Raw genomic sequence first — 52,665 nt, 5'->3', positions numbered from 1 at the left:
AGCACTATTAAGCTATGTGGCTAATGCAACTGTAGGACCAGATTCCTATTTTTATTTAAATGTAAAAAATGGAAACCCAATTATTAGAAAACATTTGAGGTGTTTCAAACAACTTGAATATATTTTTCCACAGTAAGTTTCCTGAAATCTAAATCTAAACAAGCATGTTGATGAAAATCTACTGTCCGAATTGAAATGTTTTTTTTTTTTAAGATTTTATCTACTTGACAGATTTTGTGCACACACCAGCAGGGGGAGAAGTAGAGGGAGGGGTAGAAGCAGGCTCTCTGCTGAGCGGGGAGCCCCCTGCAGTACTCTCTCCGGGACCCAGGATCAGAACCTGAGCCAAGGCAGACTCAACTGAGTGAGCCACCCAGGTGCCCCGAATTGAAATGTTTAAGTGTAAAATACCAGATTTTGGAGATTTGTATGAAAAAAAAAAAGAATATAAAGTATCTCATTAATTGTTTTCATGTTGATTACCAATTGAAACAATGTTCTTGAACTTACTGTGTTAAATTATTGAAGTTAATTTTTACCAGGTTTTTATTTTTATTTTTATTTTTTTTTTACTTTTTTTTATTTTATTTTTTACCAGGTTTTTAAAGAGCTATTAGGAATCTTAAAATTGTGTATATGGCTCATATAATATTTCTGTCAGTGCTGCTCTAGATCAACGTAGCTACATTTTTCTGGGGGAGAAGATCCACAGCATTCCCAAGAGCCTGAAGTCCCAAAGGAGGTAAGAATCACAGTACCTGACACAATTATAAGGTAACCCCTCTGGCTCCTTCATAAAGGCTTCGCTCATAAAACCTTTTCAGAGAAGTAACTCACTTTAAAATAAGGCATTTTTACCAAGTCACTGTACTCTCCCACGAAGGGGAGGTTTTCAGCAGCCGTCTCCTCCGACATCCATCTACTAGCTGGCCAGCTTGGAGCAAGGCCTAGATGTGGCGGTACTGAGAATCTTAGTTCCTAGCAAGGGTTAGCTTCCTAGAGAAAATTTACAGTTTGGGAACTGTAGCAGTGGGATTTACCTCGCCACCTTCTGCCTCCCTCCCCACACCCGTGTCCTCTGCCAAAAAAAAGCAGGAGGAGGGGGTCTTTATTTGAACAAAAATCTTGAAAGGCTGTGAAACTATTGCATGGCTAATTAAAAACTGAAAGTAAAAAAAAAAACCAAAAAACTAAAAGTTTTAGTAGTTAAACTTAACTAAAAATAATAGTTATACTATTAAGACTGTTGACTTGAGAAGTTCATGGGGATAGCACAAAAATCAGGTTAGAAGTGAGGAAATTAAAAGCATTCTTTACTTTCAAATAATGAAGTACTTTGTGTTATTCATTTTATAGGTCAGTTAACTGACAACATCGAAAGTGGTATATCCTTAATAAAGCAGTAGCAGAGCAGTTTATTGTCTCATGATGTATCATTGGTGTTTCTTTCAGTGGCACATCATTACACTTTTTTTTTTTTAACATTTTTATTTATTTGCTCATGAGAGACAGAGAGAGAGAGAGGCAGAGACATAGGCAGAGGGAGAAGCAGGCTTCCTGCAGGAAGCCTGATGTGGGACTCAATCCTAGGACCCTGGGATCACGATCTGAGCTAACGGCAGACACTCAACCACTGAGCCACCCAGGCATCCCACATCATTACACTCTTAACTCTCTTTTCCATATTGCATATCAGTTCCAAACTTACTAGACCATAAGTTCATAACCAGAGAAGGGAGGTCAGGACCAAGACTACCAATGGCAGCACAGGGCCGATGAGGAGAAGGTGGATGTGTGTATAGATTTTAAAAGCACATTCAAAATGATCATTGTTCTGATTTAGCCATGAGAAGTGGTATATTTTGAAGTTTCAAAGAATATTAAAGGATGCACGACTTCATTCTCAAAAGGAAGCACAAGTTAAAACAAGTTTAGGGATCATTGCCCTAAATCCACATTGCTTTCCACAAGCGCAGGGTAGTACAATAAGATGTCAACTCACACTTGAGCAAATCCAAGTTCTAAGAATTCTTTGTGCTGGAGGGAATAACACTGAATGTCCCTGTGTAATAGTCTACTGAGTTCTTCAATCAGAATAAGTCTAGACTTTAAATTGGGCATATATGAAATAGAAGCTTTCCTACCTACCTAAAGCATGCCTATGCTTATCACCCAAAGCAGGTATACTTGAAAAGTAAACACCGCATTTAACTTAGTATGATCTCAGAAGGCAGAAAAATTTTGTAGGTCACTTTCCTTACAGCCACTTTTCATCCACTAGGAAGGCAACAGCCATAACCTTCCTTTACAAATAAGTGGAATCAATATTAGTACAAGACCGGATTATCAAAAATCTTGAGTCATCACTTCACCACCAGTCTCAATAACTTCTGGACCCACGGGAGCAGCAGAGTTGAGAATTAGGGACAAGTTGGAAATTTCCTTAGCCTGTTCGCAGCAGTCACCACGTAGAAATGTTTCTTGTTAAGGAGAGAAAAAAAGAAGAAAAAAGTATGCTTTTAGACCAATTGCTTTAAGAAGAAACAATAAAAGGACTTAAGCAAGTTTAGCCACTTGGGGCATCCTGGAGTGAGTATGAAGTGAGAGAATATGGTATCCTGTCCTTTTCACGTGAAAAATGGAGCCCACTGGAACACTGGTTTTCAAACTGTGGCTCACAGTCTACCAGTGGGTCATGAAGTCAAATTGGTGGGTCATGACCAGCACTTTTTTGAATGAAAACAAATATCAATAGAATAGAAAATACCCGAGTGCATTGCACTCCATTTAGCAAAAGTTAGGGTATTTTTATTTCGTATGGATGTGTATGTATACTGGATCTCTCTAGGTCAGGGCTTTTGTTTCTGTTTTTGTTTGTTTCTGTTTTTTAGTGAGGATCCGAGTTGATATCAAAATGTTGGAAAGCCACTTTCCTGGAGGACAGATGTTTCTGAGACAGATTTTATGTCCATGGTATCAAAGAGTTCTGTTTGTAAACAAAATTACAAAGCTTTAGAAACTTAGTATGGTTTTCCCAGCTCCTGTTTCTGAAACATGAAGGAATCAGACCTCAGGCTGCAGGCAGGAAGTTCCAAGCACTCCACTACTATTGCCGTTGAGAACATATGCTCAGACTTGAGTCTGTCATTACAAGTGTCCACCCAAGTATGAACTTTTATGCCAGTTGGTTTTGGTCAATGGCATTTCTAATCAAGAAAACAGGTTTTGACATAAGACATTTTTTTTCCTCTAAATAATTTTTCTATTTAGAATGAAAATGTAAGTAAAAGCTACATTTCTTTCAAAGGACACATTAAAAAGACAAATGCTACATTTCCTAGGAAAAAAGATACCTTCCATTTCCTCTGAGCCATGTATTTCTGCAGTAGTAATTGGGATTTGAGACGAACTTTGGATTTTGAAGCTTTGGCAGGCAAATTATTCAACCACTCATGTTTCAGGCACTGTGTGGCACTCATCCTGCAGCTGTGAAATCAAACAGAAGTTGGAACTTTTAGTTAGGGTTGCCTTTTCAGGTTGTCCAGAAGTTGGTTCAGCCGGGTAGGAAGCCTGAGTCAGTGGAACGGATTAATCATTCGGGCAGATCCATGCCACATACTGAAAAGGAACTCTTCGTATCTAAAATTCTCCTCCTTAGAAGTACAAGAACGAGATCAGCAAAATGCTCCCTGCCCTCTATAGAGGGAATGTATCTCGGTGATTAATCACCTTCCCGGAGAGAGCTGGGGAATCAGGACAGGGAGTAGGAAGGCCAGCCGAGCCTGGAAATGCTCTTAAGAAAAGAACAAAACCTTGAAAGAACATGAACCTTGAAAGAAGCTTGTCTCTCGTTCCAGAGAAAAATGTCAGTTTCGTTCATCTAAATTCAAAATACGTTTCCTCCCATGACTTTTCACAATCAGAAAGAATGAAATAGTAAAGGCCAGGGAACTATAGGCTGTCTCAGAGCCCAGGCTCTTGGGCCTCACCCTGGGCCATTTGCAAGTATTTATGTCTGATGAGTACCAGAAAACTCCATGGTTCCACCCATGGCTTTGATACAGCTGCTGAAAACTAAGTAGGCCTTCATTATCAACAAATGAGGTTTTCTGGCCTTTATTCTGGGGAATAATATCTGCATATCTCGGCTTTTATTCAACATTAACCTATTAAAAGTGATAACTTGGTAATAGTACTAATTTATATACGTGGTCCTTTCTAAAACTCTATCAAGAGTTTATGCTCCTAAATTGTTTATTTTACAGTTGATTTCTTTCATCTCTCTTCCTGCTAATTTTTTTGCTCCAAAGAGGTGGCAGACTACGAAATCTTGGACACAACTGGTCCAGAGGAAGCCCAGCACCAGCCCGCTCTTGACAGCACCCAGATGGGCGGTTACCATCAAAATGGTTTGCGCCTGATGAGCAACGAAGGGTACCTCTTCTCTTTGACAAGCAGGCGGGAAACAAAGTCCTTGGCCTCCTCCGACAGCCCTTCAAAGGTGTCAGCATCAAAATCCCAGCTACAGTTCACAATGAAATTCATGGTCTCTGCATCTGTTTCCCCTAGAAACGGGGACAAACCGCTGAGTCTACAGAAGAGGGAGAGGACCGTCAATGCGCAGAGCTGCATCTGCCGACATGCAGCAAAGGGAGAGAGGTCTTCCCAAGGTCAAGCAGCGTTAACCAGAACCAAGAGGGTTCAAAAGAAAAGCACCCCCCGGAGATAGTCCAGAGGATTCTACTAGGGGAGGAGGTGGCAGGACTGAAAATTTGGAGGCATGAGAGTGTCTGGATAAACCCCCAGTTGTGCTCACCTACTTGGCTTTTAGCCTGAAGTGGAGGATAAATTGAGACCCAGTCCAGACTGTCCATTTATCAGGTACATCCTGACTTACACATACCCTACAAGTCTCTGAGACAGCCTGGCTAGCTTCACCCCCAGCCCAGGCCACGGGACCAAAGGAAAACTGGTGCATTAGCCTGTCTGGAGTGAGCGCAGAGAGACAGGACTCTACCTGCTGCCTTGGGCCTCAAACTTCCCCCTCCCGAGGCAGCACACACATATGGGGGTGTGGCCCGGGAGCAAAGTACATGCCTTGATGGGGCCTCTGAGGCAAAGCCAAGGGAGGCCACACATCTCCCTTCAGGGCACCCCAACTCTGCTTCCTCGGTCCAGAGAAAGCAGGGGCACGGGGCAGGGAGGACAGCTTAGTAGAAGACGCCCCAGCCGGCGTCCTGCCCGGCCCACCCTCCCCGTACTGCTCTGGTGAACTCCAACCCCACCTGTGCCGCAGCACCTGCAGGCCCACCCAGAAGTTTCGGGGAACCAGTGCCCCCCCGAATCAGCTCAGTGACCACTTAGAGTTGGTGTGTAAATGCCCTAAGTCCCGCCCCTGCTCAGATAGAATGATGGAGGGGCTGCTCCTCAGTGGGTCCCAGACGTCCCTGGCAGGATGAACTCCAGGTGCCCACAGGGTGACTCAGCAGCCTTGCTTTACTAGAGTCTTCCTCCGTCTCGTGTCCCTAATCCTCTGCCGGTGTTTCCTGGGAACATCTCTCAAATAAGACTTGCACTCAAACCTTTGCTGCTCCTAAGGAGACCCAAGCCAAGACCGCCGGCCCCGGACCCCCTGGGAGCCAGGCTCCTAGGTACTCACAGCATGTAGGTAATGACCCCCAAGCTCCACATGTCGGTCGGGAAGGACACAAATTCATAGTTGACAACCTCCGGGGCCAGGAACTCTGGAGTGCCGAAGTTCACCTTCAGCTTTTCCCGAGGCTTGTACCTGGGGAAGAAAGGGTCCAGAGGACCGTGGGCCGAGCCCCTAGAGACGGTGTTGAGGCTGGGACGACTTCAGGCAGGAGCCCGACGTTCCCAGACTCCCGTCTGCCGTGTTGGCTGGACCTCACCTCCCACCACACCACCCAGTGCTTTCCTGGGTCATCATACCCCCCGGCCCCAACTCTAGACGTTCCTGAGTCCCTGGGGAGAATCAGAAAAGCACGGTGCTCTTCCTCCAAGCAATTACAGTGTGAAAAGGAGAGACGATCAGTATGTCTCCTTGAGCTTGCCGCCGTGTGAACAAGCGCAGACACAGACAGCAGCTGTCCGTGGAGGGCTGCCCTCGTGGCACGAGTGTTTGGTGAGTACTAGAAAAAGTAACCATGCAACTATGATGACCGCTCCTCATCAGGAAAGCACAGATGAAAACCACAAAGACACACTGCACATCGTGACTGCTATAAAACAACCAACCAAACAAAAGAACAGAAAGTAGCAAGAGTCGGCTAGGATGTGGAGAATTGGAACCCTGGCCAGTGGGAATGTAACGTGGTGCCATCACTATGGAGAACAGTGTGGCAGGGCCTCAAAAAAATTAAAAATAGGACTACGACGTGATCCAGCAATCCCACTTCTGGTGTATATCCAAAAGAATTGAGAGCAGAATCTTGAAGAGATATTTATACACCCACGTTCACGGCACTATTCACAGTAGCCAGATGGAGGAAGTAACTCAAGGAAGAGTCTATCGATGGATGATCGCACAAGTAAAACGTGGTAGATACATCCCATGGACTATCGCGCAGCCCTACACGGGGCAGTTCTGGCACACGCCGTCATTCGGGTGAGCCCCCGGGACCTTATGCTGAGCAAAAGAAGTCAGCGGCAAAGAGACAAATACTGTATGGTTCCACTTTGATAAGGTACAAAGACAGAGACAGAGGGTAGAAGGGTGATTTCCAGGGGCTGGAGGCAGGAGGAAACTGAGCGGTTACTGTTTAACAGGTACAGAATTTCAGTTTTGCAAGATGAAAAGAGTTCTGGAGATTGGTTGCACAACAATGAATTCATTTAAAAATGGTCGAGATGGTAAGTTTTATGTGTATTTTACACAATTACAAAAAGAAAGAGAATTAGAAAAAAAGTTCTAGACAGGACGATTAATAAAGGCTAGAAAGAGAACTGATGGCTGAGTGAGAAAGGGGGCGGTCAAAGGTGGTTTTTAGAACTTCTAGACTTTTAGAAAGCCTTTAGCTAAAATTTAATGGGCAATGACCAAGATGTCCTTTGGCAGGTGAGTGGATAAATAAGCCGTGGTATATCCAGACAATGGAATAATATTTAATGCTAAAAAGAAATGAATTGGGGATCCCTAGGTTGCTCAGCGGTTTAGTGCCTGCCTTTGGCCCAGGGCGCAATCCTGGAGTCCCAGGATCGAGTCCCGCATCGGGCTCCCAGCATGGAGCCTGCTTCTCCCTCTGCCTGTGTCTCTGCCTCTCTCTGTCTCTCATGAATAAATAAATAAAATCTTAAAAAATAAAATAAAATAAAAAGAAATGAATTATCAAGCTATGAAAAGACATAGAGGAAACAAGTCCACAGTACTAAGTGAAAGAAGCCAGCCTGGGTGGGCAGCAAACCATACTGTAATGGTTCCAACTACATGTTGTTCCAGAAAAGGCAAAGCCATGGAGACCTAAAAAGATCAGCAGTTGCCAGGGGTTGGAGTGGGAAGAGAAAAGGAGAGATACACGGGGCGAAAAGAGGATTTGTAAGACTTAAAAATACTCTGTATGGCACCATCGATGAACACCCGTCATGATACTTTTGTCCAAACCCTTAGAGTGTCCAACATCAAGAGTGAACGGTAAAGTATGGACTTTCGAGTGATAGTGTCAGCATAGGTTCATCAATGGTGACAAATATAACCCTGGTCAGGGAGGCATGATGGGGGGCAAGGGGCACATGGAAAATCTCTGTACCTTCCCCTCAATTTCACTGTGAACCTAAGATGGCTCTAAAAAAAAAATAGTAAAGTATTAATTTATAAAATGTGATGGGCACTTCTGATTGGCCAGGCTAAAAGTTTTACATATATAATCTCTTCTCGTTCTCACAACAGCCCCGTGAAGTCTGTAAGATTACTGTCCCCATCTTGCAGATATGGCAATTGAAAATAAAATGAATATTTTGCCAATGTGCCCTGCTTCCCTTAAACCAAGGAGGTGACTGGTCAAAGAGTTTTATCTTCGAAATTTGCCGAGAGCCAGGTCAATGCAGCCCTCGGGCAACACGGCCCATATTCTCCCAGTGCAAGAGCTGCAAGAGTCGTCTTGGTGGCCTTACATGGGGAGCAGGGGGCGGGAGGAGAGCGGGAACCCTCTGGCAACACGCCGCTGCCCTCTGACCACTGACCCAGGGCCAAGGAGCAGAGCTGAGAGGGACAGCTCGCCCCAGAGCATGCAGCCTGCGAGGCCCTGATGAGTCCCAGGGAAGCCGCAACGTCCTCCAGCACCTCAGGGCCAAGAATAAGAAGAGGGCGAAACGGTATTTGATTCATCATGTGGGGAAAAACCTTTGTTAAATAAATGGATGCAGAGGCTTTGATGAAGATCTTCATTTGGGTTTTGTTGTAAAATAGTGTGTTGTTTTCTTTTGAAAAGGTGCAAAATATCTATCACTACTGACAGGATGTTAATGTTTGGGAAGAAATGAAAACTGGTTTGTTTCGAATACGAGCGCGGATACGCACATTCCAGCAAATGTGTCTACAGCTGTGAGGTGGGCAGGGCTTTGTGACATAAATGTACGTTTTCAGGGTATACTCTCACTTCTAAAATGCATGTTTTGTTTCACAACTAAAGATCTGAAACTTCTCCATCCCCTGTAAATGAAGAAAAAAGAGAAGACCCAGGCTCTCAGGCCCTGGAAGGCACATTCGCGGCCCTGGGCGGTGTTTCCCTGCTTCGTCCTGCCCCACAGGCGCATCCTGATCCGGGACTGCAGCTCACTGCTCCTGCGGCAGCATATGTTGCCCTCCCGTGGATGCTGGGCTTGGCCGCCAGGGCTGTGTGGGGAGCGACAGTGGGCCCAGCCTAGCCTGCGCTGTCGCTCCCCTGCCATCACCATGAGGAGAGGACGCGCGGAGCAGACCTGTCCTCACTGACCCGCATCTTGGATCCAAGCCCACATCAGCTCAGTGAATGGGAACCAGTGATTCCCAACCAGTGGCACTTGGGTAAATATGGAACAACCAGCTGTCTGATTAGAGCCTGACTGGCAGCAGGGGCCACTTTCAGTGGTGTAAATACTGATTTCACCACGGCTCATTTCAAACCCCCATCATGACGCCACTGAACGCGGAGTCGGGAAGAGATGTGCCCACAGGCACGCTGTTCCACGGCCTTCCGCTGTACGGGTACGACAGGCGCAGGTAACTTCAGGAGCAAAAGTAGCAGCAAGGATTTTAACATTTGAAAATGTGATCTTTGTTTTTATTTTATTTTTTAAAAGATTTTATTTATTCCTGACAGACACAGAGAGGCAGAGACACAGGCAGAGGGAGAAGCAGGCTACCCATGGGAGCCCAATGTGGGAACCAATCCGGGGTCCCCAGGATCACGCCCTGAGCCGAAGGCAGGTGCTCAACCGCTGAGCCACCGGGCTGCCTCTGATCTTTGTTTTTAATATAATTTCTTTAATTGTAAGTTTATACAATTTTAATTTTTAATCAGTGGTGTGTTTTAACAACTGTTTACAAGGCTGCCTATCATGAGCGGCTATGAGGTGGGTCCAGCATACCAGTCCCCCAGCTGGGTCGCAGAAGTGGAGATGAGAATAGATGACTGTCTTGAGCCTCTGCCATCTGGGGTGGTTCGTTACACAGCAGTACTGTGGCAGGACCCAACCCCACAGCTCTGCCAAAATAGCCACCGAGACCCCGACTCCAAATTCCTAGCATAAGGCCCTCTGTGATCATAGGGTCACATACGGGGTTGCAGCCCCACAGCAACCGGCGTGGGCACCTCCTCGCCCTGCCAAAGGATCTGATGAAATGGGGCTTGGATTCCAATCTGAGCACCCGACTGGCAGTCAGGAAGCACAACCCTGCACCCCAAATTCTGGAGACCAATCTCAAAGAAGATCCTTCCCATTCCAGCCCCATCCTTGACCCTTGACATGTCCCTATTTATTTTTTATTTTTTTATTTTTTGACATGTCCCTATTTAGACCCACGATGGCTCTCACTGCCCCACCCAGTGTGGTGCTGGTCCTTCTTGCTGGAGGTCAGGGCCCCTGAAGACCTGCAGGTCTCCCGTGTGACCGGATGCCCTACACCCACTGCAAGTCTCCGCTGCTCCTAATGGCTGCACCCAGAAATATGCCTTCGCTTTCTACAGTGTGTATTATAGGGCGCAGCTGGCTTTTCCTCCCTCTTTACATTTAATTCTTTGGGGTATAAAACAGGCTCTTCCCCCCCCCCCCACACACATTCCCCCAAGAGTCTTCCTCTCTGATTGTCTCATGCTCCCCAGGGAGCGGACCCATGTGGCAAATCCCACTTTGCCAAATGATCCTTCTGCCGAGGCCAGTCTGCCAGGCTGCTGCGGATGTTTCTGATGTTTTCCTTTTACCTCCCGGCTGTAGCCCGAGCAGGCAGCCCACCCGCAGGATGGGCTCCTGAGCGACCCGAGCGTCACCTGCACCTGCACCTGCACCTGCCCGGCCACGGACCGTGGGCGGCCTTCCCACCGCGGTTCCCGCACTTGTTTTCTGCCCCGGGCCCATCGGCAAAATCACCGCCACTAACGCCTGTGACCAGGTGAGCAAATTCAGGAGAGTCGGGGGTGGACCTTGACAGCGCCGCCCCTCTCACGCCCCAGGTCACACTGCGCGGCCTGGCCTGTTAGCCCTGTTAGCCCCTCCTCCCCGCGCCCTCTTCCCTCAATCCCCCCCAGAGCCTGCATCCCCTAGGACACTCCCTCCCTGCTCCTGTCCTGCCCCCCAGTCTGCCCCCCCAGGCTGCTGGGCCCTCCTTCCCAGACTCCGAGCCCCCGCTGCTAACTCTGCCTGAATCTGGTTTGTCACTGTACATGCTCCTATGGCGATCGGACATCTGGGGTGGGGGCGCTCCACACGCCCTGGGGAGGCTGCGCATTCGGGGGGGAACAGAATTGCCTGCTGCCTGAACGTTGTCCCCTGGAAGGGCGGAGAAGTCTGGGCTGGGGCCCAGTGGCTCAGCAGGGGAGCATCTGCCTTGGGCTCAGGGTGTGACCCCGGGTCCCCGCGGGGAGCCTGCTTCTCCCTCTGCCTCTGCCTCTCTCTCTGTCTCACAAATAAGTAAATAAAAACTTTAAAAAAATAGTCTTAGCCGTTATAGGGCTTTGTGGCCCTCCAGAGGTGCAGGCACATAGGACTTCAGCTGCATGTAGGACACAGGACAGACACAAAGGACCTCTGCGGCACTAAGCTTCACGGGGAGGGGCCCGCGGTGAGGGGAGAAATGTCCACAAAGGCTCTTTGGAAAGTGATAACAGAGACCTCGTTCTAGCATATAGGACATGCAAGTGTAGAGGATGTGGCCAAACCTTATAAGACATTATTTAGGAAAACATTAAGCAATTTTTTACATTATGGATTGAATGTGATTTTGAAGCATTTGGGTTGGGGGGTTTGGTATCGTTCCTGAAAAACCAGCCACTGGGTGATGGGGACCCCGAAGGTCGGGAGGGTTATATACACTTCCCTCTGCCGTTACTCTCATGACCTCACCTTTGGCCTCCCATCCTTAATGTGGACATTGGAAATGCGTCTTTTACCCCTACAAAGAGGTAAGTACATTTACCACTTCATCCCTTGGGAGAGGGACCCAGGAAGACGCTGTGTGGTTTTGATTACTGTTTCTGGGAGGCAGGTCTGGACACCAGAGGCTGAGTGGCTCTGTCTCCCTGGGACAAGGCTTTGCTTTCTTCCCCTTGTGGATGGAGTGGAGGACACCGTTAGTCTTATAAGGCGACAAAGACAACTTCTTTGGGGAAAATGACCACCAGGGTGACAGAAAATTTGAAGAGCTGAAAATTCAGCTGTAGTGTAGGAGACCCACCTAGAAAATATGTGATTCTCAGAGAAATGTCATTCTCGGTGGAAACAGAATTCTGGAGAAAGCCTGGAGGATGGACATACAACTACCCCTGTTTGTAGACTGTGGCTATAAGGCAGAAGTCCTTGCTTCTCCTTGACAGGCTGTGGGATTAATTGTATTTCAAACCTCCTCTGAGCAGGGAGGATGTGATAGTTCAAAGAGCACCCCTGCGTGGGTGTCCTCAGACCCAGTCTGTCCCCACCCCAGCCCTGGAGCCAGGGTGTGCCGAGCTATGTGACATCTAGCACCGTCCCTGCCCCTGGAAGCCTGCAGAGTCTGCAGCGTGAAGTTACCCCAGTCCCCAGGGTCCTCTGAGGCCTGTCTGCATACGCAAAGGCTACCAGCCGCTCCGTGACAGAGCGTCCTGTGTCAGTCCCAAACCCAAGGATTGGCACATCCAAGACAGTCACAAGGGGTCCCCGAGGAGTTTTGTCAAAGTGCCAGATACAATCCTCTTACCTTCTGGCCAGCCCGAAGTCAATGATCTTAATTTGATGTCCTGTCTGATTGACACACAGTATGTTCTCCGGCTGGGAAAGAGAGAGACATGTGCTTAGCTCAACCGGCAGCCAAGGTGTGCACCTGCCACACTTCTGTCCATAGGCCGCAGTTTCCCAGCCTCCAGGAGAGCCAAGGGGACAGGACAGTCCTACAGGGATACGTAGATTGTAAACGGGAGGAAGGGGGGCCTGAGACAACAGGGAGTATCATGGCTTGTAGAGAACGGGGGCACTTCTGGCCTGTGTAAAGCAGCTCCGGCCAGTGGTCACCACATGGAATGCAGGCCCGGTTGTTCGAGAGAAGCCAGACTACAGATTTTTATGTAAAATTCCATGCTTTTAAATATTGACAACCAAATGTAAACATATGTCCCATGTGCAGGAGTCAAACAGAACATCCCTGTGATGTAGACTTGGCCCACAAGCTGCTTTTTGGAGACTGTCGGCTTGGGGTCATGGTTCCGAACGTCAGCTGTGCATTAGAATGATCAGGGGAGCTCTAAGGTCCCGATGTCCAGGCCCTAACCCTGACCCATGACAGCAGAATCTTGTCGGTGGGAACCAAAGCTTCAGGAGTCTGGTCAGGAGATCAGAGCTCTCAATGTCAATTCCCCCATTTTGTGATGACAGCGGTGACCCAAGAGATGGAGGTGGTGGTCCTAAGACGCTTCTCCTCTAAGTTCTTCAGATTAGCTCAGACGCCTGGGGGGAGCCTGGCACGATGCTTGCTTCTCGAGCCAAACAAATTTGGATGGGGTTGGGGTGGATGCACATGGAGGGTTTATGGTAGAAAAGCCTTGGAGACCGAGGCCTAGCGCCTGAGGTCTAGGGGTCTATTATCTGCATCCGTGGCCCTGGGCCAGTCCCTTCTCTTTCCTCAGTGTCTCCTCCTGTGCAGTGGGAGTAATAACGACTTCCTGCCTTCCTCCTGGGAGGGTATAAGGATCAAGTCACACATATGCTGCTAAATACTGTACAGCTTTCAAAGCAAATGTCGGTACTATTCTCCCAACAGGAGGCTTTATTGTTATTTATGTTATAATGGAGTCATCCAGCTCCTCAGGTAAGAGCAGGAGAATGGAGATTCGCAGTCTCCATATCTTCTCTATAAGGTCTAGAGCAACACTATCCCATGGAAATATAATGTGAACTACATCTATAATTAAAAATTTTCTAGCAGCTACAGTAAAACAGTAAAAAGAAATAAATGAAAAAAAAGAAATAAATGAACTTAATTTTTATAATAGCATTATTGAAAATAAATAATAATATAAAATTCATTTTAAAGTATATAATTCTGTGGATTTTATTTATTTTTTAATTTTGTGGATTTTAATATATTCACAGTTATTTAATGATCATCACTATCTAATTTTAGAACATTTTTCAGTCACTGTCCATCCTTTCCCTAAATCTTGTAACCAATAATGTATTTTCTGTCTCTTTCAATTTACCTGTTCTGGTCATTTCATATAAATGAATCCTACAAAGCCGGCCTTTTGCATCTGCCTTCTTTCATTTAGCATAATATCCTTAGGGTTAATCTATATTGTACTATGTATCAGTACCTCCCTCATTCCTTTTCACAGCTGAAAATTATTCCATTGTATGGATATACCATCTTTGTGCACCTATTCATCTGTTAGTGAATATTCAGGTTGTTTTCACTTTGGAGCTATTATGCACAATGCTGCTAAGAACACTTACGTACAAATTTTAGTGTTGACTTATGTTTTCAATTCTCTTGAGTACATACTTAGAGGTAAAATCACTGGGTCATGTGGTAAGTCTGCATTTAACATTTTAGGATCTGGGGATCCCTGGGTGGCTCAGCGGTTAAGCGCCTCTCTTTGGCCTGGGGGGCCATCCTGGAGTCCCGGGATTGAATCCTCCCTGCATGGAGCCTGCTTCTCCCTCTGCCTGTGTCTCTGCCTCTCTATCTCTGTCTATAATGAATAAATAAATAATCTTAAAAAAAAAATCTTAGGATCTGCCAAACTGTTTTCTAAAGTGGCTGCTCGGGCAGCCCAGGTGGCTCAGCAGTTTAGCGCCACCTTCAGCCCAGGGTGTGATCCTGGCGACCCGGGATCCAGTCCCACGTCAGGCTCCCTGCATGGAGCCTGTTTCTCCCTCTGCCTGTGTCTCTGCCCCTCTCTGTGTCTCTCATGAATAAATAAATAAAAATCTTTAAAAAAAAGGTTAAAAAAATAAAGTGGGTGCTCAATTTTACAATCCCATCAGCAATGTATGAGTTCCAGTTTTATTTTTTGAAGATTTTATTTATTCATGAGAGACACAGAGAGAGAGGCAGAGACACAGGCAGAGGAAGAAGCAGGCTCCCTCCGGGGAGCCCAATGCTGGACTCAATCCTAGGACCCTGGGGTCACACCCTGAGCCAAAGGCAGATGCTCAACTGCTGAGCCCCTCGGGTGTCCGTCATTTTTATTTATTTTAACTTTGTCTAATGTGTGTGAAATAGTATCTCACTGCAGTTTTTATTTGCATTTCTCCAATGACTAATGATGTTGCTAATCTTTTCATATGCTTATTGTCCATTTGTATATGGATATGTATATGGATATGTATATGGATTTATTGGATAAATGTCTTTTCAAATCCTTCACCTATTCAAAAATTTGTCTTTCAATTTTTGAGTTGTAAGATTTCTTTACATATTATAGATATAAGTCCCTTATCAGATATATTGTTTGGAAATATTTCTCCCATCCTATGGGCTATCATTTCATTTTCACAATGATATCCTTTGAAGCCTAAAGGTTTTTAATTTTGATAAAGTCTAATTTATCTATTTTTCTTTTCTAGCTTTTGCTTTGAGTCATGCCCAAGAAATCATTGCCTAGTAATCCAAGGTCACAAAGATTTACTCCTATGTTTTCTTCTAAGAATTTTATAATTTTAGATCTTACATTTAAGTCTACACTCCATTTCGAGTTAATTTTTGGTTATAGTATGAGTATATGCTTTTGCATGTGGGTATCAAGCTTGGTGTCCATTGAAAAGATTATTCTCTCTTCATTGAATTGTTGTGGCACAGTTATCAAAAAATCAACATCCTACAAATATAAGGGTTTGGTTTTGGACTTTCAACTGTATGCCATCGAGCTATCTATTCATCCTCATACACATAACTCATTGTTTTGATTTCTGTAGCTTAGTTGTAAATTTTGAAATTGGGAAATGTGTGTCCTTCAGCTTTGCTCTTCTTTTTCTTTCTTTCTTTTTTTAAAATTTATTTATTCATGAGAGACACAGAGAGAAAGAGAGAAGCAGGGAGAGAAGCAGGCTTCATGCGGGAAGTCCAACATGGGACTCGATTCCAGGCCTCCAGGATCACGCCCTGGGCTGAAGGTGACGCTAAACCACTAAGCCACTACGGCTGCCCTGCTCTTCTTTTTCAAGATCGTTTTTGCTATTCTGCATCCCCTAAATTTCCATCTGGATTTTAGGATCAATGCATTAATTTCTGTAAAGAAACTAGCTGCAATATTGATGGAGATTGTGTTCAATCTGTAGATCGATTATTGCCATCTTAACAAAATTAAGTCTTCCAATCCCTGACCATGGGCTATGCTTCCATTTATAGGTCTTCTTTAGATTCTTTTAATAATGTTCTGTGGCTTTAAGAACATAAGTCTTGCACTTCATCTGTTAAATTTATTCCTGCATATTTTATTCTTTTTGATATTTCAGTAGCACCCCCCTATTCATGGGAGATACATTCCAAGACCCCTAGTAGATGCCTGAAACCACAGATAGTACCAAACCTTATATATGCTATGTTTCTTCCTATATATACATTCCTATGATTAACTTATAAATAACTTATAAATTAGGCACAGTAAGAGATTAACAACTAATAACAAAACAATTATAAAATATATATACAGCAATGTCCACAATAGCCAAACTGTGGAAGGAGCCTCAGTGTCCATTGAAAGATGATGGATAAAGAAGATGTGGTTTTTGTATACAATGGAATATTCCTCAGCCATTAGAAATGACGAATACCCACCATTTGCTTCAACGTGGATGGAACTGGAGGGTATTATGCTGAGTGAAGTAAGTCAATCGGAGGACAAACATTATATGGTCTCATTCATTTGGGGAATATAAAAAAATAGTGAAAGGGAATAAAGGGGAAAGGAGGAAAAATGAGTGGGAAATATCAGAAAGGGAGACAGAACATGAGAGACTCCTAACTCTGGGAAACGAACTGGGGGTGGGTGGGTGGAAGGGGAGGTGGGCAGGGGGTGGAGGTGACTGGGTGATGGGCACTGAGGGGGGCACTTGATGGGATGAGCACTGGGTGTTATTCTATATGTTGGCAATATATGTTCAAATTGAACACCAATAAAAAATAAATTTATATAAAAAATAAAATATACTATAATAAAAATTATGGGAATGTGGCCTCTCTCTGAAAATATTTTATTCTACTATGTTTAGGCTTCTACTTGGGATGACAGGATATGACAAAATGCCCAGTGATGCGGAGTGAGGTGAATAATGTAGGAATTGTGCTTTAGTGTTAGGCTACTACTGACCTTCTAACCGTACATCAGAAGGCAGATCATCTGTTTCTGAACTGTGGCCAACCACAAGTTACTGAAACCATGGAAAAGGAAACCAAGAGGGAGGACTCTTCTATTGTAAATGGACTCTTCTTAATTTTATTTACAGATTATTAATTACTAGGTATAGAACTACAAGTGATACACATTTGTCTTATATCCTTTAACCTTGCTGAACTCACTTATTTGTTCTAATAATTTTCCCTCCAACTCCTCAACATTTTCTACATGCAAGATCATGTCATCTGAGAATGGAGTTTTACTTCTGCCTTTCCAATCTGTATGCCTTTTACTTCTTTTCTTGCCTAACTGTCCTGATTAGAACATCAAGTACAGTGTTTAATAGCAGCGGCAAGAGCAGGCATCCTTGTTTTGTCCCTGATCTTAAGGAGAGAGGACTCAACTTTTTGCCATTATGTATAATGTTAGCTGTGGGTTTTCCATACATGGCCTTTATCAAGTTGAAGAAGTTTCTTTTGCACTTACTTTGTTTACTGTTTTCATCATGAAAAGTTGTCTGACATCGTCAAGTCTTTTTTCTGCATCTATTGAAATGATCATGTGATTTTGTTCTATATTCTATTGATATGGCATATTACATTGATTGATTTTCATATGTTAAGCCAACCTTGCATTCTTAGGATAAATCCTACTTTGTTATATGTATAATCCTTTTTACATGTTGTTGTATTCAGTTTGCTCATATCTTATTGAGAATAATCACAAAGATTATTGATCTTTCCAACCAATCAAGTTTTGGTTTCACTGATTTTCTCTATTGTTTATTCTCTGTTTCATTTATTTTTGCTCTACTCTTTATTATTTCCTTTCTTCTGCTGCTTTGAGTTTAACTTGCTCTTCTTTGTGGGATCTTAGATTACTGATTCGAGATATTTCTTCTTAATACTGGGGTTTGCAACAAATTTCCTCCTGGGTTAAATGCATCCCATAAGTTCTAGTATATTGTGTTCTCATTTTCATTCATCTTAAAGTATTTTCTAAAACTTAACTCCATAATATATTTCATGTAACCCAATATGCCCAATATTTTATCATTTCAATAGGTTATCAATATGAAAAACATTGAGATATTTTCCATTCTTTTTTATATTAAGACTTAGAAATCTAGCATGTATTTTATATTTACAACACATCTCAACTCAGATACTAAATTTTCATCAGAAATATTTTAGATGTATTTAGATTTCATGAAATTTATAGTTGAAAAGTAAATTCACATATTGAAGTCATTCCAAATATACTTAAAAGTATGCTAATAGCCAGAGTGTCAGTTTTTAAATTTAAATAAATTAAAATTAATAAGATTTAAAATTCAGTTCCTCAGTCACACTAGCCACATTGCAGGTGTTTAATAGCCACATGTGGGCTTGTGGTTATTGTATTAAACAGTAGCTCTGGGGCTCTTTCTCCATGTTTAAATCATATAACACCTCTAAGAGGTAGTTGCTGATTCCCCATTTTGCAATTGATGAGCTTATGCAAGATCAATCAGTAAGATCAAGGAATTTACCCAAGATCTCATGGCCAGAAAAGGACTAAACCACCACATGCCCTGTTCCTGGCTGGGAAATGGGCCTTAGTAATTAATGATTATCTCCTGCTCCAGAGACACAAGGATTGCCCCAAAGGCTGGTCTTTGACCCAGGACCACAGAGCAGAAGCCTGAGTTTTCCCTAACAGCCAAGCTCACAGAGCAGCTTGTCCAGAAGCTCTGGAATCAGTTCTAGTGATCTAGGAAGCCTGAGGCCAATTCCCTACCATCTCCATCATTTTTCCCAGTACTCCAACCTTACAGTCTGAAGTCAATCAGAAAAGATGCTCAGAAGAAGTGATGGACACCCACACAGGTCTGTCCAACCTACTGCACACCTCCTGTGGGAAGCCACTGAAATTCCTGGAAGGTGTTATAGAGAAACACCTTCCTGTTGGCCCAGCAGAGTGGGAAACCACAAAAACAGGCACCATGTACCAAGTCCTGACTACCAGCCAGGCACTGCACCCAGCACATGGCACTCCTAAGACCATCCTGGTAGACAAAAGAGAGTGTAATGCATTCATTCAGTGCAATATCACATGGCCCTTAAAGAGAATGAGAAAAGATGTCCACGATGTACTGTTAACTAAAAAAAGGTAAGTTTAAAAACAAGATGTGTAGCATGAGCACCTGTGTGTGTATCATGCCAAACTGCTAATAGAGAAGACCTCTTAGCATGGAGACTGGATGGGAAGAACTTTCACTCTGTACTTTATATATTTATATTTGTCTATGTCTATATTTGTTATGTTTCTATTTTAATTTTTTAAATGAATCTTAAAATTTTTTATTTAAATTCTAGCTAGCTAACATACAGTGTAATATTAGTTTCAAGTATACGATTTAGTGATTCAGCACTTACATACAATACCCAGCGCTCATACAAGTGCCCTCCTTAATTCCTATCATCTATTTACCTCACCGCACCCCCCCCCACCTCCCCTCCCCTCTGGTAACCATCAGTTCATTCTCCATAATTAAAGCATCTGTTTCTTGGTTTCTCTCTCTCGCTCAAGATATTTTTAAAGAAAAGAAGGCCATTGTATCATTTAATCTTCAAATAACACTGAAAGAGGTACAATTATCCACATTTTACAGATGAGAGAACTGAGGCTCAGAGAGCCAGCATGACTCATTTACTCCGGAACTAGGAGATGGCAGAGAGCCAGGAATGGAAGCCAAGATCGTCTGTTGATAGAGCTCTTAAGGTAAGAGAGTAGCAGACTCTCAGGAGCCCTGGGGGCCAACCCACCGCGTGCCCAGGTGGAGCCTGACCTTGAGGTCCAGGTGCAGGATGTAGTGTTGATGGAGGTAATGCACACCCTCACAGATCTGCTTGGTGAACAAGATCACATCCAGTTCGGTCAGCTGGTATTTCTCCTCTGTGATCCGGTCAAAGAGTTCACCCCCGTCCACGCTGCCAGGGCAAAGAGAGGCAGGCACTGACCTAAATGAGGCTCTCGGAGGACTTGTCCACTCTTATCACCAAGAGTCTAGGGAGGCCAACCCAGGAAACCTGAGGGTGCCACTGCCCTCCAGGTCTTATGGCGATCTTTGTTCTGGTCTGTTCTCAGCTCAGCTCAGAGTGCAGGTGGTAAAAAGGAATCGATGGGCCAAAGGGACGACTGGGGATTGTTTTCAGTGTTGATAATCCAGGCTCACTCTGGATACTCTGGGCCAAGATTATAAACTCATTTGCCTACAGGGGCCAATTAGCACCTACATGGCAAGAATTCAAAATGGGGAAATAAGACCAGATGTGAGACAAACGTTTTTGTGAAATACAGCCCTTCATCTATCTCTTGTTTTTCCAGTCTTGGTTGCGACACGACAGGACAAATCTTACCAGAAGGAAAATAGCAACACAAGCACAAAAATAAATAAATAAATAAATAAATAAATAAATAAATAAATAGCCTCTGGGCCCCCGACCTCAGCTTCGGGGTAGTTGGGAATGGTGGGGACTGTGGCAAATGGGAGACTGGTTGCCTGGTCTACAAATTCAGCCAGTAGGAGCTCCAGCACCATTTCCAGCTGGAAATGCAGCTCCAGCATTACTAGATCTTTCACATTTTTTTTTAAAGTAAGATATCTGGGTTTCAGTGTGGAAATCTCCCAATTTCCAATTCTTAACACCTAAACCAAAATCATTAGAAATTGTGTAGGCCAAACTGACACACATGTATAGGTCAGTCAGGTCCACTGCTGGTTTATGACAAATGGCTTTGTCCTCCATGCTCCATACTGGAGGTGATGACATTTCCTAGATGTCACAGAGAGGGGAAGGGAAAGGGAGAGTGTTGCCTAGAACCACAGGCCCAGGCCCCGGCCCTAAGTCCTGGCCCGCAGACAAGTCACCGCTCCACCTCCCAAGACACTCACTACTCCATGACGAGGGTAAAGCTGTTCTTGCTCTCAAAGGCATCATAGAGCTGGATCAGGTTCACATGGCTGAGCTGGTTCATGATGTTGACCTCATTCTTCACGTCCTCCTTGCGGAGTCAGACAGGAGAGGAGTTTCCAAGAAATGGGTCAGGAAGATGAGCCAGCCGTGCCCCCCAAGACACGTGCATGCCCACATCCTCCTTTCTTGCTCTCACTTCAGTCTCCAACTCACCACCCAAACCAAGTTCTCACAACAGAAGGGACCGTAGGTCAACCCACCCTCCTACAGATAGGGAACCTCAGGCCCAAAGAAGGAAGGCTGGAGGTCCAGAGGGACCCTGCTGCCCAGAGTGTGGGAGTCATGGAAAAGAGGCAGGGAAGCTGGCAGGGTTCCTGAGCAGCATGCAGGGGCCTGGGGTAGCTTGAGGCCAGGAGGCAAGTACAGGAGCCCTGAACTTGGCCTGAGATCCCGGCTGGCCCAGGGCAGATGCCTCACCCGGTCCTTGGCACTCTTCACTTTGATGATCTTGGCTGCCAGCGAGAGGCCTGTGGACTTCTCCGTGCACCTGTGCACCTGGCCAAATCGGCCCCTGCAGAGACACGATGGTACGGCAGGCTGAGAGCCCCACAGGCCCCCTCCATACATGGTGGGCCGTCCTGCACCCTGGGCTTCCTGGTCCTGCCCTTGGTTCCTAAACACCGTGGAGAGTACCCTGCACCCTGGAGGTGCTATAGTCATCACCCACACCACACGGGTTATCCTGAAACCTAGAGAGGACCTTCTTCACCCTATCATAAGTGGTCTATCCTGCACCCCAGGGGCTGTCCCCCTCACTCCACACCACCCAGATGGCCCTATCACCTCCAGGGCACGGTCCCATGCCCACACTGTGTGGGCCTCCTGCACTCACCCACTCTCTGTGGACTATCCTGTCACCTGCACGCCGTGCCGTGTGTCCCACTCCTGGCCTCGGCTCCTGATCGACCCCTTCCTGAGAGCTTCCAGGTCAGGTCTCCAGGGGTCTCTGCCCCCCCGCCCCCGCCCCTGCCTCTCATCGAGGCGGAAGCCCACCTACCCTCCCAGGACGTCATGCTGGCACACTGTGTAACCTGCCGCCGTCGACGTCTCCTTGACGCTCACCACCCGGTGTTCGAAAGGGGCTGGTGGGGCTGGACTGTCATCTGTTCGGAGACAATAGCCTGTGAGCCCCCTGAGCACAGTCCGCCCCTCTCAGCCACCCACTTGGTCCTCCCCAAGGGTCACCTCACGGGAGTCACCCACGCGGCAGGGGGGCAAGCTGAATTCGGAGAGGTGAGGTCCCTGGCCCAACAGCCACAGCGAGGCAGTGACAGACGGACAAACCTACGTGTCCCATCACCTCCAATGGTGCTCTTGGCAAGATGGACAATTATACCCAGTCTGTTCCCTGAAGTTGAGAGGGGACCCAGGTGGATCCGTGCAGCCCGCAGGAAACACGAGGCTCGCTCGAGAAGGGCCATCAAGCAGAACTTCATGATGGGACTCTGTTTGCAGGTAGGGGCAGGGCTGCGACCTCACCAGGGCTGGGTGCAGGGCGACGGATGGAGGATCGAGTGCCCTCCCCCCCCTGCTCTGCTTTGCACCCTCTACGTCCTGACGGGGTGAGCAGCCCGCTAGGTAGCCCTAGAGGGTCAGCTTGGGGACGCTGGCCTGGAGGGGGCAGGACACCAGCACTTGGAAAGATAAAATTAGTCTAAGTTTTTTGGAAAAATCTTGCTGTCCAGAGGTGTGTGAGCCTAGAAATGGTGCACAAGACAAAGTAAAGTAATAAAGCAGCCACAACGACCGAAACTGCTCTATGTATTAGGGCCTGGGAGACTGGCGGGAAGTCGGTGGCTTGGGTTGGGTTTTTCTGGGCTTGTCATGGTCACTCGGCGCTCCACCAGCAGGTGCCGTGAAAACACTGCTATTTTCTCTAAGTTCATCTTAAGAAGAGCAGCTTGTTGCTCCCCAAAGTTGAAGTTTGAATTTGCCCTGAGAGAATATGGCTCGTTCTTTTCTCGTGTCTGCGAGGGCGGACCTGGGCCCCGGGCCCCAAGGGTGACACGTCTGGGCTGCTGCCACTGCTGTTTTTCTGGGAGCCTGGAAAGGTCAGTGTGTCTCCAGGATTGTGAGTGTGTCTCAAAGATTCCAAATCTAGAGTTGGGCTTGAAGTTTGTTTTTCTGCCCCCTCGGTGCCTTCTGTCCCGAGTGGCTGCCGAGCCACGAGGTTTGCACGCAGGCTTCTGGAGCCAGACGGCCCGGGTCGGATCTAGCCGTGTCCACACTGCCTCCGCAGCCCTGGGCGGGTTCCTTAGCCTCTCCTGTTTCCATTCCTGCTGCCCCCCAAGCCTGTGAGGGGCAAGGCCGGCACAAAGCCCCCGGCTCGGGCCACAGGCCACCCTCAGTTCATGGCGGCTTCATCACTGCCCCAGGCCCCAGAAGAGACCCCGGAGTCTCAGGCTGGTTTCAGGAATCGAGGTTGGTCTTGGTCCACATTGGAACCAGTCACAGGCGGCGAGGGAGCAGCGGGAGATGCCACCAGGACGGGGCCACCGCAGAGCCCAGGAGGGGCAGGGGCCCAGGTCACCTGCAGAACGCACAGCCCTTGCTCGGGGACTTCCCGAAATTCCAGCAAAGGTGGAATTTCGCCGCACGTGGGAAGGGGGCTCAGACCGGAGGGAGGCGACCCCCGGCGCTGGAGGGATGGACGGCGTTTGCGCGGCTCATGGCGCGGCCAACACCCCGCCCGGCACTTGGTGCTCCTTCTAACGGGGCCTTCCCTGGCTGCACCCGGAGCGACACGGGTGGCGGAGAGCATCCACCCGTCGAGCCCCAGGGCTTCCCCCTTGGTCCGCGTGTCACTCCAGCTCAGCCCGTGGCATCTCGGGGCCTCGCTCTCCACCTCCAGAGGCCTGGCGGGTGGCTCCAGGTCGGGGACTCCCCCAGACCCGTGTCCTCGGTCCCTGGAAGCTGCGGGAAGGCCCCCGGGGAGCAGCCCCCCCCCAGCCCGCTGACCTGGGGCGCACAGCGCGGGTTCACTTACCCAGAACCACGGTGCCAGCCTCGGCCCCAGGGGGCCCCCGTCCTGCTCTGCTGCCCAGGTCCCCGGCTGCGCAGTCCTCCCCGGGCTCGGGCTGTCCCGCTGCCGAGCCCTGGTCCTGCGGCCCGTCTGGGGCCTCCGCGTCGCCTCCTCTGGCCCCGCTGGCCCCACTCGGCCCCCCGGCGGCCTCGGCCCCGGGCGCCTGCTCCCCCTTGGCGTCGCTGCGCTCCCGCGGTGGGGGCCTCCCGCCAGCTCCTCTCGGGGTCTGGCCTGCTGACTTGGTGGTGGGGGCCCGCAGGGGGGACCCAGGTGGGTCCTGCTCCCCCTGAAGGGCCGCAGCCGGGGCCTCCACGGGGGGTGCGGGGCTGAGGCCGGCAGCGCGCGTCACAAGCAGCTCCCCGGGTGTGTCCGTCTCCTGCACGTGGATGGCGAGCCTGGGGCAGGGGAACCCGCGGCCTTGAGAGCAGGGACTTGCAGTCGCCGGGACCCGGTCAAGCACCCGCCGGCCCCCGCGATCATGGGCCCACTGGCCTCAGTTCCTCACCCGGACGAGGGCTCCGTGGGTAGTGGTGGAGTAACGTACATTGTGCTTAGACCCGGCAAAGCCCACCCGTGACCCAGGCCCCAGGGAAAGGCTGGCCCCGGACGGGGTCCCGGCTGCCCTCGGGGACCTGGAGGCCCGAAGTAACCTGGAGGGACGCCTGGAGGCACCAAACCCTCCCGAGTCCCTGAAACCTCTTCTGCCCAGGAGGCCCGAGCCCGGAGGCAGCACACTGGGCGCCCCCCTCCCTCCCGTAGGCCTCGGTCTTCCTCTCAGTTAAGTGAATAAAGGTGAACCAAGTCAAATATCCCCCTGGAACCCCAGGTGCCACATATTTTATTAAAACCAGGCAACTGCGGGCCGCCTGGGTGGCTCGGTGGGTCAAACATCTGCCTCTTGGTGTCAGCTCAGGTCACATCTCGGGTCACATCCCAGGGTCGTGGGATGGAATCGGCTTCAAATACTCTCCCTCTGTCCCTCCTCCGCTCTCTCCCTCTCTCTCTCTCTCTCTCTGTCTCAAACAAGCAAAATCTTGTTAAAAAATCAGGCTCACAGAGTCCTCGGTCCTCATTCCCCATACCGGGCTCCCGGCTCCGGGGGAACCTGCTTCTCCTTCCCCCCTTGCGCTCTCTGTGTCTCCCTCAAATACGTACTAAAATCTTTCTTTAAGTTTTTAAAAAGAAAAAAAATGCTCTGGAGATCACAACAACGACCTGAATATACTTAAGACTTCCGAACCGGACACTTAAACATGGTTGCGTGGGTAAGGTTATGTGAGGTGGTTTTGAACCACGCGGGAAAGAAGTGAGGCTCCTCCGTGGCAAGAAGGGCCCGTCCGAGCCCACGGGCCCCGTGGGAGCTGCGCCGGCACCAGCCGCCCCTGCCCGGGAACCTGCCCTCTGCCGGCCTTGGCAGGACAGGAGCAGCCCCAGTGGCGGGGACCACGGGGTCAGGCGTCTGGCTGAGGGACGTGGGAGGCGGCAGGAAGGCCGGGGCTGGAGGGGCGCGGGGGCTCAGGTGGCCAAGGTCGCTGCTGCCCCTCGGGCTTCGCGCTCACAGGCCGAGCGAGGGCCCAGATGCTGCCGGGTACCCCAGGCCCCGAGGCCGCATGGCGGGGTTAGAGCACTGCCAAGGGGTTAGAGCACCACATCCGCCCAGCCCGGGGGGGTGGGGGTGGGGGTGGGGGGTGGGGGGGGCGGGAGGGGGCTCAGGCCTGGCAACCCCCCTCCACCCCGAGGAAGGGCCGCTGGTGCTCTCTCACGTCCAGGCTGACGCAGGTGCCTATGCATCCAGCTCAGGGCTGAAGGGAGACCTTGCCCCTCGCGCAGCATCCTCTGGGGCCCCCACCACGTCCACCCACACCCCTAGGTTCCCTAGTTACAGCCCTGGCCAGGATCGAGGGATGCCTGCCGGGAGCCCCTCCCCTGAGCTGGCTGAGGCCCCACAGACACTCACTTCCTTCTAGAACAGAAGCAGACAGCCGGCCTGGGCTCCTCTGCGGGTCAGCAGCCCCTCCCCCCCGCCCGGTCTCGGGAAGGGACGGGCTGTGTTACAAGTAAGGACAACCCAGGGCAGGGGCAGGAGAGCCGCAGGCCCCCTCCAGAGGGGGAAGCAGCACATCCAGGGGCCTGGGATGTACAGTTGCACGGGGCTGGGGGGGCCTGGCCGTCATCACGGGGCCTGCGGGGGGCCAAGGGCTGGACCTGAGGGTACGACCCCACCTCCAGGCCCCAGTGTAATCGTCCCCAAAGCCCCCCTGGACCGACTCAGCCTCTACCCCCTCCCTCTGAATCCCCGTCCCTGTCTCCCACCTCGGTATCTGGGGCTTAATTATTTTATTTTATTATTTTTAAAGATTTACTTATTTACTTATTCATGATAGAGAGAGAGAGAGGCAGAGGGAGAAGCAGGCTCCATGCAGGGAGCCCGACGCGGGACTCGATCCTGAGACTCCAGGATCACACCCTGAGCCAAAGGCAGGCGCTAAATGGCTGAGGCACCCAGGGATCCCCTCTGGGGCTTAATTAAACGCTGATTGGTGGAGGCAGGATGGTGCAGTGGGTAGGAGCAGATTCCGGATCTGAGTCCCGGATTCGGCTTTCAGCTTTGTGAACCCCCTGCTGTGTGGCCCTGGGCATCTCTGCCTCTCCCCTGCTTCCCACACTCTGGGAAGCACTCTGGCGTGGTCTGGGGCGCCTGGGCAGGGCCTCTGTGCGCCTGGCTGTCCCGAGAGCTCCCCGCCGATCCCCCCAGGATCCCCCCCAGGAGCTTGGGAGACCGCAAAGGGGGAGGGAGACCTGCGCCTCGCTCTACACTGAATAGGTCAGACTTTCAGATGTTGGGATTTTAAAATTTCCTTTGGGTAAATCTAACGGGCGCCGGGCGGGAGCAGCACTCTCAGCTGCCCACAGCCCCCCCCCCCGCCCCCGCCGACCTCCCTCTGGGCTCCACGCAGCGAGGACCCGTGCCCCCTACCTGGGAGGCGGCTCTCCGGTGGCCTGCGTGGCCGGGGCCGGGCTGGGCAGCCCTGGCGGCGGGTCAGGCCCTCCGAATGCTGCTCCCTGGTCTGTGCGGGGGGCCTCCCCGAGCCTGGGGGATGCTGCAGACCATCCCCGGCCAGTGCCCGGGCTCTCAGGCAGTGGCAGGAGGCCGGGGGGCTCGGGGCCCGGGCCAGGAACCGCTTCTTCCTGCCGCCGCAGGGCCTCCGCCTGCGTGGACACGTCCGCTCCTGGCCCCGAGGCGCTGACGGTCGCTGGCCTTGCTGCTGGGCCCTCTCGCGGGGCCGCCCTCCGGCTCTCTGCAGGAAGACAGGCCCATGAAATCGCATCCCAGGCCGAGGCCCTGTCCCGAAGCTACTGCGGGGACGTGCAAAGGCCACGCAGCCGGCGTATCTGTAACAACCCAAGTGACCCTCAGCAGGAGGCCACGTGGCCAAACCACGGCCTATCACATGGGCCGCTGCACGGCCGTAAACAGATGCGACTATGTCCAGATGTGCTACAGGCCGATCTCAGGACGCGCCGTGGGTGACGGGACCGTGCTGTGCTTCTGTCTCCCTAAGAAGGGAGGACACATGTGCGCGTGTGCAGGTGCGTGTGCAGAACCACGTGGAACGTGGTCTAAACACACAGAGAAGACAAAAAATGTTGTGAGCGGTTCCATACATAAAGGAGGAACGAGGATAGAAGCTGGGCTTCTCTTAATATATTCCTTATTTTGTGGATTTAACTCTAGAACCGTGTCAATACTACACCAAATTGTGAAAGAGGATGAAACTGAACACAAGCGATGCAGGAACATTTAAAGCAAAGTGAAATAGGCCCGAGGGTCAGGCGGGTGGGACAGCTTACACGGAAGGGAGCTCGTCTGAGTGACTTTAAAATAGAAATACAAAAATAAATAAATAAATAAATAAATAAATAAATAAATAAATAAATAAAAAAAATAGAAATACAGTGAGACACACACGAAGGGTTAAAACATGAAAAAGATAAAGGAGCCTCAGTGGTTTGCTAGTGACCACACTGTCGGCGGCGGCGTTGGCATTTTTATTGTGAGACGGACATGATCACAGCCGTGGGGCCACTCACCTTCCCAGGGCCCCCTGATCTCGGCCTGCACGGCTCTGGTGCTCAGCGCATGCTTTGGTTTGGCTCCTTTCTCTTCTACTCGATCTTTGTTCTGAAAGAGCAACGTCATCACCGTCATCATCACTCATGCGGCCACCGACATGTTTACTGAGCACCCACCGCGGGCCTCGGATAGGACTCAGGTGGCTCACGTGGTCTCGCAGGAATACTCGAGAGGAGATATTGCTACTATTGTTCTAGCGATAAAGACCCCTCCCCAAGGCCGCCAAGTCCTTTATAATGTGTCGTCACATCCCACAACGGGGCAGACCCGACGGGGCTCCTCGACAGAGCGGGCCTCCAGGAACTTAGGCCAATAAATTCATAGGAGGCAGAATAAATAGGAGGCAGAATAAATCCAGTCTTACGGTGACAATTCAGGTCGGTGAGTCACGGCCTTTACAGACTTGGCTTGACGTGGCCCCTGACGTCAGATGAGCCCTTGTTTGGGGGTAAAGGGGCGGCCAGGGGGCGGGGGAGTGCCACGGTCAGCTCAGCGCCAGCCAGGGAGGGGGCGCATCCCAGGCTGCCTCTCCAACCCTTGGCCAGACCTGCGGGGTTCAGACCCCACCTTGACCCCTCGGCCACGATCCGTGACTTCTGCATGTCTCCCCTTCCCCATCTGTGAAACAGGGAGGATAATATTACCTGCCTTGCTGAGTCAGGGAGGGGCCTGGGGGAGTGAATCATGGAATCCTGACAAGCGTGTGCCCCGCACCAAGTGCCCCGTAGCTCTGGGATCACATCCCGCCTGAGCCAGGGTTCGCCTGTGGCAGGACTGTGTGGGCAGCTGTATGTGCAGGTGCCAGGGGCCCGGGAGGCTCTGGTTTTGACGCAGGGGTCCATCCGGGCCAGTGCTCCCACTCCTGACCGGCGGGAGCACCCAGGATCCCTAAGCCTGGCCATTCCTACATGACCTGACCCCTTGCTGGGCCCTCTGGTGCTTCTAGAGGTTTCCAGACTTTGACTCCACCTGGTCCTTATCACCGTGGCAGGTCTGTCCCAGCCCTGAGGCCCTGGCCGCAGGCACCTGCCGCTGAAGGCCCTTGCCCTGGCACAGAGGCCCCGATGCGGAGCCAAAAGGAGCTGCAGACACATTGTGTCTGGCCTGCACAGCGTTTTACATTTTTTGATTTGTTATTAACACTTTGAATCTAGGAGAGTTTGTTTGAAGGTTTTATTTATTTCCTTGAGAGAGAGAGAGAGAGAGCGCACAAGCACAGGGAGCAGCAGAGAGAGGGAGAAGCAGGCTGCCCCTGCACCCGGAGCCCGACGTGGGGCTCGATCCCACAACCCAAGCCAAAGGCAGCTGCCCACCGACAGCCTTGCATCGCCCCGCTAGAAGGCTTTTAAATTAAGTTTTTTTAAAAGATTTTATTTATTTATTCATGAGAGACACAGAGAGAGGCAGAGACCCAGGCAGAGGAGAAGCAGGCTCCCTGCAGGGAGCTCCATGGGGATTCGATCCCGGGACCCGGGGTCACGCCCTGGGCCAGAGGCAGACGCTCACCTCCGAGCCCCCCGGGCGCCCCTACATTAAGAGTCTAAGTTCCTGCAGGGGGCTCAGGATCGCTCCGTGTTTGGACTGTGTGGGTGCTGATGGGGTATAACCACGTGCGGAGCCGTGTACCTAAAACGGACGGACCGAGTGTGCGAACGGGCTGCTTACCGTGTGCAAATTATGCCTTAATGCTGCTGGGTACAACCCTGGTTCCCAGAGTCACCTCAAGAAAACCAGATGACCCGGCACCGGTAGGCCCACGCGGTGGGGGTCCCGGGGCAGCTCCCCTCACGGGCCTGGGCCTCCAGCCACCGCCTGCCGGGCCCGTGGGACCCAAGGCGGCAGGTCCGTCCCTGGGGGTTCGACACGTGGAGCCCCTAGCCCGGCACCAGCCACGTGCTGCCATGCAGCTGCCGCCGTGTGCCCCGCATCCCCGTACTCAGCACGGGCCACTCCCGGGCCTCTGCGCACACTTGCTCCTGCCACCCCTGGAGCTGGGGACAGGAAGCCATGTCACCCACGCCTCCTGCTCTCACCCCGGCGGGCAGCGATGCGAAGGCACGGTCCCCTGGCAGACCTTGCTGGGCTCACAGCCATCCCCCGCCCGCTGTCGCTGTGGGCACACACACGCGCACGTACACACGCACACGCACACGCACATGGAGGCACACACATATGCAGGCACCCCCGGGCACGCACACCCACATGCAGGCACACGTGCACGCACACACACACACACACAGGCACACGCAGGTTCACGCGCACACGCACGCACACGCACACATGCAGGCACACACGTAGGCACACGCAGGCTCATGCATACACACGCACACACACATGCAGGCACACACACGTAGGCACATGCATTCAGGCACACACAGGCTCACGCACACACACGCACACATGCAGGCACACGCAGGCACACACACATGCAGGCACACACACGCAGGCACACACACACACCTGCATGCAGGCACACGTGCACGCACACACACACACACACAGGCACACGCAGGTTCACACGCACACACGCACGCACACGCACACATGCAGGCACACACACGTAGGCACACGCATTCAGGCACATGCAGGCTCATGTGCACACATGCACACGCACACGCAGGCACACACAGGCGCAGGTGCACACGCTCATGCAGGCACGCGTGTGCGCACACACAGAGGCACAGGCACACACACATGCAGGCACACATACACATGCAGGCACATGTACACACACACGCAGGCACACACACAGCCATACCACACACAGGCACATGCACACACACATACAGGCACATGCACATGCAGACAATGCACATGTACACATACACACACGCAGGCACACACGCAGATGCAGACACACATGCAGGCACATGCATACAGACACACACACACACATGCGTACACACACGCACACACACGCAGACACACACCTGCACACACAGCCGGTCGCGCATTGTCCAAATCTTCTTCAGAGGAAGAAGAGCCCTGCACAGCGTCCTAGGGGAAGGGCGTCTTCTGAGCAGCTCGGCCGGCCTGACCCTGTCCTTTGAGGGGAGCAGCTGTCTCGGTAATGATCTAACTCATCGTTACCAACACGAGCACCACCGGGTGCAGAAAACCCAGGAGGACCTTCACGAAGTCTTGGCACCATTTTCTTTCTTTTTTTTTTCTTTTGGACTTTTTTTTTAAAGACATCTTTAAAAATTTTAATTCCAGTAGAGTTAACATATAGTGTGATATTAGTTCCAGATGTACAATATACGGATTCAAGGGGCGCCTGGGGGCTCAGCTCAGTTCACGATCCCGGGGTCCTGGGATGGGCCCCACATCAGGCTCCCTGCTTCTCCCCCTCCCTCTCTCCCCCACTCATGCTCCTGCTCTCACTCTCTCTCTCAAACACAATTTATTTTAAAAATAAAAAATAAACCAATATTCAGCTCTTCCACACGACACCCAGGGCTCATCACAAGTGCTCTCCCTTCCCCACCCCCACCCCTCTGATAACCACCGATTTGTTCTCTAACGTTAAGAGTCTGTTTCTTGGTTTGTGTCTCTCTCTCTTTTTTCCCTTCGGCTTGTTTCTGAAATTCCATAGTCCTGGCACAATTTTCAAATTTAGGAGCCAATGCTAGGATCTGCTTCAATTCCACCGATCATGACTATGCCCCCACCCTCTTAGGAAGCTTGAAGAGGGTCTCCAGAAAGTCTCTGTTTTCAGCACCAACAAAGGGTTAAATAGCCGGGGCTACTATACCCATTCTCCGGACCCTCCCGTGAGACCCGCCCGACCCGTCCTCAGCCCGCCTCCGGAGGTAGAGGCCTGGTGTGGAGGACGGACCAGGAGCTGACCAAGGCCTAGACTCAAAGCTGTAGATGGTTACCAACAGGTGTACTCCACACGGAGGCCAGAGGAGAGGCCAGCCACATGCCAGCTGAGCAGCACAGACAAGACGGGGGTAAGAACTCCGGGTACTCTACGATTTCCCCCTACTCGCGAATGCCTACATATCTGCAAAGTGTTTGGTAGCTAATTTCACAATATATAAGGAGCTCTTACAAATCAATAAGGAAAAAAAACTTAAGTAGAAAAGCAGGAAAAGGGATGCCCGGGTGGCTCAAGGGTTGAACATCTGCCTTTGGCCCAGGGCGTGACTCCAGGGTCCTGGGATCTAGTCCCACCATCGGGCTCCTGGCAGGGAGCCTGTTTCTCCCTTTGCCTGTGTCTCTGCCTCTCTCTCTGTGTTTCTCCTGAATAAATAAAATCTTAAAAAAAAAAAAAAGGTAAAGCAGGAAAAGGACATGAGCAGCATTCACAGAAAAATACAGGTTTTAAATCTGTGCAAGATGCTCAAACTTCTAGTAAAAGAAATACAAATTAAAACTACAATGAGGTATATCATCCCATCTACTTCTGGTTATGTCTAAAATTTTCCATAATGGAGTGTTTCCATTTTTTTATGAATTAAAGATAAAGAATTAACACTAAGAGGCATATAACATAGGTAAGAGGAAACGAGCATAAAGACAATTAGGAAAATCCAAACACTAACTTTGGTAATGTTAAATTACTGTCTACTTTTTAGTTGTGAAAATGGCATCATAATTACATTTTTTAAAAAGATTTATTTATTTATTCATGATAGACATAGAGAGAGGCAGAGACACAGGCAGAGGGAGAAGCAGGCTCCATGCAGGAAGCCCAATGCGGAACTCGATCCTGGGACTCCAGGATCGCACCCTGGGCCAAAGGCAGGCGCCAAACCACTGAGCCACCCAGGGATCCCCGATAATTACATTTTTTAAAAGAGCCCTTATCTTCTAGATGAATGCTAACGTTTATGGAGGAAGCGACCCGCTGTCTCAGATTGGCTTCAAAATGATGCCGAGACAGGGAAGTAGGTGGGGAGCAGATGCAGCAACGCTGGCCCCCATCATGGGTTCACAGGGTCACGAGACTGATCTCTGTGTTTATAAATGTTTGAGAATCTTCATGTAAAAATTTTTGTGCTTTTTGCAAACATTCTTGAAAATTTTAAAGGAAACCCCCCATGCGCGATCAGGTCTCAGTTTTCAATTTACCACACGAGCAAAGGATGAAATGGGATAATATGCTTTGTTAGCAAAGGAGAGGCAACAAGTCTTCCCGTAAGCCGTTGACGGGAGGCCGGGCTGCAGCAACTCCTTTGAAGGTCAGTGTGGCCTTATGTCCAAACTCTACCCTTTGGCTTGGCCTTGCCCCTTCCAGGAGGGTATCGGGGAGATAAGCTCGCACGTCTACAGGCATTCACCGCCTGGCTATTTATAGCAGCTAAAAGTGAGAAATGATATAAACAAACCACGATGTGGGGCCGGTGAACAAATAAGACTCATCCCCCAGCCACAGGCTGTGCGACCTTAAGAACGAAGAAGCTTTTCTTATGTAAGAACACGAAACAGTGCCCAAAACACATTAATTAAAAAAAAAAAAATCAAGGCCAGCATAACATGAATAATATTGAGTTCCACCAAAGAGGTGATGCTTATGGATAAACAGACTCTGGGAGGCTTTGTAGGAACCTGGCGCCCACGACTCCTGGGGAGGATGGCAGGCCCGGGGCCCGGGGGCCGGAGCCGCAGGGACCTGGTTCTCTGATACCACGTGTATGTTGTTCTGTTGGTCTGTTCGTATTTTAAAGATTTTATTTATTTGGGTGAGAGAAAGAGGAAGCGGGAGAGAGAGCAGGAGCAGGGAGGGGAGGCGGGGCCAAGGGAGGAGCAGAGCCCGCTGAGCAGGGTGCCTGATGCAGGGCTCGACCCCGGGACCTGGGACCACAACCTGGGCCGACCTGGGCCGACCTGGCCAAGGGCAGACGCTGAGCTGACTGAGCCCCAGGTCACCTTGTTTAAGTGAACTCCAGGCCCAGAGGGAGGCCCAGCGCGGGCTCAAACTCAGCACCCTGAGATCAAGACCTGAGCGGAGGCCAGGAGGCGAACGCTCACCCCTTCCCGGCCGAGCCGCCAGGCGCCCTGTGACCGCTTTACCTGAGCGCCTGTTACAGAAGTTTCTCTGCCAAGCTGAGGTTGTTGGGGTGCTGGGGGCCCCATCGGGGAAGCCTCGGCCTGGGTCTCAGGCCCTGCGCCGTGCCTGCCCGAGCTCCTCCCTGTCCCTCTGCACCGCCCTCACTCTGCGGCCTTAATAAGTAAATAAAAATACAGCTAAGTTTGCTTATGGGGGGAAAAGCAGCAGGTCGCCTGGCCCGCGGCCCGATGCGCAGGGAGCTGGGGGGTCTTCAGGCCCGGGAGGCCCGGCCGGGTAGGGGGGAGCCCCCGCACCCCGCTCCCAGGAGCCTCGGGGAGCCAGCCGCCTGCAGGCCCCACCCCCTCGCCTGGGTGGACGAGCGCGGGGTCTGAAGGGTGGCCCTGGGTGGCCCCAGTGGCCCCGGGCGGCCTGAGGGTTGCTAAGTGGCCGACTCTTAGCTGTTCCCAAACAGAGTGTGGCCCGGCCGCCACCTCCGCTCTCACAACAGCAGCCCTGGTTGTGCAATCCTCGGGAACAGCCGCCCCCAGGAATGCCACCGTCCACCCCCGGGCTCCGGCTCCCTCAACCCGTCCCCAGGGCTCACTGTCAACACTCAGCTTCCAACCGGCAGCTGCACGTCTGCCCTCTCGCCCACTCGGGGACACAGCCCAAGGTTGGGGATGGGAGGGGGACGGGGACGGGGAGGGGGCTCTGCTGGGCCGACAGGCTCCCGCTGCTTCCTCCTCCAGGTGTGAAGGGACAGAGGAGCCAACAGAAGTCCCTGGAATGTGTACGCTTCACCGTGCTCCCCTCCCGAGTGGCCCGTGTCCTCCCACTCCTGAAGCGGCCCAAGGCCCACGGGCCCCACGGCCACTGCCTCTCCCTTCCCGGGAAGAGCGGCCGGCCGGGGACCTGCCCGGGGAACCCGCGGGCAGCTGGGGCAGGTGGCCCAGGAGGGCACAGCACTCCCCCACGTCTCAGCCCGGCTGTCCCAGGTGTCCCCGGCAGGCCAGCTCTCCCTGCAGCCCCGGGGGAGGGGGGGGACAGCGGGCTAGGGCGGGGGACACCAACCTCCACGGGGCCGTCGGCCAGGCTGCCTTTCCTCCAGGGCAGGCTCCCCTGCATGATGAAGTCCACGACCTTCGAGTTCTGGAACACGGCTCCCACCACAGCCACCACCTTGTCCACGGCCACCAGCATCCCGAGCAGGGCCTCCAGCCTGGCGCCGTGCTGGGCCGCCTCCTGTCTCACGGCCCTCACCAGCTCCAGGACCTCGGGCCACCCGGCCTGCGCGGCGGCCTGCGCGGCGGCTGCGGGGGTGCGGGCGGCCCCAGCGGGGCCCGGGACCTGACGGGCCTCCAGCCGGTGTAGACCTTGCTCCAGGTGGCCCAGGCCCTGGCATACACACTGCAGTTTCTCCGTGACGTCTTCTTGGAAGTGTAAGAGCTTGTCGACCTTCTCGTTCAGCACGTTGAGCTTCGTGTCCATGGTGGTCAGGCAGGCCTTGCTGGCCGGCGGCGGCCCCCGGGGCTCCAAACCCTCCTGGGGGGCTCCCGACATCCTGGGGCAGCTGCGCGAGGACGATGAGTCGTGGAAGCCACGGCCTCAGGCGTTCACACGGGCGGGGGGCCCCCGGCAGCTCATTGCCATCCACAGCCCGCAGCCCAGCCCGCACGGTCGCGCGGGGCCCGGCGTCTGCGAGCCCTCGCCTTAGCTTATCTCAGGGTCGGCCGCGGCAGGAGTGACAGCTTGGCAGGGCCCTTCCCCTTGGGGCCCCTTGACATGGTGGCAGCATCTAGCATTCCTCCCTGAGAGGGTGCTGACGGGCAAATATTCTAACAATCTGCCCAGGCCGGCAGGGCTTCGGGCGCTTGGACCGGAGCTTGGAGGCATGGGGCCCCTCAGGAATGAGCTACAAAGCTGGGCTTTACGGGGGGCTTCGGGGATCCCCGCGCAGCACGAGGCCTCCAAGGGTACCCGGGGGCTCCGAGGTGAGCGTCTGCCAGCTCAGCCTGTGACTCCGGGTCCCGGGATTGAGTCCTGCGTCGGGCTCCCTGCATGGAGCCTGCTCCTCCCTCCGCCTGGGTCTCTGCCTCTCTGTGTGTCTCTCATGAATAAATAAATAAATAAAATCTTAAAAAAAAAGAAACAGATAAGGCCTCCAGAGGCCCAAAGCGCTGAGCCACGCAGCCGGATCCCACCCGCCACAGACATGCCGTGTTCACAATGAAAAGCAATGAAAAGCAGAAGTAAATGTGGGGCCGTTCCGAGTTTTCCCGTGACAAAGCGTTTGATGCTTTTGCAAATTAAAAACAAATTTTGGGTGCGGCTACCTCGCAGCGGCTTGTGTATGTGCTTGGACTGCCTGTGAGGGGGGTCTGTGGGCCCGTCCCCTCCACGGCCTCGGTCACTGGGCGCCTGGGCCTAATAATAGACGTGAGGGAAGCGGCTCAGGCTCCTCGCCAGGTGCCACCCCTCGGCCGTGCTCCCCACGGAGCCCCCCGGGCACATCTCCAGCCCCCCCCCCCCCCCCCCCCGGCACCAACTACGCAGGCACCAGGCGCCAATGTCTAGAGGCCGAAACAGCTGCCGCAGCAGCCCAGAGGGCAGGGGACCCGGCTTCTCGCAGGTTCCATCTGCCGCAGCCTCCAAAGCCCGGTTCTGAGGGGACGAGCCCAGAACAGACAGGCCGCGGCCCACCCGACCCGCAGGTGCTGCCAGGAGGCACGGGGAGCCGCTGTGCTGGGGAGCCAAGGGAGACGCGGTGTCCTGGCCGCACCCCCCCCAAGTCCCTGCAGCCGCCTCCTCCACAGAAGCAATCACGGAACACACCGGGGGCAGTGACCACAGGCCCCAGCTCGCGGGCCTCCGTGTGGCCAGCTCGGTCCCCAGGCAGCCACACACTATCTGGACCCATCGGTGGGAGCGGCCGGGGCGTCCCGGCACTACAGCCTGGAGCTCAGAGCACATGTGTCATGAAACACACACGAGTAAACAGACTCTTCCCGGAAAAAGAGATTCGGGGACCCCCGGGCTGCAGCTGCTGTCCCCTAGGAGGACCACTGGCCCAGGACGCACCCTGCGGAGGGGACCAGTGAGTGGCCAGGGCCTCTGGGATTGATGGTCGGATTGCACTTCGGGAAGCAGCTGCCTAGAGGATTCGCCAGGGCGCATGCAGGGCACAGCCCAACAGTGGGTTCGGGTCCCATAGGGCCGGCCAGTTTCTGGGGTGCCCCCCACCCGTGCAGGCCTGGCCAAGCACCAGCCCGATCCCCTTCATCGCTCTGCCCTGAGGACACGAGGGTCCCCGGGAGGGCTGAGGCTCCTCTGCGGCTCTTCCCACAAGCAGGGCACCGCCTGCATCCAGTGGGCACAGACCGGGGCAGAGGCAGGCGAGCCAGGGGGCGCAGACGCGAGCCCCATGATGCCTCCTCTTTCCCGGGGAGGACGGCGCGGCCGACCAGCATGCGCTGGACCCCAGACTCTGGCCTGGCATTCCTGGGGATAGCCAGTGTCCCCTGTGCAGCCCCAGGGGCACGTGGACCCCGAGACCCCAGGCGGAGTAAGAGGGGAGCGGCCATGCAAGGCTAAGGAGTCCAGGGCAGGCAGTGAGTCTCCTCCTCCCACCTGTGCTCACAGTGGGCGCGTCCCGGCCCGGGGAGTCCTCGTCCCTGGAGAGCAGAGGCCTGCCTGGAGGTGGGGGTCCTGCGGGGCCGGGGTGCGGGCCGCCTGTTACCGGTGTCAGGGATCCCCTTGTCCGATGGTCCCCGGCAAGCCAGCCGTTCTGCCAGCCTCAATCACTCGGCACTTCTCTGTGCCTCAGTCACTCACCCACTTCTATCTATATGCACAGATAAAAAGGGATCGCCGGGTATCCAAAGCCCCCGGGATGAAAAGGGGGGTCCCCCAAACAGAAACATGACAGCGGAGGAAACAGAAGAACGTTCTGGAAAGGCTCTCCTTAGTTGCTACAGCAAAGTGCAAAAAGGCTATGGCAGCCTCTACGAAAGAAGAAGGTGGTGCAGCCTAGAGTACAGGAGAGGTCTTGGAAATTAAAAATATGAGAAAATGCAGTTAAGATAACATCCCAGAAAGTAGAATTAAAAAATGAGGAGGCCCACGGAGGGAGAGAGAAGGTAAGAGGTCAGACAGTGGATCCCACCCCCCCCCACCCCCCACCCCCGTCTGCTTGTCTGGCATTCCAGGAGGAGAGACAATGGGGGCAGGACTTTATTAAGGAAATAGTAGAGTTGTCGTGAGACTTTAGAACTCGGGGGTAAGGAGAAGATCCCAAACTCCCCAAAATGAGAAAGAAAAAAAATCACCAAGGAAGAACTAGAATCAGAATGACATCACACTTCTGGCTCTAAAAGCAAGTGGAGGGGATTCCGGGGGGCTCAGTGGCTGAGCACCCACCTGCGGCCCAGGGCGTGACCCCAGGGTCCCGGGATCGAGTCCCGGGTCAGGCTCCCTGCATGGAGCCTGCGTCTCCCTCTGCCCGTGTCTCTCTCTCTCTCTCTCTGTATCTCATGAATAAATAAATAAAATCTTTTAAAAATACCCAAGAAAAGCCCAAAAGCAAAAATCCAATGGGGCACTGAACACGGGCTGGGTGTAGAGGGTCGGGGAGAGGTTTGGGGACAGCAGTGGAGTCAGGGGGCACAAGGATATTCAAGTGCGAGACTCAGTCTCAGTGACAGGGGTTTGCATCGACCTGTGCGGAGTCGGTGGAGCGGGGAGGGGGCATGGGGTGGGGGGGCACAGCCGGATGACCCCGTGTGGCCACTGGGACGCAGGGGGGACCTGCAGGGTCGGGGTACAGGCCGTGGCGGGGGGTCGGGCTTCTCTGTGGATGACGGTCTGGTTGTAACAAAATCACACGTGGCGATTCCCCGGGAGGCGGAGGCCGGTAGGTGAGGACAGGGAGGCCTTTCCTCTTTGAGGACGTGCGGAGGGTCAGCTGTGCCCGGGACCTCCACGACCCCCCAGGCAGCCCAGAGCGCAGCTCCCTCCCCTGCCAAGGTCTCTGCCCCCTTCAGGTCACAGGGGTGGGGGGGGGGGGTGGTGGTGGGGGGGGGGGAGTGGGGGGGAGTGGGGGGGTGGGGGGGGCCCTCCTTCGAGGTCCCACTCCCCTCCTCCCTTCCTCCCCCTCCTCACCCCCCGCCCCCCGTCAAGCAGAGCTGCCCACAGCCTTCCCGGCCCAGGAAGACCTGCTCTGGGGGCTGCTTGTCACCAAGACCCCAAGTCCCGGCTCCGACTTGCAGGCGCGGGGCCTGAGCTGCCCTTACTGCAAGGACCCCACCCCCCCGCAGGTGCCCCAGGTGCCCCAGGAGCCCGAGGTGCTGAGGCCGCGGGCCGCAGGCCGGGCCAAGGAGCTGCGCTGACGTGTCCAGAGCTCGCACCGAGATAAGCCTGGCATTTCCGCTTATCTCTGCCCCTGCTGGGCCCCAGGGGCCTCCGGGGCTGCACGCGCTTATCTGGTTTGTGAGGCGCTATCTGCTTCCTGGCTGCTTCCTGCAGCGCTCAGGGAAGTGTCCCCTTGGGACGCAAGCCCAGGGCACAACGGGCCTCAGGTCAACCCCAGGATCGCGGGGCTGGGAGGCGCCGCCTCCCTTGGGGAGCCCTCCAGGCTGCGGCTGGAAGGCATGGGCCCTGCTCTTCTGGGCGGGGGGTGCTGCTCGGACACTGGCCGTCGGCCTGGTCATCTCCAGGCAGGGGCCCAGCTGCTGCCCCTTAAGGACAACTATTCAGGAAGCAACAGGACCTGCAGCCCCAAGGCCGGAGCCGGTGGCTGGAGGGCGAAACAGGACCTGCGGCTCCTGGGAGTCGCTCGCCCCCGGCTCTGGCACGCAGGGACCTCTCTGTCCAGGGGACCCCACAGCCCAAGGTCCAGGGGACCTCTCTGTCTAGGTCACCCCGGGGCCTGGGGATGCTGAGCCCCCCCCCACCCCTCAGCAAAGGAAAAGCTGCTGCTGTTTGCCCGTTTCTGGGCCTGACCAAAGGCGGCCGGTGCTGAGCGCCCTGAGCTGCGGATCTTAGGGACCCGTCTCTGCGGATTAGGACTCGTGCTCCCCCGAGTGCAGAGGGGCATTAACCTAAGCTTACGACCTTCACCCAGCTTCACCTGAAGCTGCAAAGGAAGCCACGGAGCTGGATCCAAACCCACGGTTATAGCTCCCACGATGCTGCCACTTGTAGGGACAGGAGGGACCCCAGAGGCCACATGGCTCACCCCTTATTTTGTAGACACGGGATTTGAAGCCCAGGGAGGGGAAGCCACTTTCTGGTGGCCACATGGTGGGTCGGCGTCAGCTGAAAGGAGTGTCCCCAACACATCTCCCGCCTAGAGCCCGACTTCGACGCGGGCTGCATTCGCCACCAGCGCAAGGACACGGTTTGCACGCAAATCGGCCAACAGTTGCACGGCCCTGCAGGCCTCCCACCTGCTCCCGTGGGTCAGACGCCACGGCCGCAAGATGCGTCCACGCCTGCTTACACTCGAGCGCATTTGAGGTGGGCGCATGGTGGTCCCCGTCCTCCCCGCGGGAGTCGCCGCCAACCTGGACCTTGGCCCTGGCTCTACAGCTGCAGGCCCTGTGCTGGCCGCAGTGGCAGGGGTTTGGGGCCCGGCGCCTACGTGCCTGCGTCACCCTGGGACCCTGACTCATGTGGCCTGCGCGGCGCCAAAATCAACGCCTTGGAGCAACAGAGAACGGGCGCTGCTCGCTAACTGCTAGGCTCGAGGGACATGGCTGTGATGGGCAATGACCCCATGATGTGACGAGAAGAACCCCGTTGTCGCCTGCTCAAATTCTCCACGCCCAGCCCAGCCTGAGCCTCTCAGGAAAGCCTGGTTTCAAGCTTTTGGGCGTCGAGTCTGAAGCCCGAGCACAAGATGCACCATGGGGCCTGGAAGAGAGGATGCGGCTGAGCTGGGGGGCAGGAGCCAAGAGCAGACAAGAGAGAAGGGGGGACACATACCGAGCGGGGTCTGGGGCCGCAGGGTGGCAGACGGGGGCAGCCGTTGGATGTGAGGGCGCAGTGGCTCAGAGGGCGGGACACGGCTCCAGGCCTGATGGCTCCCCGGATGACAAGGCTGCGAGGCCCCAGGGCTCCGCAGAACCCCCCCGAGTTACCTGGGGCAGGTGGCGGAGAAGGCAGAGACATTGGGGGAAAATCGGCGAAGAGGAAAGGGGGCCTGAGCTGAGCCTGGTGGACGGAGGAGATCCGGGGAAGCTGAAGACAGGGCCGCTCCTGGGAGGACTCAGACGGAGCCTGGCGGTGGGAGGGACAGCGCACAGGCTGGCCTCCGGTGACGGGGTGGGGGTGGGGGTGGGGATAGCAGAGGCCCAAGGGCTCGGCAGGCAGGGCCCCGAGGAGGGTGGACCCGAGAATCAGGCAGAGACTTTCAGACCCAAAGCAGCAGGATACGGGACAGCGGCCGTCCTACGGGATGCTGGGAAACGACACTATGGCATGTGTGGAGTAGGGGCACCTGGGTGGCTCAGTCTGCCTTCAGCTCAGGTCAGGATCCCAGGGACTGGGGTCGGGGCCCCCTGCCTCGCAGGGGGGTCTTCTCCTCCTTCTGGCCCCCCACCCCCTTGCCTGTGCTTCAAATAAATAAATAAATAAATAAATAAATAAATAAATAAATATTAAAAAATGTATGGAATAAGTTACGGTGGGGGGGTTAGTGAATCAGAGAGGATGCAGAGCCACCTTGGGGGGTGTGGGAGCGCTGTGAGGCCCTGAGTGCTGCCCACAGGTTGCTGTGCTTTGTAGCCTGAGTTAGGCCTTAGGTCAGGCTGTCGAGAAAGACAGGGGGAGGGGGAGCCCAGGGCCCGACAGCGGCGCAGATGGGTGGGAGGCACAGGGTCACCACCGCACAGAAGCCAAAGCCAGCGAGTGTTTACTGGGCCGTGGCCGTTGCCAAAACACGGGCGCGCTAAGGAAGTGGGGTGACCTCTGAGAGAGCAGGTCTTTGACAGTCTTTGAAAGCAAGAGCAGGCTGAACTCCTTAGGTCCTCAGCCCCACCCCCGCCCCAGCTGGAGGCCAGGACAGACACAGGACCCCCCCCCCCCCCCCCCCCCCCCCCGCCGCCCCGGGATCCAACAGGTGGAGGCCCCACCACAAAGCAGGTCATAACCCAGCAGGTACGCAGGGTGCAATCCGCGTGCGTCTACATGACACTTGCACATGATCTGTATGTGCTGCGCTGCTTTTATAGAATTATTCCAAAATCTTAAACGTGGATTATTTGTTATTAAACAAGTTGTTTTTTTTTTTTTTTTCCTAGAATAGTCCCCATTTACACAGACCCGCGGGCATCGCTAGAGACAATATGCAGCCCGGAGAGGTTGAGTGAACCCAGGACAGAGCAGGACTGTCTCAGGGCCTCGGCAGCAGAAGCAGCATCAGCCCCCGGGGAGCGGGGAGCGGGGAGCGGGGAGCAGGGGGGCTGAACCCGCCCGAGGCCTCCCCGCAAGGAGCAGACCCCAGGCAGGAAGAGCAACGAGCCCTCCCTGCACTTGTCTCTCCAAGCAGGTTTTTGGCCCATCGCGGCTGGGAAGTGAGCACCCCCCACTCCACGTGCGACTCCCAACCCACAGGGAAAGCCAGTCCGGGAGGTTCTCAGAGAGAAGCTGGCAAAGGTGGGGGGGGGGGGGGGGCGGACCAGCCGGTGGCGGCACTCTCAGAGGCACGGGCGCGAACCCCAGCCGCAAGTTGGGGGGCAGCTCTGGAGTGTGGGTCACACACGCAGCCCCCCACCTACACAAAAGCAGGGAGCGCCCCTGCAGCCCAAGCCTTCACAGCTGCTTGTTGGTTTGCTAGCTGTCTCCTGGAGGCTCTCCAAAGCGTCTCCTGGAGGCTCTCCGTGCCCCTAAGGCGCCTGCTGAAGCCCAAACCCCGCCCGGTCGCCGGGTGCACTTACATACCACCTTCCATCCATGAGCCACGGCTCTGTTGGGAACACCGGCTCCCTAAGTCCCGGTGACACGCGTCAGTGTCCTCGCCTCCATCCCGGACTCAGACGCACTTGGACACGTGGGCAGTTAGGTGGCCCATCAACAGCTACAACCCAAGACAACATCCCCGCGAGCCGCCCCCAGCCTCCCTGCCCCCCTGCCTCCCCTGGCCCCTGCGAGCCCCTCGCTGGCCTGGCCTGGGTCTCGCGCACACACCACGTCTCCCTGGTGCTGGGGGTGGCCTCCTGCTTCCTGCTCTGGCTTTGGCAGCTGGCCCAGGGCAGCGCGACTAGCCACAGGCGCCTCAGCCTGTGTGAGCGGGAGGCTTGGCTCCCCGGGCCCGGGGTGCGTGTCCAGCCGTCACTTGCCCGGGCGCCCCGCGGAGGGGCTGGGGACCCTTACCTTCGCAGGTGACGGCACCGCCCCGGCCGCCCAGCTGCCGTGAGTGTCCTGGGATGAGCGCTGGGGTCCGAGCTGGGAAGCAGGGCGGGGGCGGCAGGGCGAGCTCCTCGGGTGCGGCCGGGCCTCGGGGAGCGGGCTGCAGACGTGCTCTGGGGCCTTCGGTCCCCGCCGGGCCGGCGGCAGCGAGGACACCCGAGCTCCCTACCAGGAGCCCCGGCACACGCGTCACGGCCACCAGCTCTTTCAGGCCCTCGGTGTTACCACTAATGACCTCACGCTCAGCCGAGCCAAGTGACCTAGAGGAGCCACAACATCCCGGGGCTACTTGCCCGCGTCACAGACTCTCATGGATTTAGTCACTTAAAGCAACAGAAGTCCACCCCGTCACAGATTCGGGGGGCGGAGGCCCACAGCCAGGACCCCCGGCGACCCGGGCTGTCCGGGGGGCTGTGCTGCCTGCGGAAGGTCCTAAGAGAATTTGTCCCTTGCATCTTCCAGCTGGTGGCAGCTGCTGTGCTTCTGGGCTTCGGGCCACCTGCTCAGCGTCGCCCCCCGAGCTCGCCGCCCGTCTCTGTGTCACACCTCCTCCTGCGCAGGACGGCCAGGACATCACACGTGGCTCCCACTCGGTGACCCAGCGTGACCTCGGCATCTCAAGGTCCTTCGAGTAGGCATTTCTGCGAAGTCCTCCTGCTGCTACCTGGTGCCACCCCCCGGGAGTGCAGGGAGCCGGGGGCACAGGACCCGGGGCCCAGTCCAGCCCGTGAGGCCCCCCAGGAGGTAGAGCCCCCAGGTTTCCCTGCACAGGGTGAAGCGGGTTCCGGAGCCTCACAAGTAAGAGCGCAGGCTCGGGCCGACTAGCCGGGAGTCGAAGGCCAGTCCCACCACCTGCTCCCGCGGGACCGCAAGCCACGCGCCAGACCGCAGGATGCAGGACACGCGGAGCGGGAGATGCATGAGTGGAGGCTTCGTGGGGTGTCAGAGCCAGGGGAGCAAGTGGGGTCCTTTCTGTTAAAGCTGGAGCTGGACCCGACTTGGCAGACAGAGGTCAGTGAGCAAGCACCAGGCTTCTAAGGACAAAGAAATACGAAAATGGGAAGAAAAGGAAATTCTACTGCAGAGCCGAGGGAAGTCAGTGCTGAGCAAAAGTGGTAGAACTTTCAAAACCATAAAGTCCTGCTGGAACTTGCCATGCCAAGGGTTTCTGCTCTTCGAAAGTGGACAATGTGACCTTTCTCCAGGACAAGTGGGGACCTGGGTCCCCAAATGTGTATTTTTGTCGATAGATATTTCTGCCATGTTATGAATAGGATTCATCTGGGAATTACACTCTGATGGGCCTCTTGAGGTTAAAGTGATTCCAATTTCAAGACCTAGAGCAAAAAAATAAAAAATAAAGAACACAGTAAATCAAGAGTTTGGAGCATAGAGAATAAACTAAGAAAAACAGGCATAAAATAGTAGGAAGAGAACCGTAGAGGGGGAACAAGAACACATGAATCTGGGTGTTTGTTATTGGTATGCTTGAGAGATGACCTGCACGCTGGCTCGCCTCTTGGACTCTGAGCAAAATAAATGTGATTTGACTGTGTTCCACTTGTTTTAGCTGGGACAGGGCAACATGCACTATGCTTCCAAACGTTGTCGTATATTATGATGCGTTCGCTTGCTGTAGTCCCTCCAATTAGGCTTTTTAGTTCAATCTACTGAGATTCTTTGCAGATATGACACGGGTCTCTCCATTAGGGTAGAAACTGTGAAACAGGAATGTAATAGATTTTGCCATTTTTAGGAAAAAGAAAGGCCGTAAACGACTTAAATGTCAACCAGTAGGGGGAAGAAGCATAGCTTTACATCCACTGCCATAAAAAGACATACAGCCAAGTTAAAATTCACAGAACAACACATACAACTGGATCCTATCTGAATGACAAAGATAAATCCTCTGACAACCGGACAGACAGAGGTATGTGGATCCATTAACAATCGTGGAGGACGTACACCCAATTATTAACAGCAGTTAATTCCTGGGCAAAGAGCAGAATTGGGTTAGGGAAAAAGAAGGGAAAAGCCAATTTCCCTTTATAGTCTATGTGCTTTTGTGTTTGCATTTTTATAAGGAGCATGTTTTTGTACATTACTTGTTTACTCTTTTAAGCAATAAAAGACAAAGTATTTATTTTAATGGAAATATTTCATTAATATTCGGGGGTTTAGCTGGAAATATTACCTGTGGGGTAACAAATCGTAAATGTGTGGCTTCTTCTGATCTTTGTTAACGAACCTGACACGCTCTCAGCCTTGACTCTGTATTAAAGCAACGGAAGTGCACGAGGTGAGGGAGGCCAGAGGGAGAGCAGCCCTGCAGAGGACCAGGTAGGTGAGGACAAGGTAAGGGGAGGACCAGGTAGGGGAGGACCAGGTAGGGGAGGACCAGGTAGGGGAAGACCAGGTAAGGGAGGACCAGGAAGGGGAGGACCAGGTAGGGGGGGACCAGGTAAGGGAGGGTCAAGTAGGGGAGGAGAAGGTAAGGGAGTACCAGGTAGGGGAGGACCAGGTAGGGAAGAGGTAGGCGCAGGAAACTGAGGGAGAGGGTGACTGGGGGAGGCCCCGGGGCAGAGGAGGGCGCCGCAGCCTGAGGGGTCCCACCTGCCTTCCTCCACCCCCCCTACACTTCCCAGCCCCTCGCCTGCACCCAGCCAGGACAAGCAGCTGGCATTCAGCCTCAGGCGAGTGCAAACAAGTCCTCTTCTCCAGGGACGTCAGACAGTTCGTGGTTGGGGCCTAAGGTTTTGGGTCCTCAGCTTGACGGCCTCCAGGAAAGTCCTCATCCTGGCGGGCGGTCGGGTGCCCTCAGACTCAAAATGAGTCCTGCCCTGCCCCCACCCGGCCTCACGCCCAGAGCCCCCAGTCAGACTTCTCACTGGGGTATACAGAACCCAGCTCATGGACCTTCCTTCTGAAATACAACGAGACACACAAATGTCGTTGAGATATTAGCAGATCCAGAAACTTGAGAGGGACCAAGACAAACTCTGGTGGAATCAAACATAATCATGGAATAAAGGAAAACTTGGCTGAAAGAGATTTAACAAAGATTTTATAAAACCAGAAGAGGATGGAGCACCTGGGTGGCTCCGTGGTTGGGCGTCTGCCTTTGGCTCAGGTCATGATCCCCGGGTCCTGGGATCGAGTCCCACATCAGGCTCCCTTCTCCCTCCGCCTGTGTCTCTGCCTCTCTCTCTCTGTCTCTCATGAATAAAAAAGTAAAATCTTAAAAAAACAAAAACAAAAACAGGTCCAAGTCCCTGCTCTGCTGTGTCAGGTATACTTGGACCCAAGCTCAAGCTTGCAAATAAACCCTCATGCACTTGCAAAAACAAAACAAAACAAAACAAAACAAAACAAAACAAAAACAAAACAAAACAAAACAAAACAAAACAGAGAAGGTGTTGATTTGAAAAACAAATCAGAAAAATGATTAGAGATTTAAAATGCAACAGCTAAAATAAAATGTTCCAAATTAAAATCATAAGATAACATAAAGGAGATCTTCCAGAGAATTAAGATAAAGAGAGGAAATGTGAAAGAACAGATAAAATGCAGAAGTCCAATGTTAACCAAATGGAATCCCAGAAGGAAATAGAGAAAAGGTGGGAGTGAGAGGGGAGGGCTGAATGAAGCCCAGCCCCTTCCGCATCCTAGCGTTACCTGTTTCCCAGGGGGGCCTCTTGGATCACCATCAGTCCCATCAAGACTGGGGGATGGTATATTCAGGAAGGGGACTTGAGGGAAGCCAAAAATGACAAATGTCTACTACTTTCTTTTCTTTTTTTTTAAAAAAGATTTTATTTATTTGAGAAAGAGAGAGAGGTCAAGAGAGGACATGAGCAGGTTGGGTGGGGGGAAGGAGAGGGAGAAGCAGACTCCCCACTGAGCAGGAAGGCCGTCATGGGGCTTGATCCCAGGACCCCAGGATTATGACCCGAGCCGAAGGCAGATGCTTAACCGACTGAGCCACCGAGGCGGCCCTCTACTACTTTCTTAATGTGGCCCTAATAGCACCAAGGAAGCCAGGACATGGTCTTTGTTCATGTGGACACTTGGGCCCAAAGGATAACTCATTTGACTCATCCAGAGAAATGCTAAAATTAGGACAGGGTGAGCAGAGCCCTGAGATTATCACTAATGACATTCCTCCGGGCAAACATCAGTCCACCGTTTGGATCTGATTATTCAATTGCTTATAATCTCACTCACCTCCCCAGGCTTCAGCTCGTTTCTCCATCTTGTTTATAAGGATGTCATGACTTTTTGCAACACGTTGGTCTCCAGAGTGTAGCAGGCACCCCCAGGTGAGTGCCTGGCTAGTAAACACCCTGCCTTTTCTAGGAACGGGACTATGGGAATCCCAGCAGCCGTGTCTGTATTATGAGATTCTGGTGCCCAACCAACTAGTCATGACTGACTAACCCAACAGTAGATTTCTGATCAATTTAGAACAATCAGATTTTCTATTCTAGAAAGCTGAATATTGGTCCAGTAAGGGATTCTAGAGAGAGCCATTGACTAACCCAACAGTAGATTTCTGATCAATTTAGAACAATCAGATTTTCTATTCTAGAAAGCTGAATATTGGTCCAGTAAGGGATTCTAGAGAGAGTCATTAGGCTCCAACCTACAAAGCAGGGCCACAAAATCCTATATATTGAAAAAGGGAAAAAAAAAAATCAAGAAAGCCACAAATGAGTAAGTATAAGACAAAAGGCACAAAAATATATTTGTCAAGAACCAAGAATTATGATAGAGGCAAAGGTAGATTCACTGCAGACCTTCAGATCTCAACTGAAGAAGCTGAATCCATTAAAGACAGGTTTTAGGAAGCAGTCAAGACAGGGAGAGACGCGGGCATGGTAAGGACTCTTAGGGAAGGAGTAGCTCAGGTGGCATTTTGTTCAGGAAAACATAGGAAGGCCAATGTGGAGACCATAGTAATCAAGGTAAAAGCCAGCCAAAATACGAACAAAATATCGTGATCCAAAATTTGCATCTGAGGCCCCCTGGCTGGCTCAGTACAGTATGTGACTCCTGATCTTGAGATTGTAGGTTCGAGCCCCACGCTGGGTGTAGAGATTACTTAAAAATAAAATCTTAGGGATCCCTGGGTGGCGCAGCGGTTTGGCGCCTGCCTTTGGCCCAGGGCGCGATCCTGGAGACCCGGGATCGAGTCCCACATCAGGCTCCCAGTGCATGGAGCCTGCTTCTCCCTCCGCCTGTGTCTCTGCCTCTCTCTCTCTGTGACTATCATAAATAAATAAAAATTAAAAAAAAAAATCTTAAAAAAAAAAAGATGGCATCTGAAAGACACGCTGCAACACACACTTGGAGAGGACCCCTGCATGATCAGGAAGGTGAGACGGGCACTTAGCTTTCTGTACTTTTATGTAATATTCCTGAAACAGTTTTTTTAAAAAGGTCTTTTACCTACTTAACTCCCCTATTTTCCAGGTGATGTCTATGTTGCTTTCCTGGCCACTCCCAGTAATATTAAGCTACTTGAAACGTATTTCCCTGTTTGTTCTCCACCTTACAAGCTGTTATACTTAAAAAAAATTTTTTTACTTATTTGACAGAGAGAGATTGAGCACAAGCCAGGGGAGCAGCAGGCAGTGGGAGGGGGAGAAGCAGGCTCCTGGCTCAGCAGGGAGCCCGATGTGGGGCTCGATCCCAGGCCCTGGAATCATGACCTGAGCCCAAGGCAGACAGACAGACGCTCAATCAGCTGAGGGAGCCAGGAGCCCCCGAGCTGTCCTACTTCTGTTTTGGAACTGAGGTCGCGCGGGCCCAGCTCTACCCAGACTCTGCCATTTACAGATACATGACCCTCGGCAATTTTCTTAACTCTGTGAGCTTCGTTTTCCTGATGCAGAATTATTAAACACAAGCAAACATGGGGAGTTCACGGCATTGGGCCTGGGACATAGTAAGTACACCCTACACCATAGCTCTCGTCTACCGTTTTCACTATTGTTCTTTTTTTTTTTTTTTTTTTTTTTTTTTTATGATAGTCACACACAGAGAGAGAGGCAGAGACACAGGCAGAGGGAGAAGCAGGCTCCATGCACCGGGAGCCCGACGTGGGATTCGATCCCGGGTCTCCAGGATCGCGCCCTGGGCCAAAGGCAGGCGCTAAATCGCTGCGCCACCCAGGGATCCCCACTATTGTTCTTTTTAATCACACTCACGTGTTGGCACTACCGTAAAGACACCAACAACGGGCCTCGGATGTGTTCAACGGATTCTTTTGTTACAAACAGGAGTTGGACATTTTTATGACCTCAAAATCACACTTAAAACTTTTAGCTCTGAACTTCTTGAAGGACAGAAGTTACATTTGTCTCTAGCATCAAATATACGTGGCTCTCAACCCGCAAGAGGCAGACAGCAAACTTGTGTCAGAGCTCCTACTACTGGAGTGAAAGCAGATTTACTTAATGGTGACGGGTGAAAGTCCCCAAGAGAAATGTCCATTTGCAGGTCTCATTAGCGGCCTTATACCAGACAGTGAGGGCGGTTTTGTCTGTTGTATGTTTTATACCTCATCGAGAGAGAAAATTTTCCAACCCAAAGAAGAGTGAAGGTTAAAAGTCTATCACTGAAGCCTTAGGGAGTCTCATCCCCAAATCATGTCCATTAGTCCAATCAACCACCCTTTTCTGGAAGTTTGCCACATAGAAACAGCAGAAGCACCCTCTGAAAACAGCCCACCTACATGGGAAGCAACTTGGAATCACTGTTTCAACTATTACAAAGAAGTATCTTGGTTTATGTGTACAATGGAATATTCCTCAGCCATTAGAAATGACAAATACCCACCATTTGCTTCGACGTGGATGGAACTGGAAGGTATTATGCTGAGTGAAGTAAGTCAGTCAGAGAAGGACAAACGTTATATGGTCTCATTCATTTGGGGAATATAAAAAATAGTGAAAGGGAATAAAGGGGAAAGGAGAAAAAATAAGTGAGAAATATGAGACAGGGAGACAGAACATAAGAGACTCCTAACTCTGGGACACGAACTAGTGGGGGGGTGGAAGGGGAGGTGGGAGGGGGGTGGGGGTGACTGGGTGACGGGCACTGAGGGGGGCACTTGACGGGATGAGCAGTGGGTGTTATTCTGTACGTTGGCAAATTGAACACCAATAAAAAATAATTTATTAAAAAATATCTTTCACATGTCACACAATTAGCATAGAAAAATGAAGCAGTGGGTGAGGAGTCTGCTTAAAATTTTCTCTCTCAAGGTGCCTGGGTGGCTCAGTTAGTTGAGCGTCCAAGTCTTGATCTCATCTCAGGTCTTGATCTCGAGGTCATGGGTTCAAGTCCTGCACTGGGCTCCACACTGGGCAGGGGGCCTACTTAAGAAAAAATCAGAACAAGAGAACTGGGTTATTGATTTTGTGAGGGTCCACCATTCTGAGCATTATTAGGCTGTCTAGGAACTCAGCAAGGCACGGTGTGCTCCATGCCAAAGCTCTCACTGGAGATAACCCAGTTATAACCCAAGCTTCCTTGACCCCCCAGAATAAGAGCACAGATTGGGAAGTTTCTACATTAGATGGATTCTCTTGTATCCCTACTTAAAAAGGAAAACATCGATGCCAGATATAGTGAAGGCTGACCGATAAAAAGATAAATTCATGACTCTAAAGGTCCATTTTTGCTCCTCTACCCTCTTTTATGTAATAATTATAGATGTTTCTTGAACTACGCTGCACACTTTGCTTCCCCAAATAAATTCCACCTGTGAGGTCCAAGTCCCTGCTCCGCTGGTCTGGTATACTTGGACCACCACCCCCCCCCAAAAAAAATTCCACCTGTGAATGGCTCCTCACTCCATGCCCAAGTTCTAATCTGCCCTTCAGGATGACCTGTCCTATTGATTTCGGACTTACCTGGCAAGCCTTCTCAGTCACAGAAGCCAAATCCTTGCATAAATTTCTTACTATATGTATCATTTGCTTCTGGTTCTCTTCCCCTGGCTCAATTATTCTGACCGATACAGACGCTGGTGCCAGAAGTGGTTCTAGAGAAACGGAATCTTAAAGATGAATTTTCCAAACTGATTCTCGGTTTTCTGGGATTGGTTCCCTGATCTCATTAAAGACAATATTGACTCTATTTCTAGCGGTAAAGAGGACACTAGTAGTCCATGACAAGACATGTGCAAAATATCATCATTTGATAGGAAATCATTAGGAAATCGAATACCTGGAGAAAGTGAGATTCTAGGTGACCACGTATCTGTTACATTAGACATTTCAGTGGAACTAAGGAGTCTAATGAGATTGGCTGCTTGTCTGAGCTGCGGTGGAGAATGCCAAGAGGGCTTCTGATTCCCAGCTTCAGCATCACATTGACCTGAAAGGGAAATCTGCCCTGGGATGAGCCCTCCTCTCCTGTAGCCTAGTGGCTCTTACTGCAAGGGGCGGAACTACAATGCAAACGGGCTCTTGACCTAAAAGTGTTTTCCGTTAAGGGGAGAGCACCGATTGGGAATGGGATTCTGAAAATTGCAAGGGGGACGTGAAACTGGGGACACGGAATCTCTCAATTCCCCCAGGTCCTCTTGGCCGGTAGAATCAGCTCTTTGACTCTTGCCTGAGATTAGCCCTTCTTTTCCAGAACTAGTTGTCTTATGAGGCACTGTTGACTGTCCTCAGCATCTGCTCCTCTCCGTACTTCTGGGAGACTGTAACTCGAGGTCAGTCCCAGCAGGCTCCAAAGGGTGAGTCACACAGTGTAACCCATGCACCAAAAGATGCCCTAGTACACCGACAGGTCTGCATGATTTTTTCCTATTAATAGAGATGTAAAATATGGGTCATATGTGAGAACAGACCTTAAGGGTGTGAGATGATGGTAGAAAGAATACAAAGTTGGATCCAGCTGACTATATTGGTATGAGTCTACTAAGCAGAGATTCTGAATTCAAAGTTTTAACTTAAGGGGGTTAGAAAAGGATCTAATAGTTTGGCTGGTCAACTGTACCATGGATCCAAAGGTTTCAACTACACCAAATGAAGCTGAAACTTGCCTTGGCA

At 52.2% G+C, this 52,665-nt stretch overlaps 1 protein-coding gene across 3 annotated transcripts; it reads right to left on the bottom strand.

Moving 5' to 3' along the window:
• Nucleotides 1-1,388: 1,388 nt before the first annotated feature.
• On the bottom strand, nucleotides 1,389-43,271 carry MYLK3 (myosin light chain kinase 3). Of its 3 annotated transcripts, none has more exons than XM_072723921.1 (13): nucleotides 43,126-43,271; nucleotides 28,152-28,242; nucleotides 27,037-27,358; nucleotides 24,024-24,454; nucleotides 22,035-22,140; nucleotides 21,455-21,548; nucleotides 20,956-21,065; nucleotides 19,849-19,990; nucleotides 12,386-12,456; nucleotides 5,660-5,788; nucleotides 4,439-4,591; nucleotides 3,354-3,486; nucleotides 1,389-2,480 (listed from the first exon to the last, which is right to left on the bottom strand). In XM_072723921.1, exons 1-13 carry the CDS (start codon nucleotides 43,141-43,143, stop codon nucleotides 2,421-2,423), a joined length of 1,860 nt encoding a protein of 619 aa, XP_072580022.1. In that variant the 5' UTR covers nucleotides 43,144-43,271; the 3' UTR covers nucleotides 1,389-2,420. The 3 variants fall into 3 exon arrangements, with proteins under 3 accessions (XP_072580022.1, XP_072580019.1, XP_072580020.1); XM_072723918.1 differs by lacking the exon at nucleotides 43,126-43,271 and adding an exon at nucleotides 35,264-36,026; XM_072723919.1 differs by lacking the exons at nucleotides 1,389-2,480; nucleotides 43,126-43,271 and adding an exon at nucleotides 35,264-36,026 and having other exon boundaries at nucleotides 3,358-3,486; nucleotides 4,400-4,591.
• Nucleotides 43,272-52,665: the final 9,394 nt, after the last annotated feature.

The sequence above is a fragment of the Vulpes vulpes genome, chromosome 10 (genome assembly GCF_048418805.1).
Source record: "Vulpes vulpes isolate BD-2025 chromosome 10, VulVul3, whole genome shotgun sequence".
NCBI lineage: Eukaryota > Metazoa > Chordata > Mammalia > Carnivora > Canidae > Vulpes > Vulpes vulpes.
Note: the sequence above shows the minus strand (reverse complement) of the source record. Positions and strands in the feature narration are given on the sequence as shown.

What these genes read in the sequence shown, in the direction of transcription:
- MYLK3 (XM_072723918.1), bottom strand. Translation starts at nt 35,752, where the DNA reads ATGTCGGGAGCCCCCCAGGAGGGTTTGGAGCCCCGGGGGCCGCCGCCG. An exon ending in ACCGGAGAGCCGCCTCCCAG is followed by an intron (nt 24,455 to 27,036) that starts GTAGGGGGCACG and finishes CCCCTGCCCCAG; the next exon opens with GCTCGCCATCCACGTGCAGG. An exon ending in GACTTCGGGCTGGCCAGAAG is followed by an intron (nt 5,789 to 12,385) that starts GTAAGAGGATTG and finishes TTTCTTCCCCAG; the next exon opens with GTACAAGCCTCGGGAAAAGC.